Source organism: Sander vitreus, chromosome 10, assembly GCF_031162955.1.
Source record: "Sander vitreus isolate 19-12246 chromosome 10, sanVit1, whole genome shotgun sequence".
Lineage (NCBI taxonomy): Eukaryota > Metazoa > Chordata > Actinopteri > Perciformes > Percidae > Sander > Sander vitreus.
This window is the reverse complement of record NC_135864.1, coordinates 10,674,375-10,746,463: the sequence shown is the minus strand read 5'-3', so window position 1 is coordinate 10,746,463 and position 72,089 is coordinate 10,674,375. Positions and strand designations below refer to the sequence as shown.

Here is a 72,089-nt window from a genome sequence, read left to right as displayed (position 1 = left end):
CGAAAAACAAACCGTATTAAAATGTCTGTTTACGTAACGTAATTGGATCTACGTCTGATTTCAACTCACAGAAGTCATTTTTCTAAATAATATGACTATAAAATGGAGCATCAGAAAGATGATTAACAGGTGCACATGTTAAAAGCCTGCCAGTCTGGTACCTAAAGACACATTAAAAACACTTCTGACAGCTACACCTGGGTACAATAATATGTGCAAACACTTTAATGTGCTTTAAAGTGTTTGCACATATTATTGTACCCAGGTGTAGCTGTCAGAAGTGTTTTTAATAAGAGACTTAGCCAACTAGTTTGCTGAGTTGATTCATTGCGTGTGTAATCAAAGTGAATTTATAGATCTGTCTGTGGATAACAGTAATTTATCGATATTTTATAGTATATAGTTTTGAGCCAAGTTGACATTTTTCTTTGTAGTTAATCTCCTTGTTGATGTACACACACTCGGTGTTTCACGCTCACGCAGCCTCGTACCTCCAGAGTTTGACTCAAGTGTTACCTTCTCACTTTGTGTGTGTGTGTGTGTGTGTGTGTGTGTGTGTGTGTTTTCCATGCTGTGCCCACAGTACAATAGACATCATGAATAGGCATCAATAAATAATAGACAGCTGAATGCCAACTCCAGATAATGCTCACCTTACTGAAGAGGACCATCACCCCTCAGCCGTTTGGCACAGCTCATCATTAACGTTGTCTCGCCTTCACACAGCACTAAAGCAAATAAGCCTTTTCATCAGCCAGATTCTCGGTTATCAACATCCCAGTACAGGACGAATGTAGGACCAGTATCACGCTGTCGTAATCTGCATTGTGATTAAATTGGACCCAGGCTGTTTGCTCAGATGATCTCATGTCACCGACGCTGCGGATTAGTGCAGCGATGCCACGTTTAACCTTTAAATGGTATTCCTTTGTGATTTAAACTCACACTGCTCAGAGTACATCGTGTACAAGGAAACATGAGTGATCTATCCTCTACAGGATTGACAAACGTTGCTGTGTACATTTTACAGATGTTTTATTTAATTTAGTTTTTAAGTATTTTAGGGTGCCTTTTTCAGTTTTGAGACAGAAAATAAGGGAGAAAGAGAGAGCGCTGGATTTATTTTGCAACAAAGGCCCAAAGCTGGACTTAAAACACAAATGTTGCAATTACAAGGTTAGCGTCCTCAACCTCTAGGCCACCAGGACACCCAGTTTACATTTCTTACAATTTGTACAAACTTGAAAACTACTTAACAAACCGCGTTTAACCCCAAAAGATTGTTTTCTGTTAGAATAATCCAAAAGAAGAATTAGTCAACGTATCCTCATTTAACGGTTCGTATGGTATCTTAAGAAAAGTTATGCACAATTTGTCTTGAGTTGATTTCTTTTTAATCACTAAAGTGATCGTCTCAGCTCTAGTTTAAGATTGTTACTTCTTAATAACCTCTTTCACCATATCAGGCATGTCTCCTCTGATCTCCATCCTGTTTGGGTAATCTTGTACTAAAGCCCAGTGCTTTGTGTTTCCACCTGGCTGCAGGTTAGCAGGTCCCCAGGTAAGCATTTAACAAGCCCGCCATTGGCTTGTCTGGTCCACTTAACACCTGACATGCCCCCTCCATGCCGACCTTTGACCCCTGACCCCAGACTGACAACCCGGGAGACGTCTCTCGGATACTTTCCTTTCTCCGCTGCACAGCTCTTTTCTTCTCAGCCCCTCGCTGAGTGCCGCAGAGTGAGACAAGGTGAAAGGTATCTAGGCGTTTTCATGAGAGGGGGGGGCCACACAGGTGTTCATGCCTCCACACCTCTCAAGTTCAAAAGCCATTGAGTCCTTAGCAACCAGGTAACAGTCAAACAATGTGTCACCCACCCCCACCCTGAGGCGACATTGTCTTCTGTTTTACTGTCAGAGCGCTGGGCTTAAAAGGGCACTAATCCGACCGCCTCATATTAACGTCATCCTCACCCACTGACAATGAAAATATACATATTAGCCCAACTGCCAACACCCATGCATGTCTGACATCATCTGCTATTATTCAGTCACACCAAAGTGACAAAAACAGCCAGACACAAACATTCGTGAAGCTAGAAAATAAAAACACAGGACAGACAGGCTGGTGCTTATCTAACAAAACACCCTCTGTATCATGTCTGAATCTGTCACCTTTTTCTTCTCGCCAACATGTCCAATATTTCCCGTCTCCTGCAGGTTTATGGGTTCAAAAGTGGGAGCTGGTCCAAGCATTACTAGTAACATTAGTGTCAGTAATTTAATGCGCAGGTGTGAATGGATTCTCAAACAAGCAGGACCTCCAGGGCCAGCGGCAGGTTTAAATAAATATGCTGCTGAGCAGACGTGTCGGCAGCTGGGGCCAGATATGGCCGCCGCTGTTTGTGTTGTGGCTTTGCAAGGGCGCTGAGGAGAAAGCAGTGGGACTGTAGCATGTTTCCTGGGAGAAGAAGAGGGGAGAAGAAAACCTCATGAGGAAAATAAGTGGCACCTGAAGATGTGCTGTGAGCTGCTGCATATGTGGGGAGCTCATGAATACTAATGGTTTCTATGTATGCAGCAGTCATAAACTCACTGTGTGGGCTGTAATTGTTTTCCTTTTTGATTGTTGAAAAGTACTATTATGACAGTGGCCTTATTGAAAGGTGCGTAAGGTCAGAAAAACTTCCCTTTGGCCTCAGACCTTTTCTCAGGTAAAATTTATATGATGGTATGTCAGCTACATCATAGGATGACAAGTAATATTTGCAGTTCTCAGACACTCACCTAGTTCATTCTATTCAGTTTGTTGTTCATTTTATTGTTCGTAGAGGGTGGCACAGTGGTAGAGTGGTTAGCACTGTCGCCTTACAGGATGGTTCTGTGTTCGATCCCGCTGGCAAGAATGTTCTCCCCGTGTTCTCTCCGAGTTGTCCGAGTCCTTCCCACAGTCCACAGGCATGCAGGTTAGGTTAATTGTTTACTCTAAATTAAATACATATCTAACTAAATGTCAATGAAACAGAAATGACAAAATGAAGAGAAAGAGACAAAAAAAAAAAAAAAAAACTAAATATTGACGGTAGAGTGAAATCACAGACACAGAGAGGAAAAGGAGTCTGTTCGCAGCCCGTCCTGTGGGTCTATGAGGAGGCCACCAGATGCCAGATGGGCCTGTTCAGGGATGGTTTATGGATTAAGAGCTGAGCAGAAAACGGCAAAAAGAAGAGGATCAGTTTCAATGTTTCTTTCTGACCTGCCAAACTTCCCTCATGGATGTCCTGACAGTCATTAAAAAAAAGCTGGAATGGTTGATTCCTTCAGGCACGCTGCCAGAGGTGGTATGAAGAGAGTGCACCTCTAAGTCCGGCAGTAAATCCCAAGCATTCACGCTGAGCCGCAGACAGACACCTGCAGGATATATGATACTGTATATTTCATCTCAGTCTTTGAGCTCAGGTACATCACCATCACTACGCATTAGCACAGCTTTAACTCAGAGGAAGACTTTATCATCACTCTCTTCTGTAATGTTACTCCTTCACAAATTGCTACATGTCTTTGTAAAATAAACCATCAAAACATTAAAAAAACAAACTATATACAACGTTTCATGTTTACTTCACATTTATATAATACAATAATAGGAAAAAAGCTGAATCATTTTTAGATTTAGATTTTTAGAAATGTTTCAGCCGGCATTTGTTCTGTGCTGTGACATCCTGCTGTTCTTTTGCCATATTGAATTATGAATCTACTGTAGTAGGCTGTGAGGTCTCTAAACAATTCCTGTATTTACAATTAAATTTAGGATGAAATCTAGAAAAATCAAACGTATCATCCAGACACAGCAAAGGCAAAGATTCACGTTGTTGCATTTTACATGTGTTAACAATTAAGTACAGATCATCTGAAACCGTTTTTCTAAACTTGCTTAATTTCTTTCCATTTCAGTCCTACTTTTCCCAAATTGTCTTTCATCAACTTTTAAAGAAGCGCGCAAAGTCTATATTGAGCTGTGAGTTGTACAAGCAGCGTTCGGAGAGTGATGGTGATATTGTTAGCACCGTGTTGGAGGTCCCCAAGGTGGGTGGTGTTGAGATAACACCATGAAGGTGGTGGAAGAAATCTGGAATTAACTGAGTTCTAATTGAAGACAAGACAACGACAAACAAATGAAAAGCTGCCGTACCAAATAAAATGTTGTTTTATTAAGCGTAGGTGTGCTATTTCAGGCAGCAAGTTACACCCACCTTAAAGTGCATAATCTGTTCAAACTAAAAAAAATCAGGGGAACAATTAAAATTTATGAAAAGTATAGTTCTATGTAGGCAGTCGGGGTGGAGGTGTGATCATCTCTTTTTGGGTAAATACCTTTCAGTGGTCTTCGTATCAATGAACTTGCACAAATAAGTATCACCCTTTTTTTATGTTGATGTGATATCATTTCAACTGTTTGTCCAATTATCCTAAATGAGAATATTGCCTTTAAACAACTGTGGCCAGAGTTGCAACATACTGTTTATTACTGATGACGAGTGGTAGAGGAAGTACTCCGATCCATTACTTAAAGCTATAGTGCGAAGTTTCTGTCCCCCCCCAATTAGGAATTCTATGTAATGACAACAAGACTATCAGCACAATCACATGATACAAGCCTTCCGTGATCGTGCACTGTCCCCACTCCTCCCCCACGCAGTTGCTAGTAGCCAAGGAGGACACATGGAGGATTAAAAAAACATGATGGACTCTTCAGAAGAGGTAATTATCTTCGCTCGATTTTCTGTGCGCAAAAGTCGCCGGACAACACCAGTTTCTAAACATAGCCATACTGAGAAATACAGAGAGAGTTGTGTGGAACTGATTGTTTTAATTAGCTTTGTAGCAACTCATTTGGCAATGGCCTTTAACGGATGTTCATTAATATAAAAAAGTTACGCACTAAAGCTTTAAAAGTATTATCAGCTAAAATGTACTTAAGGTTTCAAAAGTAAGAATACTCATTATGCATTGTTTTTTGAAAGTGTTATATAATATTGTCGAATATTATACTATTCTGTTTTTATCTCTAACAAATACATGTAAGAACATTTTATTGTTGCCGACTTTGTCAATGTGGAGCCAATTTTAGATACTTTGTATACTACTCGATAGATTAGTAGTATACTACTGCATATCCTGTGGTTTTATGTAGAAATTAACTAGTAACTATAAGTGTCAAATAAATGTAGTGCTGTAAAAAAGAAAAAAATATTTCCCTCTGAATTGAAGTGGAGTAGTATGGAGGGAATATTTATTCATAATTCTAATTGAAAGTCCAAAGAGAAAACGAAGCAAGATAAAATTAAAAATAGTATTATTTTACTACACTACTAGGAAAAATCATGCCATAATTAAATGTGAAATGTAAAAGCTTAAATGGAAATACTTAAATTAAAATCTCAAATAGAAAAAAAGAAATAATTTAATTTTAGCCTTTCCCCTTTATAATTTTCAATTTGACATTTTATCTTTTGAAATTTATGTTTTACATTTGACATTGACATTTTAAGATTCACCTTTTAGATTTCGATTTAACATTAAGCTTTTCATTTAGAAGTGACAGGTGTCAATTTAAATGAGGAGGCGTGGCCCAACGGCTGGTGGGGGGGTCTGAAACCACTTCCAGCTGACAGGGGGAGCTGTGAGTATTACTGGCCGCTGGTAAGCAAGCGATCCCAGCCACCGCCTGCTGGCTGTCACCTAAGACTGAAGCTTCCAAGTCCGACAACATATCGGAGCAAATGTGCAATTGGCCATACATTTGTGTAAAACTGCCCATATTCAAACTGTACACATAGTCATTCCCTCTATAGTCCTCGGGTCAAATTTGACCCGTTTTCAAAGTTTTTTATATCAGAAATATGGGTTTCTTAACAACCCAAATTGCTCCAAAATAACATGGATGCATGCATGTACATTGTATGGAACCTATACAACATATACATCCATGCATCCATTTTCTTCGCAGGTAAGATTAATGATTACTTTCATTGAATTTTGGTTGTTTTATTTAATTTCATGGCATTTGAGGAAAAAAATTTTTTTTAAATGGTTTCAAAACAGCATCCTGACCAAACTTTGACATCCCAAACCAGTCTGTGATTCACTCAACATCCTCTGATCTTAACTATTCTATTAGTCAAAATAATTCACAATATCAGCTTTTTTTCAAACTCAAAAATGAGGTATAATGTCATTTTATTAGGTTTATTGACCATGAATTAAAAAAACATAAAAAAGCATTGAAAAGAGGGACAAAAATGTTTAAAAAAACGTTAAAAAAAGTCAGAAAAAGACACATTTTTCAAAGTTCATGGACGACGGTGAAGACAACACAAGGGTTGTAAATGTAAATTGCATTGCTTTATATGGAGTGTAATATCTGCAGAAAACTTAGCCGAGCCCTCGCCTCCATTTAAACTGTCCATCACTCTGCAATCTTGTTATGGAGGAGCTCACATGATAGTGATGAGAAGGGCACAGCGACCTTTGTTACTCTGACTTCATTGTGTTTCTCTCTTCGGTGAAACTCTCAGAGTGGGAGTGCAGAACCCTATCCTCCGCTCTATGAATAGCAGGGCAGGACGGAGGGGGAGGGAACAATAGCAGAGGTTTGGGTGTTCCCAGCATCACACACTCTGAGAGACCAACCTTTGGTTCATCGCGAGTCGCTCATCAAATATTAAACCTGCTGTCAGCCATCAGCAGCAGCACAGCTGGACCTGGATGGGTAACACTTTTCACAGCCTGTGGGTTGCTGTTGTTGGATCGGCCATAAATTCTCTGGTGTTTGGTGGTGTCACAAGATGCTGCTGCAACTGTAAATACACCATGTGAGAAAATGTTTTGTTTAACAAAGCATAATGTTTTCCAGATATTGTGCTACCCAGAAGAAGAAAAAGGTTTCAGGTTAAGATTTCACGTCAGCAAAAATGTTAGCAATATATCCCACTGAAAAATATCCAGTCTCATTTTGTAGTTGTATAAATGTAGTCTGTATCCACTACATTCCATTTCCGGGATTGCTCCGGTGCTGACGGAAATTCCGCCGGATCATGCTCTTTTCGTCCGGATGTCCGTTACCTTCCGCTTTCTTTGTGTTGGAATTTTAAACTCTGGTGGATTAATGAGGACTATGGTTAACTGCTCCTCAGATCTCTGCAGGCTAAATCCAGACAGCTAGCTAGACTGTTTAATCGGAGTTTTCTGTTGCACGACTAAAACAACTTTTGAACATACACATGTTCCACCAAAACAAGTTCCTTTCGAGGCTATTTTGCAGCGGCTCTGCCAGGCACTTATGGCGCTTTTCCATTACATGGTACCTGCTCGACTCGCTTTAGTACCACCTCAGTCGAGGTTCCAAGCGAGCTGAGCCGATACCAAAAGGTGATGTGAAAGCGACAGAGGGGGGTGTCCTGAACAAACCCGCTATTTTTAAATAGTTTAGCCAGCTGTGTTTTTTTTTTTTTTTTTTGCTGCCTCCAGCTTCATTTGAAACTAAATGTGTCTTCTGGCTGTGGCAATAACAACACACCTTCCACATTCTGTGTGTGTGTCGCGTTAGATCACGGCAGTTTCCTGCGGCGCCGCTTGTTTTACAGTTCTGCGGAGGCTCCATGCAGAGCTTTCGCCGTAGCCTACGTACACACATACACACACACATGGCCGGCTCGACGCACGCACTAGCGCACAAGTATAAACATCAGGCCACTTACATAGGCTACGGTGAAAGCTCTGCGTGGAGCCCCCACAGAACTGTAAAACAAGCTCAAATGGCCTGATGTTTATACTTGTGCACTGGTGTTTGTGTCGAGCCGGCATATAAGACGACGAGCCACGCTGAGGCGGTACTAAAATCTGCGATGGAAAACGGACACACAGTGTGTCGAGGCGAGTAGGGTTGAGGCGAGTTGAGCAGGTACCATGTAATGGAAAAACGCCATTAGTGTATTGTGATTGGTTTAAAGAAATGCCAATAAACCAGAGCTTGTTTTTCTCCCATCCCAGACTGCTGTGTGGACTAGCCAGACCCTCCTCCACAACGCTGTAGAGGAAGGTCTGGCAAAGCGAGACTAGTATAAATGTAACAGGAAATAACTATTTTAGTAGTATAGAGTATAGATGTAGAACTTTAGTGTGATTTCATTGCTCATGTACTTCCTTTTCTCTTTGAGGATTTGTCACTTAGAACAATTAGTGCACTTTGCTGATTACTTTAAATCACTGAAACACATGAATATATATAAGTAATGCATCTGTCATTCCTTCATTTCTGATCTCTAATAGAAGCATTAAATGCTCAAAAAAAAAGGTACAATATTTACACTATATATGTGTATGTTTTAGCTCCCACTATTTTGATATTTTACTTTGCACCGTTGCACTCATATGTTTCTTATTTTGTGTATTAGTTCCATCCTTGCTGCTCATTGCTGGTTGATATTAATTTGTACCATTATTTGTTCATGCTCTACATTTTCCTTTCACAAGAAGCCAATATATGGTGCACTTTTGTTCCAGTTGTTTTTTTTCATCTCCTTTTTTTCATTTTGCTGCTTTATCTTTTACTTCCTCAGACTAATTTTACTGGTCAGCTGTGATGTCATGAATGACTATTGTTTTTGACGCCTCTTCAGTGATTATCTCGCTGTTTTCTAAATTTTGCTTTTGATTTTATGTTTTTTACAATTATGAAACAAGTTGTATAGATTAGGATTGTTTTTATCACTTGCACTTAGTGATAGATGTCAAGGAGCAGTAGTAGAGGTTGCAGTAGAGATGTCTTACATCAGGGGTGTTGAACTCAATTTCACTAAGGGCCAGACTGGAAAATGAGAATCAAGTCAAGGGCTAGACATGCATAGTCAGAAAAAAAGGTCTTAAGCCATTATAGGAAAAAGCAAAAAAAAAACGTTGAAAAAAGTGCCAAAAGCATCGGAAAAAGCGACAAAAACGTCAGGAAAAAGTGACAAAAAATAGGTGGGCCAAAATGTATTGTGAACCTAAATTGAAATGTGGGCTGGATTTGGCCCGCGGGCCTTGAGTTTGACACATGTCTTACATCATCATGGCAGTACTGGGAAACAACATCCCCATCATGGTGGAAATGACCAATACAGAGTTTAAAGTGACAGTAAATCAGTGCTCATCTGACAGAGCAAACAAGAGTTTTTACATTTCTAAACCTATGAAAATGAAATTTTTGTTGCAGACCACAGTGAACTTGTTCTACTGGATTTCTTTCACATTCCTCCCAGTGGGAATAAACTCTTTTCAGATGGCTCTCTTGTGAATTTGTTTTTGTAAAGGAGGGCAGACGATGAGATGGATACGGAAACCTCCTACAACTTCCCTTCACCCCGCTTCTTTGTGCCTTTTGGGATTCAGTCACAGTCACAGGATACCAAAGATATTAATGACTCCTGTTAAAAATAAATATTACATGTCATCAAATCCCCTGTTGCATGATTTAATTTCCACACCCCTGAACATAATGGTGGAAAATATAACTCCTGGACCTGTCATAAAGCCTGTAAGTGGTGTTACGTCCTGTCAAATGAACAAAAAGGAAGACCATATTTTCCACAGCGTCCATCACGGTGATACTGTTTCAGCTGACATTTTCCCTCGATACACCTGAGACAGGTGACTTTCACGGCGAGAGGATTATCTGTTATGGAGTTTGAAGAGGTTCCTATTGTATCAGTCCAGGAATATGAATAACCAAAGAGCTGGCCTCGCTGAAGGGGGAAGACTTTGGCAGTGAGCTGACACGAAGACAAGATTAGCCCATCGAAATATATGAATTAGTAACACAGTGAGGACACTTTGGATGGTACTCTGCAGCTTCTTCATCAGAGCCACCTTTGACTTTGAAACACAGCTATTGGTGCGGTTATGAATAAGTGATTGGGTTTCTAAATTTGACTCAATAATTCAGAAGATAATTGGCCCAGCTTAATTGACAGTGGAGCATAAAAGATTCAAGGTGTCTCCTAAGTGCAGCACATCAGGAGCCACTTATAATGATGACAGATGGCTGTTTGTTGGGTTTGGTGTCAGATGGGAAGGCTTTGTTATATTCACACTTCCCCCTTGTTAGGAGAGAGATCAGGTTTTTCCTCCCAGAGCGTTACATAGTTTCTTTTTCATATGCCAACTGTGACTGCGGTGAATTATTGAGACACAGCAAGCTGATGAAGTGCCACCCAGCGGTCCTCTGTCAGCGTGCACGTCAAATGTTTTGTTTCTGTTTCTTTGAACTAAATCAGCTTAATGAAGTACTTCGTGGAAAATGTCTCATGTTACAGGCTGAACTAAGTGGAAGATTTTTATTGCAAAATGTTAAGGTTTCATAAGCTTTCATTCCAGGTGTGTGGGAGAAAAGCTTGAATCTTGAAAGCAAATGAAGGCAGTGAGTAGAAACCAAAAGTGTTTAATATTTAATAAATAAGTAGGACAGCAGCAGTTTGTTGCAGGTTATTTCTGTTTAAGTCTGTTTTTTTCCCCACCTGTCCATCAAGACAAACAGGGCAGAGCCAGTTACAGTATGTGATTGGTTGTCCACTTATTAAATTAAAGAAAGAGCCAATCACATAACTGCCTCTGCTTTGTTTGTCTTGATAAACAGGTAAAATAAAAGCAGCCTTGGTTAAAGGACAATTCCGGCCAATTTTTACGTTAATCTTGATCGCTATGCTTCTCCGGGAACCATCACCTTATCATGGTGGAGAGGTTTGTGTGTCCCTATGAACCTGAGGGCTGTGTTGTCTGGAGCTTTGTGCTCCTGGTAGGGTCTCCCAAGGCAAAGTGGTCTCAGGTGAGGGGCCAGACAAAGAATGGTTCAAAAATCCTATGAAAAATCGAGGAAGGGATGAAGTGACCCTGCCCGGAGGAAGCCCGGGGCCCCCGTCTGGAGCCAGGCCCAGATGGAGGGCTCGTCAGCGAGCGTCTGGTGGCCGAGTTTGCCACGGAGCCCGGCCGGGCACAGCCCGAAAAAGCTACGTGGCGGACATACTCGGAGTAGAGCCGCTGCTCCTTTGCGTCGAAAGGAGCCAGTTGAGGTGGTTCGGGCATCTGGTAAGGATGCCCCCTGGGCGCCTCCCTAGGGAGGTGTTCCAGGCACGTCCAGCTGGGAGGAGGCCTCGGGGGAGACCCAGGACTAGGTGGAGGGATTATATCTCTAACCTGGCCTGGGAACGACTCGGGATCCCCCAGTCGGAGCTGGTTAATGTGGCCCGGGAAAGGGAAGTTTGGGGTCCCCTGCTGGAGCTGCTACCCCCGCGACCCGACCCCGGATAAGCGGATGAAGATGGATGGATGGATGGATTGATCGCTATAGCTACGCGAGTACTTTCGATAGACCCGAATCAGTGCAGGCAACACGGAGTAGCTGCAGCTACGTACTACAAGCATCCCCTGAGCTAAAGCTGCAGTTGTCTGGGCAAGTTTTAGAGTGCCTTTGTGCCTCTTAACAGACACAAAATGCAATTAATATGTCTGTGCCACATGAACAGGGCCCTTACGTGTCACCAAGATGCGTTTTCAACTCAGGCATTGTTTAAATACACCTACCCTGGTCCCTGTCTCGATCCTGCCGGTAGCTAGCTTGCCCTGTTAGCCGTTAGCCGTTAGCTGCCATCCGGTGAGTGTATTCAGACAGGCTTCTGTGATAATCATCCCAATAACAATCCACGGAGCGGCGGTGGTGTGGCTATGTCCTCCAGAGGACAGGTCATATCGCGTCTTGAAGTTTATTCCCCCCTAAAAAAGACAGTAGTGCAGTAGTAGCTGCTAGCTGCCCTCCGATGAGTGTATTCAGCCAGGCTTCTGGAAAATCATCCCAATAACAATCCACGGAGCGGCGGTGGTGTTGCTATGTCCTCGAGTTACTGAAGGCTAGCTTTAGCATGCGCTTTGAGCAGCAAGTTCATCTGCCTGTTTCCCCTCTGTCTGTCTCGTTCTTTCCAACTCTTGTGAGGCTAGTTCTTCGTCTGTATACTCGGGTTCGAATAAATAAGGACGACCATCAAACTCAAAAGGCTCTTCCGTGTGTTGTATATCTGCTATATTCTCCATAGTTACGTTACTCCAAGCTTCCCTTGTAAAAACTGCGCTCTTCACTCTTCACACACTACGCTCCGATGTGCACACTACTGTTTACCTTTTCCTGCTACAACTGAATTCCCAGGAGACAGCGCGATGCTACAGCTAAGCTTCAGAAACGCTATTACTGTGCAAGCCACAGACATTGTTTATCCCGTTTTCATGTAGTTACGTAGTCACTGATATGGTCATAACCACTACAGTGCTCAATTACCTATTTTTGAGGGGGAAATAATCTAAACCTTTTGCTGCGAAGGCATGATCTGTCCTATGCAGGACATCCACCAGACCACCAGGCGCTCAGGGGATTTTTGTCGGCTGCGGGAGGGGGACGAAGGCTGTTTGCCTGGCTAAGGGAACTAGCTACCACACAGATCGACACTGACAAGCCTCCTACTCACCAACACCAGACATTTATCACGGACAGCAGATAGCAGCTAGCAACTAGCAGCTAACAGGCCAAGCTACCCACCGGCAGGATCAAGACAGGGTAGGTGAATTTAAACAATGTCTGAGTTGAAAACACATCTTGTTGACACATAAGGGCCCTGTTCATGTGGCACAGACATATTAATTGCATTTTGTGTCTGTTAAGAGGCACAAAGGCACTCTAAAACTTTTTTCTATAGAAAGTACTCGCGTAGCTATAGCGATCGAGATTAACGTAAAAATTGGCCAGAATTCTCCTTTAATACAAAACGAGTGGACAACCAATCACATAACTGGCTCTGCCCTGTCTGTTTCAAAATAGTGATATTATAAAGTTGTGAAATAAAAACAGGCTTTAAAAACATGGAACGTGTCGTATAAATGACCTGCAATAAACTTTATCTAGCTAGAGTCTTTGTGAGGCTGTACTTTTGAGCTGAATGCTAATGTTAGCATGCTATTATGCTCACATTGTAATGCGGATGAAGTATAATGTAGCATATTAACATGCTTGTATTTGTTAATTAGCAGCTGAGTCAAAGTCAAAGCTGGTCAAAGTCATTAGGATTCATTCTAAAGGGACCATGAATATTTGTACAAACTTTCACACCAATATATCTAATAGTTGTTGAGATATTTCAGTCTGGAGCAAAGTGGGGACTGAACGACTGACTTACCTTCCCATGCTAGCCGGGCTAAAAAGATATTGGCTTATTTCAAAATGTCACACTTTTGTGTGATTATTTATATATAATTTACAGTTTAAGTCTCTATAAAGACCAACTCAAATTAGGTAACTCTCAAACTGGTTTCTAATACAGAACCTCATATCTAATATTACTAATTACACATAATAAGTTATGTTTGGGACAGCAGCTATACACAACACTATCTATAACAAGTTTTAAAACATGGCAACAATAATTCTCTGTGGCTCCAAACTTCATTGACAAATAGCAGTATTATTCCTAAAGTATTACCCAATAATGGTTTTCCTAAACTTTTGCCCCACAAATTACCAAACACCTCACAGAGAGCACCCACCAGTTTATTTTTATTCATTAGCTCTACGTTAATAAAGAGGTTCATTAACATGAATGAGGCTTCGGTCGATTTTGAGCAGAACAAACATCATTTTCAACTTTGCCATTTTTCATAAGTGTATAATCACTAATGATACATATAGTATTGAAAACACTCAAAAAGAAGCTTGCTGATTTTCTCCTGAATCACACATGAAAACTCCACATTGTATGAGTTAGCCGTACATGTACACACACCTAATGTCTTCCTGTGTTCAGCGTTTTCTACATTTCCCGTCCCTAATTGCCTAATAGTTTAAACACACTTAAGTTGGCTCATTAGCTGTGTATGAAGACTTAAAGGGGGGAAACACCTGTTCATTTACTTAATGAACTCCAAAAAACACTGCACTGTGTTCAGGGGCAAGAAAATAAACCGACACATAACATAGTGGTCTCAAGACATACAGACCTTTAATGGAACTCCAATAGTAAAAAGTAAATATCAGCATTTATGCTTTTGTTAATCTACCTGTAGAGACAGACTGGAGCTGCTTTCTGGGACTGTAAATCAAGTGTTTCCTCCATTTGGCCTTCCACTGGAAAAATAATGAAGGGATTCATGAGGCCTGGGGCAAAAATAAGGAATAAAGTAAATACCCAAAAGAAACCATTTGGATTGTTTTAATGATATTTGCGTGTGTGTGCACGGCGAGCGAGTTAGTGAGACGCAGAACTGGTGAGGTAAATGACAATTTGTTCAAGTGGAGCTAAAACTTAAAAATTGAAAGGAGTGCTGCCGTGGGGCCTTAGTGCATGAGAAGTCTCTGCAAATATACATTTACAAACACATGAGTTCCTATCAACTGTGATCCCATTAAGTAGAGCTTTCTTTTTAATTACTGACTGTAGTCGTCACAGACTTACTTGTTCCTCTAGTTCTTTGTCCTTACATTGTATACAGTAATGCTTTATCTTTTAATCTATTCTTGAAAGATTGGATTCATGCTGCTATAATCAATATTTTTTTATACTGGCAATGGTTCACAGGACTACTGCTCTACAGGGCTTTATAGTGAGTTTCAGCTTATTAATTTGGTTTTACAGGCAAAAAATGTTCTGTTTCGGGTCACTGTCACTGCTCTCATAGTGTGTTGCGTTTGGCTGCAGCAGGCAGCTGTTTTCAGTAAAAAAGCTCTGTATGATACCTGCTAAGCAGCAAACGGGAGACAGACACAGTTAGCGACTGGCTGGTGAGCATAGTGGAACATTTAGCAGCTAAAGAGAGTTATTTCCCAGATGCAAATAAGCAACAAGTTTGCTAACAAGTCCTATTAACGTAACCCCCCCCAAAAAAAAGAAGAAAAAAAAAGAAAATGAGTTATAGCATTTTAACAGCATTGTAATTTCAACATTGTTAATATGATTATATTCTTTTTTTGGTCCTGCAAAAAATAAAGATCCTTAAAATGATGTGGACATATGATTTACATTTGAAAACAGGCAGGGTAAACTCAACCGTGTGTTCCACAACTTTAACACAGACCATGTGGTCACCAGTCCACAGTCCTTTACTGTCCCTTTGCATTGTCGCCTGACCTCCAGACCTCAGAATCACATCTCAGATTTTTCGGAAATGACTACAAACAAGTGCGCCATTACCAGCTTTGTAGGCCGTATTAAAATTGGGAACATCATCTTCTTGTGCTCTAGCCAGAAAAATTGCCACGAAAATGACAACAATTAGAAACTGACACGGTTATACAAGTTGTTTTAAGTTGACTTAAGGAAATAAAAACTCTTAGTTAATTGCTCAAAGCAACTGCAAGCTTCTGTGTTGATTGAAAATGACATTGACGCGACAGATATGTCAGTCGCTACAGATTGGGATTAAAATACTATTCTCACACAGAAATGGCAATTCAGTCTGATTATTAGGCTACATACAGTGTCCTATCTATGTATCTATCTAGTATCTAGGTGTGCACATGGTGTTACAGTATGACTGAGAATGTTTTTCACACAGGACCTGCAGTTCTTCTCATCGATGATCAATGTGCCGCCTTTAGGATGGACTTGGCCCATGCAGCGTTGCCCTTTGCAATCCTCACCAGCACCTTTGGCACAAACCTCTGTGCTGGAAACACAAAACCACAGGCCACAAAGGGCTCTGTAAAGCATCTCACCCTTCCCTCTCAGTATAGTAATTAACCTGCCTCTCACCTCCCTGTCCAGCAGCGTCCTCAGAACAGCCTGGCAATCACCAGACACTTCACACAACAGCCTGCACACGGGAACTTGACCCTCATGGGTCCCTTTCTTTTTTCACGACACTTTTCTCTGTGGTACTGTTCTTTCCAAATAATGGCGACCTGCCATGCCTCGCACACACGCAATGTCATCACATTTTGTAATGACTCCATGTCTCGATTAAAACGGTTTGACAGACCACTGTGAATTAGTAGCTACTTGTAAGTGATTTCATATGTTATAATATGGGACAGAAAGAAATGTTCTTGATGTGCAGCTCAAGCGGTTGAAGTCAGTAAATCACAGGCTCCACTCTGTCCATAGGCAATTTTCAAAGTAAGAAAACATTAAAGACTTATTAACTTTTAGTGGACTTTCAATGCGGGTCAAGAAATGGAAACAGACTAAACAGCCAATAAAAGCATGAGCCCATCTTTGGCGTAAGTCATGACAAAAGCAGCCCTTAAATCAGATGTGAACAACTCTGCCTTGTTCATAGAAATCCTACATCTAACATGCAGGGAGAAGCTTTGGGGCAGTCCAGCACCTTTATTTCCATCAATAATTTCCTCTCCATGGCTGATGACCTTCGAGCCCCCAGAACAGGCTGGTTTTGATTAACAGTGCTGTGTACTATATTAGTGAGACCTGCAGGGTTTGTGACGCTGTGATGGATACTCTGAAAAAAATCACACCATCCAGGTTTTCCACACTGCCCACATTGTGTTGGACAGAGAAAGGAATTCTAACGTCACCTCGCATTATATCAATGCTTCCGTGCTTCTCAATACTTTTTCCAGAATACAATTTTTGTTACTGGCAATCCAGTGAGAGAACATTGTCTGTTACCACCAAGAAATGACCCAGACCCTGTCTCAGCACATTTCTTTCAAACATTTCAAGAAAATCCCTTGATTTAAACATTTCGGTGCTGCTCTGTATCGTGCCAGTCCCACATTTGACTATATATTGTTGTTGGCTGGACCAGCAGGGTGGTGTTGTGATTGGTGTCACGGTCCTTCAGCCAGAGGGTCTGGGCTCAATTCCCCTTGACAGCCCAAATCCACCCTGCTGAGGTGCCCTTCGGCATGATATGGAATTCCTACTAGCTGCAGGGATGCGGCTCTGAGGAGATGCAGTTCAGACCGACATTAGCCCTGCGTGGAAAAGAGGTAGTCGGTGCCAATGCATAAGATTTCGGCATCCCAGCTATCGAGGTGCTACATTGGCCAATCTAATACATACAACACACAATCTTGGTTGTTGTCTTTGTAACTTGAACACTATTACTGCTGTGACAAAAGATAAAATGATTGCTGCCGTGCTAACTTTCCAGAGTTGTACAATCCTTTCTTCGAGTATTATAAACCGCTGTGATAAGCCTTGCAACTCGTATGTTGAGATCAGACTACGAGATATCAGCAAGACATTGTCCTTGCCCAACAGACACAGGGACAAAAATGAGCGCAGCATTCCACAATTGCTCGTTTTATCTCGTTTAGTGTATCGCAACTGACGCAGAATCTGCCATGCCTCACAGCAAAAACCCTTACATGTCACTTTTTTTTTTACCCACTCTTACCTATTTTGACAACTTCTCCGACATGTTCTGTGAAACTGACCCAGAGGAGCACATAGCAGTATACCAAATTGATCAGACCTGTGGGTGAAATGACGACATATGGTTCCAGGTTATCTTTCATTCATGCTGTTAAGATGATCCCTGGCACCTTATCAATCACATACAGTATGTAGGTCCACAAGCTGAACGATCGTGTCCAGCTTGTAGTCTGCCAAGTGTCTTGGCCAAGTTATACTCCGCCAAATGTCACTGTTTTTTTGTTTCTTAAATATTTGCTTCATCCATCAAATTTGAGCCAAAATCTCATCACCTTCAACTTTTGCTGATTTTCATGTTCACTTCAGATAAATGTTTCATTTATTGTTCTTTTTTGTGCTGAGTGAGAATATGGTCTGTTGAAACCATTTCTAATCCCTTTAGGATAACATGAGCAATGAATTGCAGTCAAGCTAAAAATAAAAAATAGTTTTTCTTGATTCCTGAAAAGTTGACATTGTGGAGGTTCACTGATGATTTGTACCCTCTGTACACATCCTGAAGCACGTCATCTCCAAAGACACCTGGTGGAACGGTTAATATTGCTGAGCCTTTTGTTCTTGGGAAAGAGACAGGATAGAGAGACCACATATTTTTAACACATTTCACCAGAATCTTTCTTTTTGAGCGGCCGTCTCTAGAGAGAAATGAACACCTGAAGCAGTCACTCATGGATGTCAATAAACATAGACTTGTACTGTTTAACATGCCATCTTCACACACTATTGTTTCTCCACCGAGGCCTGACTTATTTTTGAGGCTCCACACTGAATGAATTTTCCAGTCAAATATGAAGTGAAAGTTCCACTCTGTCGCACGTTAAATGGGACATCATTTGAGGTACAGATCAACATGGAATTAGCATACTTCCACAATTCCAGATGGGATATGCCGTCTGTAATTAGCAATAATGCTCAATTCATTTTGGCTATGACCATTCTTTCTCCACAGAGGCACTTACTTACAGTAATCCCAGAGCCATACTTTCCCACCTCAAGAAACATCTGTGGAACATCTACATCTATATTCACACTTTTCGGTGTCTCAAAGCACTGCAGCATCTCCTAAGTAGTCTTTTGAAAAGTCTCAAAGTGTCATCTTTAGATAAATGCTATTTTCAGTGGGCTGTAATGAATAGCACTTAAAAATCTGAATAGCTTTCGTATCAGGTTTTGTATCCAAAGTATTTTGGGGAACAATGAGGGAGGAATCACAAAGCAAAAGAGACAGAGAGGAGCAAAGTTGAGTAATGACCTTGTAATCTGCCTCCCTGCTTATATTTCCACCGTGTTATTAACTCTTTTATGTATATTTATCTTCCAACAGATGCGGTGACGTAGTGACACCCAACTCTGGTCCCACCCAGTAACCAGCTCTTTGTTGAAGGATGGCACAGGCAGAATTCAGGTGCTGAGAAGAGGGTAAGTGTTGGATCATTACTGTCATTTTTACATGATATCATTATGACTTCTTCTACAGCATTTCATTGTTATTTTAACAACCTACGCTTATGCACAGCGTGCACACACTATGCTTGTTAAACACACACAGGGACGCGCAGCAGCCCACAAACATGCAAAAGATTACAAATAAAATGATTACGGTGCAAATCCGCCATCATAATAGCAATGCAGAGAGATGCAATGCAAGAGAATGGGAGATCACACTGATTGGTTTATTGCATGTTACGCCCAAAATACACCTATGAATTAATGAAGACACTAAGTACAACCCTTTTGAACCATGCGCCCGGCGCACGGACCCTTTTTTCCGCCATCAAACTAGCAAAAGTGGATTCGGACGCGCACTCAACGCACCTGCGCCATGCGCTTCACACCGTGTGCTTAAATCGTTAAAATAGAGCCCAAGGTCTCAATTATCAGCTCTGAAAAGGCTGAGTTTATTCATCATCTGCTTCTTAGGAGTGAGACAGTCTTTGACTTTTTTCGTTACCATATGGACACAACATTGCATGTGCCAGTGGTATCTCAGTAAGACTGACCTTAGATTGTAAACGTTTTAAAATCAGGTTTTATCTCTCACATAAGGAGACATTTCACAGAAAAAGCCACATAATTAGAAAATAATGGTGTATTACAGATTAAAAAAAACATTAAGATCATCTTTCACAGTTAGTTTCTCTGTTTAAAACACAAAATGCTATGATTAACTCATTAGCAGTTGCATGATATTGTAGGTTAAGGTAGATAAAACACTGCAGGCAAAGAGGCAAGGTCATAACAACTGTGATACAGAATCCCTCACAAAAAAATCTGTCATTTGAGTATCAAATACTCAGCACCTGTAGGCTTGAAATTCTGAAAGAGGTTGAAAAACGATTATTTTCATTATTAATCAATGTGACCACTATTTCCTTTATTAATTGTTTTGTTGATAAAATATCAGAAAAAAGAGACATTTTTAAAGTTGGCATCTTCAAATTCTTTGTTTTATCCGACCATCAGTTCAAAACACAGACGTTTACTATCACATATGACAAAGAAAAGCAGAAAATCCTCCAGGAAATTATCCATTTGATAAGCTGGAACCACAGAATGTTTGTCATTTTTGATTGATCGACTTATAATTTCAGCTCTATTCCAAACTAAGTGGCTGAATACACCTTCGCGTTTCACAAATTCCTCCGTATTTATTGATCGTCGGGCAACGACAGTTTGGAACATAGCTACTGAATATATGTTTCTATGGACGTTTTTCTGTTTAAGGTTTTGACACTTTTTTTTGCCTTGACTTTTGATCGATTGTAACTGTTGTGAATTTAGCGAGCAAAAACCTTTTCAGAGCCACCTTCCAAGCATAAAAGCAGTGAGTATTTGATCATCTAGTAAAGATCAATTTTTAGTGGACTATTCCTTTAACTGGGGATCAAGGGTAATCAATCTGGAATTTTTTAATGGAAGATTATCATTTTTTATCTCAACACCAACTGATTTTTCTGTTTCTTGTTACATTGAAAGAATATCACATGCCCTGTTAAGAGGCTCTTGCTTTGTTATTGCTCTCTCATTGCTTCCCTCTCCTCTGCATCTAAAATCTGATACAAGAGCCATTCAGTTTTAAGTGCTATTCATTACAGCCCACTGAAAATAGCATTCATCCGTGCCCTCTGAAGAGAGAAAGACTTTTCAGTTTTCTGTCCCCGTGCCTCTTTTTCAGAATCTGTGCTTTTGCTGGCAGGTCTTCTCACCAGACCAGTGGACTATAAATATGACCCCTCTGAATGCCCACATCCTTGCCCTTAAAATAAATCATGTTTCTTTCTGCTGGAGCAGACCCACGGCACCTACTAGGACAGTCCCGTCTGTCTACACAAGCTGCTCTCAGATCACAATCTACCAACACACACACACACACACACACACACACACACACACACACACACACACACACACACACACTTAGGGACACCCACAGACAACATAGGATTGCAATCCTCTGAAGTACCCTGGGAACGATGCACTGCTGGCTCACCTCAGGGTTCTAAATAACTGGATGCCAGCTCTGGCCCAGCGCAGCCTTGCCTTGCCTGTCATTCCTCCTCTTGCTGCTGGCTGGCCCAGTGCGCTGTAACAGAGAATAGGAGCCAGTGTGGGGACCAGGGGGACTGGAGCTCATCAGCGATTGACTCAGTCCTGCCTACTCCCTCAATGCTGTGGGTCTGGCACTCTGCACAGGTGGAAAACGGAAGAGGGTGAGTGGGTAATCACGAGGGTGTTGGCCCCGTTCTGCCCACACAAAAAAAAAGCACAACCCACCACTATGGGCCCTCTTACCAGCCTGTCGTGTGTGGTTTTTTGAGATTGTCATCACAGACGTTCAGCAATGAGAAACACAGACGTGGAGGAAGAGGAAAGAGAAATACAAAAAAGCAGGATGTGTGCCCACTGAATTCAAGTAAATACAGGCTGAAAGCGCAGAGAAAGGCAAAGACCCTTCAGAGGGAAGAAGCGTTCAGGTTTCATGGTGGACCAAAACGTATTCTCAGACTACAAAGTAGTGAGCAAATTTAACGTGTCATTGAGGTTAACTAAATATGAACAAATACGTTGTACAGTTTGTCTGTTTACGTCTGCATCTTAGCTGGTATGTGTACCCAAATGGAGAGTGAGCAAACACCAAAACCAACTAACACACAAACTGACTCACATGGAGGAAACAGGTAGACAAATTCATTTTGACGCAAATCACCCTTGACTTTTGCCAATCTGTCAAAAGGCTCACCCCTCCCAGGCGTTATCCGCGCCGTGATATTCTTTCCTTCCGTCTTTCCTTTAGAGAAACGTCAATGTGATGAGCATCTAAGCTGGAAACGGGCTGCAGTTGTTTTCTTTGCAAAAACACCTGTCTAAACAGCAGCAAAGCCAAGGGCAAGTCTCGCCTGTCAGCGTCAGTGACAGCTCTTGACAAAAATTCAGCAGAGACAATTCCTAAGACGTCCACTCAAGCGGAACAATGCACGTGTGCTGGAATGACCCCAGCTGGGCTGTCTCACTCTTTTTTAAAGTTTTAGTTTTGTTTGTAGGAGCTCTGCAACAGACAGACATTTGACAACACCTGGAAGAAGGTCAAATGCAAGATATTCCCGTAAAGATACAGTCTTTGTTTTGTGTGTCTCTGTGGTTTCAAATGCACTTAATCCTTCTAAATACACCGGCAGTTTCAGTGACATGGACTCAGCAAAACTCTTACAGTGACAGCAACAAAAGGCTGGACTATTTAAGTGATTAATTAATACAGCTTACAACCATTTATAAAGCTGTTTGTATCATATGTCCAGAGTGGATTTAGGGGCTGTTTCAGTGAAGATTTACTGAACAAAGACCAGGTGGCTCATTAGCTACCACAGACTTAGGTTGGTCTCTATAGGGGGGATCTCTGAGGTGGTCAAGTTTCAGTCCTTATACTTAAATTTCAACACGTGGATCCTTAATCTGTAATGCCCTCATCAGTAGTTCCCATCACCTGCCTCTCATATGAGCACCAACGGGATCTGTTCCTATTGTATTGTTCCTATTTGTGTCAGCAACATGGAGTGAAAAATTGCAATGAAACCAAGGCTTGAATGTGGTAACAAGCTGACAATGGCTGAGTAATGAGAAGGCCTGTACACATTTATAGAGGTTTCTATTTTTGGTAAAACTATACTACTCAAATTTACTTAGAGTAATTTGCTAATTCAGGGTTTCTGCAGGTTTCACATAGAGTGCAATTTAATACGTGTTTTACAGCAGGTATGAAAGTGTGATGAAAAACCAAAAGGGACAATATGGCCTAGAATGATTTATATATAATTATTAGTGCTGTCAGTTAAACGCGTTATTAACGGCGTTAACGGAAACCCATTTTAACGGCGACAATTTTTTTATCGCAAGATTAATGTTCTTTTTCGCCTAGCAAACTTTGTAGTTTTTTTCACATGCTGTTGCAACAACTAGTAACGTTAGAAAAACTACAACACCACACCGGATCTAGCTTGACCGGGAACAAAACAACAGCACGCCACACACACACTTGTTTGGGCTTGCGAGCCGGCCAAAGAGTAGTAGGCTAACGTTACGTTTTGAGTGGGTGGCGAGCACGAGACGCAGAAATGGATGGCAATAAGATTTTGAATGGAAAGTTTACTTTTAAAAAGTTGTCGAGGGGGACAGTAGTTTCACGCATACACAGCCTGTATGACACGGAGAAAGCAGCCCAACTGGAACTGCTGCAAACGCTGTCTCATTGACCGGTGATCACTGGACGTCAGTGAGTAATCAAAATTATTTAGAAGTTACTGCGCACTATATTAACTATGTATATCAGCATACGGTTTTAGGACTGTGTTGTTTGTATCGTTTTTTTTGACTGTTTTTGTCATTTGGGACATTGTCCACCCCCTTTTCTGTACAGGAGAATTGTTACATTCCTTATTAGAAAAACGTAAAGGTTACAAATGTCCTGCTGTGGCATCCGTTTTTTTGGACCATTTTGTTTGTATTGTATAGGCAAAGTGTAAGTCTTACATCTCAGTTAGGTTAGGTACTTGTAGGAATTGTGCAATAATGACAGATTCACACGTTTCTTTTGTTTACAGTAAATAAATAATAAACAATTACAAATCTTAAAGTCAAGTTCATAAAGTAACTTTCTTTGCATTCATTTGATTCCCAATTAAGATACACTGGTAAGAATTGCTTTCCATTGTTAATATGTACTTAAAAACAGTTCTGAAATCTAAAATAATAGAATTTTATTCATGTGATAAAACATGCGATTAATCGTGATTAACTATAGAAATTTGGCGATTAATCACGATTAAAAAAAAATAAGCGTTTGACAGCCCTAAACATTATATATTTTTAGTACTTCCTAGCATTATAGAACATCAATTCCAATTATATAATTAATGAAATGAATGTGACCTGGACCCATTTAAGTGTCAATAAAGAAATATTAATTTATTTAGATTTTTTCCTCCAGTTTTTGCTAAAATCAAAACCCCTCGATTATGAGGCAATGAGATTCCTAGTTTCTATAGCTAGCAGTAGTGACAGTGTTTGCAACAGGTCTGATGGTGCTGATTGAAACTCTGAACAATCCTCTTATCGTTTATGTATAACGTATGCAGCCGACAGCCCGCGATCGGATACAAAAACATTTTACAAATAACATAACTGCCAACAGCAGGCAAAACATATATGTAAGACTTTTTTGAAAAAATAATGCTTTTTAAGACATTTCAATACTTGCAGATAATCTGTAATTTATAGAAATGAATAACTCCAAAAAGAATATCACAAACAAATCACGTATTCACAGATGCACTGCACAAATCATTTCTTATTTTCAATGTAGCATTTTTATTTAGAAACACAAAACTGTGTCACTGTTTAACGTCGACTAAACATTCACTTTAAACTGTACATTCTTAACTTTTTTAAAAGCATACATTTTGTTTACATATTCAGAATTTACAGGATGTGTTATGATCATTTCTAATCGATGAAAGCAGCTTTGAAATGGAGCTTTTATTGTACAAATACATACTTTACACATATGGCGGATATTTCGGTAGGTGGACAACACAATAAATCATGCCAACAAGTACTAGCATGTAGAAACTACTTTGACAAAACTGGTTAAACGTGCAATATCTCAGTTGTCTCTAACAATACACATACTGTCAAACAGGCTATTAAAATGTGGTCAAAATGAAGATCCTATGAAGCATTTCATGCATCATAGCCATTCTTCAATGCAAACTTCTGTTCTATAACGGACAGTTGAATAAGGCTATGTAGAGACCTCTAATAACATGTTCTGCATTTCAGCTCAGCTTGAGACTCAGGTACTTCCTGGGTCATATTCACCTACCTTCATCAACACTTTAACAACACAGCATCTGAATTATTATTATTATTATATATTATCCCGTAACAGGACGAACCCTGGAATGTCACATATTGTGAAAATGTAAAGCTAAATTATCAAAACGCAATGTAGACTCTACAAGAAACCTCTGGAAAACAGAGATACTATTCAATTATTTGGATATCATCTAAAGAATAATGAATATAAAATGTAAATATTGAGTTAGCATTGTAAAATTGAAATATTTCTATGTAAAATAACAGTACACAGTTCACGTCACAGCCCCTAATTGGCAAATTGAAAAACAGAGATTCATTTCAGTCCACTACAGCATTTTCTTAAAGGAGAACTCCGGGCATTTTTTCTAAGTACTGTCGATAGCAAAAAAAAAAAAAACGAGCCGAATCGGTGCTAGCAACATGGAGCTGCTGCAGCTAATGCCGAGAGCTCCCACTTAGCTAAAACGACAGTTTTGGGGGCATATCATAAAGAGTGCTTTTGTGCCTCTTAACAGACACACAATGCAATTAATATGTCTGTGCAACATGAACAGGGCCCTTACATGACAACAAGATGCGTTTTCAACTCAGACATTGTTTAAATTCAACTACCCTGTTAGCTGCTAGCTGCGTCTGGGATGAGTGAGTGTGTTCAGTTGAAAACGCATCTTGTTGTCATGTAAGGGCCCTGTTCATGTTGCACAGACATTTTAATTGCATTGTGTGTCTGTTAAGAGGCACAAAAGCACTCTTTATGATATGCCCCCAAAACTGTCGTTTTAGCTAAGTGGGAGCTCTCGGCATTAGCTGCAGCAGCTCCATGTTGCTAGCACTGATTCGGCTCGGGTTTTTTTTGCTATCGACTCGCATACTTATAGCGATCAAGATTAACGTAAAAATTGCCCGGAGTTCTCCTTTAACGCCTATTTCCTTTCTGTTCAACTGAGGAGCACCACAGACATGAAAGAGCATTTGGTTTCACCTCCCTGTTTAACTGTTACAACAAATCCTTTCCCCTTTAAACAACCAGCTTCATACTGTACTAACACATAAATCAAGTAATAGCTTAAAGAGTTTTGTTTTTATATGTATTTAAGGTGAATCACAGACATAAAATGATAGCTGCGTGTAAACTTGAAAAAACGAAGGTCCCGTTTTTTTTTTTGGTAAACCACCCAAGAAATCGTTCCTGCTAAATATCCGAACTACAGGCCAAGGCCTCAAAACCACACAGTCTGTTCTTCATCTCACCCGTACAACTGACACACAGGAATAGAGAGAACACACACTGAACACATTTCATCCAGTCACCCCACGAATCCTGAAGAGAGAGGAATACTGACTGAAGGCAATTTTACATTGTGTGTGTGTTTGTGTTTGTGTTTGTGTGTGTGTTTGTGTGTGTGTGTGTGTGTGTGTGTGTGTGTGTGTCACTGCACCACACACATAGAGCTGCGAGGGGGGTTGACTGTCCTGGCCACTGTGTCCTGACTGTAGTTCACGATGTCTGCCTTTACCACACGCTGAAAAGATGCAAAGACAGATAAACACACGTAGAATTAACACAAACAAAAGTCAAATCATCACGTTAAATCTTAAAGAAGTTAATTGCTTAATTTAGAAGAAGTGCTCTAGTAACCTCTCCCCAGGCGACAGATAAAATGAAGTCCACCACGTTCTACAGCTTTACAAAGCGTTCTAGAGAGTGAAAAAAATATTCTATAAATCAGATTCACTGTTCATTACAGTGAAATAATCTGAAGAAAATGTATTATTAAAGCAATAGTTTGGGAGTAGACAAAGACATCTTGGGAAATTCAGTTCTTCGCTTTTTGGCTGAGAGTTAGACGAGAAGATCGATACCACTCATGTCTAAGCTACAGCCAGCAGCCATTTGGCTTAGCACAAATACTGGAAACGCCTCGCTGTCAAAAAGTACCACAATCCTCCTAACATCACCCCAAAAGATCACTGATTAACTTGTTAAATCCGTACAAAAACTTGGTTAAACAACAAGTTGCAGTTTCACAGGGGGTTATGTGCCGGCGGATCAGCGAATACTCCAGGAAGTCTTTATGCTAAGCGACTAGGCTGCTGGCTGTAGCTTCATACCAGTGTGCACAGACATGAAAGTGACATCTATCTTTTGCTCTCCGACTTAGGGCAATAAAGCAAATAAACATACCTCCCAAAACGTTTCACATTTCTTTTTACAGGGCTCATAATCCATGCAGTGATTTAAGACACTGGTCAGAATATTTGTGTCCTGCCCCTAGGAGGCATCTCTGTTATCATTGTGAAGGTTTTTCTCACTACATTACTCTCAGACAACTCAGAGAAACACACATCATTTAGATTCCTAAGATAGTTTAGCAAACACACAAGGTTATGATAACACAACATGACAAAGGAGGTGTGATTAGGTTCTATTAGTCTGATGGGTTTCTCTACTTTTTCTAGCGCTCTAATCTGAACCACAGGCACGTAATGTAGCCACCATGACTGCAATATTTACTACAACTAGGATCTATGACAAATCTACTGAAATATATGTGTGGAGACATACTTTGAACTTTGAACTATTGAACAGAGCATATTTTGCTTTGGTGGTTGTTCTCTTGTCTAATTGGACCTTCATCCTGTGGGTAGTCCACCAGCTCAGCCTTCACAATCCTCTGAGCAGGTTCAACACGTCAGAGCAGTGGAGAGATGGAGGAAAACAAAAGGACAAAGACATGGGAGAGGATGATAAGAGTAAGAAGAATGGAGACCAAAGCCAAGCAGGGTGAGGACAATAAATAGAGGATGAGGAGAGGGTCAAAGGGAGAGAAATTTACAAAAGAAAATGTATGAAAAAGTGATGACAGCATGACATCAATGTGTATCGAAACAGAAACCATGTATGTTGTAAAAAATCCATCTTTAGCCCAGAATAACTGACTTGTAAAAAATTTAACTATTACGCAAAAATATAATGAACTTGAGGGGAAAAAAAGGAATAAAGTTCAAACGGGGCTGGAACTAATTATTTTAATTTTTATCAGTTTATTTTTTTTAATTAATCATTTTGTCGATAAATTGAAGAAAAATCCTATAGCCCAATGTGGTGGTTTTGCGATGGCCGACCAACAGTCCAAAACCAAAGATAATCAATTTATCATATCAAGAGAAATCGGCAAAACTCCCTTTTGACAAATGTTTGGTATTTTTGCTTGATATATATTTTAAAAGATTATAAGATAGTCAAAATTGTTGGCATTTGCGTTGTCTCTAACCATTTTATGGAAATCTTTACACTGAGTAGAGCATTTTGAAGCTACAGTTTACGTGGCAGCTGAATTTTAGGAATACATAAGCTTGGGCCTTCAAGTTCAAATTAACCTACATTTAATTTTATTGGTGCAACCGGCTGCTGGACTCTTTGCTGCAAAACCAGTGAAGAACAGACCAAATGGCTGAACAGCAGGCCCTGGTTGGCTGTCTGAATAACGAGCTGCCGAAGTATGGTGTCGGAGTCACTGAGTGATCCGTGGCCTCGCTATCTGATCCAACAGACAGAGGACTATGACGGAGAGGGCTGCCAGGCAGATATAATACTGTCAGGGGTTGTGACCCTCATGTTCAACTCTCTGAAGCTGACAGCTGATAATGAGGCTTCGCCGGCCCCATGGCTAGACCCAGAGCCTTGACCTGCTCAAAGCCTCATCTCTATATCCACGCCACTAACTCACTCATTTCTTCACATCTCCAACATTATATATTATCGGTTTAAGAATTTGTATACAGTGTGGGGGGTTTCTAGATGGAAAAAGACCAAACTGGAACTGAAACAATTAGTCTTAGTCAATAAACAGAAATGTAGCACTATTTTCTGACGTTGTAAAAATAGAATTCAGCATATCCTCAGAGTTTGCAAAACAAAATATTCTAACTGATTTAAGCCTTTCTGGATTGCCCTGCCCTTATGCTTTCGAGATTTCTGGAAATATCTTGTTTTTGTTGTAGAACTACTGTTGACAAAAATATATTATAAGAAAGCAATTAAGTCTCTCACACAATCATGAAAAAGGAAATACTGCCGGCCATGACTCCATTAGACACTTTGACTGAAGCACAAAACTGTAATTATATGATGAATAGAGCTATGGCCATGCATCAGACGTTTATTTTTTATATATATATATATATATATAAAATATATACACACACACACGTTTGACTCTAAGAAACACTACTTAAAAAAACAGCAAAAAAATGTTTTACTTTACGGAACAAACAGATGCAATATCACGTGTCTATCAACTAGCTTTTTTCATGATGAGCAAATTGGGTCCAGCCACTCACCCTGCTTGATTAACCTGGATTAAAGCACTTTGCTTTATTGACAGAGCTATCAAGGGACTGGAGGAGGAAGAACGTAGATGGACAGTTCCATTAGTCAATGGTCATTTTCAGTTAGTCAGCAGCCGTGTTGGTGATGGGAGAGAGCCTTGAGAATTTGTGCAGTTCTTCCCTTACATGCTCTCCCTTCTCTGGGGGTCCTGACCTCTCTGTAGCCCACAGGCTCATCACCTACTACCCAGCCAGTGTGGCTCCAACTGGTCATATCAGACCTAGGATTAATGCTTCTGGGGGAGGTGACCTTGTAAATCCTACAACTGCCATCATTGGGCACCTTGGTCTGGCTGGCAAGCTGAGACACTGTTTTAGCCCAAAACAGTGGGAGATAAACCAAATAAATCAGACAGCCAATCCTAACCTCCTCACCCCTACAATGGCCTACCTTTAACCTTTAACCTTGACTTCACGCATTAATGTGGTCAATGTGGGTCTATTTACAGATGGCCAGTGTCAGTGGCAGGTAGACCATCACAGGAGGCAGACGTAACAAACTTGTGTTTACACAACAAAAGGTCCTTTACAGTGTGTGGTAACCTCCATTGACCTAACACACTCCCTGTGACCTCCCTTAAGTTCAGGCATAACATTACACGTAATGTTAGGAGAGAGGAACCCAAACAAAAATCACTAGCTACTTTCACTCTTTTGCCAATCAATTATACATTTAACAACAAATTGATCTCTAAACAGTGACTGGTTAAGTGCAAAGCAGAGAAAAAAAAGTGTACACTTTCTATCCATTAAGCCATTTAAAATGTGGCTTAAGAGGCAGCTGCATAGAACTTTTGGTGAGATTTGAGAGAAAAACCTTGATGGCTCACCTGGGACTGCTCGATTTCTGCTTTGTTTAGCTTTACACCAAGAATCTCAGCTGCCACTCTCTGGAAACAAAGGTACACCTGGAGAAAGAGATAACATGACAAATAGGACAAGTTAAATGTTATAAAAGTCACCCTGTACTCCACATTTTTATTGTGACTTATTGAATCAGCTGGTGCTAACCGAGTCCCCCGTCTTGGCCGATACAAACTGACTGATGAGGCTGTTCTCTTGGCAGAAACGCTGGTGTTTGTCCGCCTTCACTGTCCTCATGTGCTCCATGTCGACTGTGGATGAAACACAGCGTAATGTGTGAGAAAACTTACAAAAGATAGAAAGATTTATATAGTGGTTATACAGCACTCTCGCAGGGTTAACTGTCACAAATCTGAAAATAAACAGTAAAGATAACTGTTTACACTTGAGTTAAGATGGGAGAGGATCTGCCTAGCGTAAAAGAACAGGCACGTGAAAACAAAGCATAATTCAATTGTTATGTTGCTTTCAAGCCCAGCTGCTAGTTTTATTTTTTAATTTATGGAGGGAGTCATTTCAGGGGGTTTGAGAGTGGAAATGGTCAATTCAGTAGCCCCTAGCGTCCAATCCCAGCTGGTACTGAAGCTTGATGTGACACATTCCTTAGTGTAAGCCTAGTACAGTTGGACCCCGAAGCCATGAACCTCTGTTTGACCCGAAACAGACAAACCAGCCCAGCTGTGGAGAAATGCTTAAGAAACAATACGTGGATGACCCAAGTCTTCAGGCTACACTCACAGTGAGAGCGTAGCTGGAGAAAACAGTTTGACTTATGAGTGTGCCGGCCTTTCAGGTGGGCACACAGGCTCAAGAACTGGGACTGTCACCTTCATGCTGATTTACTGTGAGCACACAATGACAGTGCCTTCTTTTTTAGCTATTGTGATGTGCATTTGACTCCTGTGCAGTGATACCATGCGCTTTGCTTCTCTCCTTCTTCACTTTGGGTTTATGCTGGGGTCGATGAGGAAGGTCACCTGGGGGTCTTGCTGCTGAAAGCAATAGCTTCGCTCTTTATTTCTGGCTTTGTGCGGAAAGGCAGCCACGCCCGGTATCTGGTGCATACATGTCTATGGTAGCTGGAGGAGGTCAGGCTACTGTACGGTGTTGCATTTCTCTCGTCCCCCCGAGTTTTACTCTTTGTGTAAGGTTTCATTGAAGTTGTCAAGGATTTACTCTGTTCTCATGCCCCTTAGTGTGTGTGTGGGTGTGGGTGGGTGGGTGTGGATGTGGGTGTGGGAGGGAGGGAGGGGGGATAAAGCTAGAAGCAGAGAAAGAGAGAGACAGATACATAGCGAGGAAGAAATGTAAACAGTGCACTAATCCTGTATTAATAATATCTCAGTAAGTCATATGACCCAAAAAACGTAAAGGCCAATCCACATCGACATACAAAATACATGTAATAGAATCATTTTAGACTAAAAACAAATATTACCATCATCATAAGTGACATATAAACACAAACCTTTCTGGACAAGGGCAGACACTTTTACAACTACTCAGTGTCCAGGGCAGACTGTCATGTCTCGGCCTGTACATAAACATAGCTGTCTCATAGGCGTCAGCAGGTTATTAATTCCAGTCATTAACAGCAGAGGTACCCAGCATGCTACTAGAAGTAAACACTACTAATCCTTTGGATCCTGCACACTTGGGAAACGTTATCAATCATGTGTCACAATCAGATTAGCCAACGTTAACATAGTGGCTCAGGAGCCAAGGAAGGCACGTTACTGTAAGTCAAAAAGGTGTACAAGTGAGTGAGGTTTTCTGCCTGTGGGATATGTGCATCATGGGGAGGGGAAATGTAGAACTAGGCCACAGGGAGGTTTAGGAAAAGCTTAATTTTGCTTATGCTGCAAATTGCAGGTGCAATCTCTGTAAACAAATTAATAGCGGTAATGTCAACTGTTTGCATGTGAGATGTTGTATGGCAGTTGCAGTTAGGTTGAAACACTTAAAGCAGTAGAAGAGTCAGTTGAAGAACTGAAAGAGTCTAAGGCGTACGTTGAAGTGGAATCACTAAAAGGCATTTGAAGTTTTAGTTTCAAGTTTAAGCACTGAAAGCATGAAATTGAAATTGTCAATTGAAGTGTAAACGACTACAGCCTTTCAGTTTCAGTTAATTCAGTCAATTTCAGTTAAAGTTGCACCAGAGGTAGATTAAGTGTGAGCTGTTTAAATAATTGTCAGTTGTTATGTAAGCAGTGACGGCCGTTGAAAAATCACTTGAAGTATTTGAACTGTCAGTTGAAGAGTAAAAATGAAATGAAGTGTCAGTTGATGTGTAGCGGCTGCAGATTTAGTCCCTGGACGGGTAGACAATAGCACATTAAGTTTTAGCCAGTTGTCATAGAATTGTATTCATTTTCTTCCAAAAAAAAAAAAAGAATCTTTATTCCCATGACAACTGGGAAAACCTTTAGATCATACAATGTGACAGTTCATGATTTGTGAACAACTACATTCTATTTTCAGTCACAAACTAATACTGTTGGGCCCATATTCTCACACAACAGCATTTGGCAACTGTCTGTGTAAAATGAATACAAGACTAATCCCACAGTTTTAGTGTTTTGCTCCATTTTTCTCCCTAATGTTCCCATTTCTACTTATCAGGTCAAAACAATCTTTCTCCGATGATCTGGTTTCCCTCTGTTTCTGTCAAACTGTACATCAGCTTAACAACCCCTAGGAAGTGACTCCAAACACGAAATAAACTGTTTAGGCCTCAGAGCGCACAGAGATAGTGGATGGGATCATCACTCGTCAAGAGCGATGGCCCTCCCTCGCTCTGGTCACCATCAGTGTTTATTTAAAAGATCTGCCTGTCATTGCGGTGAATCACAGGACAACAGTTAGAGATTAATATCTGATGGATAAATTAGGCTTTTACCGTTAATAACCGGGTTGTTATTGTGGTGACCTCTTACATATATGGGAACACAACCAAATGAAAAGAAAATATGGATGTTCCTCTCCACAAGCTAGTGTCTGCAGGGATGTCAGCTTAGCTCCTTCATGGAAAGAATCTGCTTACTGGCAGACCTGATTATCCTGAAACCAGACAGACTTGGAGTCACTAAAAACTTGAAATGAGTAAGGAGGTTGGATATTGGTTAGATGGATCTGCCCAGAGCATGCTTTTAAACCAATATGTTTGCTATATCACCTTCCCTAAAAAAGATGATGCACCAACTGCCAATGACTGATATTAAATAACTGTAAAACCACAAACAATAAATTCACATTATCATCATTGGTGATACTGAGTGACTAAAGTGAGTCTATGAGTGTATTTACATCCTGGTTCCAGAAACCTGGATAAGGCCGTAACAAGGTTTATCCAGGTTTCTGAACATTCTCTGTTGGTAAAGAAATGAGTGGCTGAGATGTTGAGGAATCAAGACACACCTGCATACACGATCAGAACCCCGGGTACTGTTGTTGCTCATGTTCCATGTAAACATCATATCCAAAATAAGATCAAAACTGGGATACTAATGTGCATGTGAACATACTCAATTGAAAGAAGAGATAACACATTCTTTCTCTTAAAGGTCCCATGACATGGTGCTCTTTGGATGCTTTTATATAGGCCTTAGTGGGCCCCTAATACTGTACCTTTAGTCTCTTTCCCAAAATTCGCCTTGGTGCAGAATTACAGCCACTAGAGCCAGTCCCACAATGAGCATTCCTTGGGATGTGCCATTTCTGTGTCTGTAGCTATTGAGGAGGAGAGAGGGGGGGGGCAAGGTGGAGAGTGGGGGTGTGGCCTTGACCAACTGCCACTTTGCTCGTTTGAAAGCCATGATGTCTCTTTCTCATGGGTGGGCCAAATTCTCTGGGCGTGCAAAGCAGAGAAAGGGGAGGTAACCTTGCTCCTTATGACCTCATAAGGAGCAAGATTCCAGATCGGCCCATCTGAGCTTTCATTTTCTCAAAGGCAGAGCAAGATACCCAGGGCTCGGTTTACACCTATCACCATCTCTAGCCACTGGGGGACCATAGGCAGGCTGGGGGAACGCATATTAATGTTAAAAAACCTCATAAAGTGAAATTTTCATGCCATGGGACCTTTTAAACCTTGCTCAGTGATGGTCGGTGCTACAGCGGGTCTGGTATAACCAGACAAACGCTAGCAAACGTTAGCTAGATATTGCTTTGATTCCGTTTTCTGACTTTATGACTCTTTTATCCCGTAATTGTCACTTAAGTCGCCTACACATGATAGGCGGCAAAACCGCTTTGCGCCAGCCGTTCCATTGATTTCCTATGGGGAAAGTGGTGCCGCCCAACTATGCACTGCGCTACCCCTGGCGTTGCGCACCGCTCGGATTTGCGCTTTGCTCTGCACCCTACCTAGCGGTGCGCAGAGAGCAAATCGCGTAGCATGTGTAAGCGTCTTTAGGCAGGTGAGATAAAGTAACAGAGCTGTTTCATAACCTTTGCTAAACAACTGCCACAGTGGCCATAAGAAATAATAGGGACTTTAAGCAGCGATGGTTGAAGGGATGGCTACGGTGTACCAGAAACATTCTAACGGGTTGCCGTAGTAGTGGGTCTGGCAAACCAGTTATTCTCCAATAGTAGACAGTTGGGCTATAATGCCAAGAACCCATTGGATTGTTTATCAAACACCGTAGCCGTCCATTCAACCGTCGCTGCTTAAAGTCCCAAATTACCGAATAATGCTGCTGACACACGCTCTTGCTTTAAAGGGGGAAATTTACACCAGAACAAAAAGGTTACTGGCAACGTACTTTGCATTTGCCGACACTCACACGTATTGTTATTCTTATTGATACAGTAACAGGCCAAATGTGGACCATGTCAGAATTCAAGGATGGATTTTTCCTTTAAACTTCACCAACACATGATGCCAAGGCAAAACAATAAGCTAATAGCTCTGCGTTGGCTAACCAGCTCAAAATCCTACACTGCACTGTGTGATCCTCAGTGGGCTTTTTAAAACCATGCTGTGATAACAGAGACACCTACTTACTGTTCTACCGAGTCAGCTGCTGGGGACCAATTGGAGCAGTTTACCCAACGAGCAACAGCCATAGAATAAGCTTGACATAACAGTTAATTGCCGGCAGCCTTGTTTTAAACTAAACAGCAGCTGGTGCAGTGGGGAGTATGTGGGCTGACAGTGGTGTGTGTGTGTGTGTGTGTGTGTGTGTGTGTGTGTGTGTGTGTGTGTGTGTGTGTGTGTGTGTGTGTGTGAGCAATGGTGGGGCATGTGTGGTGTGTGTTGTCAGAGACTTGGGGCTCTGAGGGGTCATACCACATTAAGTGAAAGTTACAGGGTTGAGCCTAATCAACCCCAGGGGAGAACCTATCACTTCCAACATTACCTCACACTATGCCTTTAAGACCCTATTAAGAGGGTTTGCCTCAGTTTTCCTTCAATGACGACCATGAAACAATTCAGACTGTATAGTGAGGGCAGAGATTATTAAACCAAGTCCAACTCCTAATGAAATGACTTAAAACTGTCTAAGCAAACTGTTCACTTGACACCACTAAGTTTAAAAACATCCCAGAACTTTTCAGCAGCTCTGACATTCAATAGGGCTGTGTGAGTCTCTACAGCTGAACCTTCAAAGTCAAATGATATAAGAACAGTGTCTAACAGTGCTTATACGTCTTTAAGAGTCCTGGTTACTAGCAGACCTTTACATTAATGCATCAGCAATGTCCTCAGCATGTCGCATCTCTGAAAACATAATTGAGAGTTCATCTTGCAATCATTATCTCAGATAACAAGCCATAATCTGCTGTCAATCCCTACGTATGTACTGACCATTGTGTTTTCTGCCCCAATAAATACAGTAGTCTGTAAAAGAAATTTTAATTGAGGAATTTGATCTCTCTGGCTGGTCTCAAGACTATTGCATATCCTGCAGCACAGTAAATTACTCCTTTATTACTTGTGTCTATTCTTATCTTATTTTAGTCTTCGTATTGTTAATCTGTTGCCTGATTTTGTACTGTCTTGGCCAAGTCTGCCTTGCAAAAGAACCTCAGTGGGAAGTTACATTGATGTGACTTGGCAGCTGGGGTATAAATAAAACTGTTTTGCATTGACAGTGTATTTTAAAAGGAAAATGTTAGTATAATGCTGCTTTAATACCCCCCAAAATAAAATGTCTTCTATTTAAAAAGTATACTGTAGAACTTTCATTGTAAACAAGCATGGTTTTGCGGTGTTTCTCATCTACACTGTGTGCCCTTTAGTCCTTTCAAACATTGTGAATGCCTTTCCTTCCTTAAAACATTTGCAAATCCTTTTTGAATCTTTAAAAACCTGCATTTTTCATGTGTGTGCTCCTTTCTTCTTTTATTATCCGTCATCATGTGTGTGCTGGTAAAGCACAAGATTAAAAACAATACAATGACCTGTACATAAAAACAATGCTCAACAGCGCTACTAGTGGTCACAAACTCCACAGGGTAACTTTAAGGTCCAAGTTACAGTGAAGCATTCAGTCCAAAATGCTGTGTAATATATTTCTTAGCGTGGTTAGTAAGTTGTCTTACAAAACATTGACTAACTAAACTAATTTTTTTTATTTTTTTTTTTTACAAAAAAGACCAGTAAGTCAGCGGACACTTAAACTGCAGGAGTCTGGAAAAGCAGGATTATAATTATACCTTAAAGTCTGATAGCCAACTGGTAAGGTTAATTGCATGTGGCATTTGATTTACCTTTAACTCTTCTAGTACAAGATACAGGGAAACCTTTACCATCTTAAAAAAATCAGTAAAAGTATAATGAATCATTCTGGGTGATGTATAATTGAATTAGACATTGATTTAACTTTCACAACACCAGTGGCTAATAAAAAAAATGAGTAGTGGAATTTATGTGAAGCATTTAAATGATTGGGTCCAACTGGTTTACATGACTTGGTGAGAGCTCATAAAAACTGAGTGTTTTGAAATATTAAGGCTGTGATAAGTCTGTACTTGTATTATAAATATTTCCACCATAATGTAAATTTGCCTTCAAAAAAAGTACTGGCTAGTTCCCAGTTTCTTTCCCTTTTCTTTTTTAAATACAGTATCATAAAGAAGTATCACAGAAAAGTGTTATCTTTACTCTTAAATGCAGTCATTCAGAAGTCAAGCCACTATGCAAACGGTACTTTTGCACATTTCAGCAGACCTTAACAGTGTAGGTATTGTTTACAGTATGTGTTTATTTTCTGAGGACTGGAACATCTAAATTTAAGTACCAGAAACTGAAAATGTGCCTTTAACAGATTCTTACAATTGAAGAAAATCATAATTCATTAACCATAATTTCTGCATCAGTACAGTTTCAGTAATATTTCAGCAATCTGTAGCCAATTCTATACTGCTAATAATGATTTTAGACAATGTATAACTGGATCTATGAGAAATCAACTCGTGATGGAATAATTAGAGATAATTATCAGTATATCAGAGATTGAAGGAAAGCTAATAATATTATCATGACATTTCTGAGTGAGGACAGACAGATGAAGTGCTGTTAGTTGCCTGGTGTTGTGGAGGTGAGCGGGGCCCGTGCAGGAGTCCTCTGGGGACTCCTGACAGAGACAGAGCGCTCTTTGTGCTGCGGCGCCCCTGCCCCGGTGGCCTGAAACGGGCCGGGACCGTCAGGGGACTCGCTTTCCACTAGGTCAGAAGTGTTCTGTCGACAGCTCATTGATCACAGCTCATCTTGTCATTTGATCGTTCTTCATGAAACGATGTGCACTGCAGACACACACACACACTCATATACACACACATGCATTCACACTTTAAAACATAATCAGATACTCCACAGCGGCTAGTAAAACAATGTGGTCTTCCTCTCTGGTCAGGGAATGTAAAACCCAGAGTGTCCAGTAGTAGCTCTACAGGCAGGGAGAGAGCTGGAGTGCTGGGCTGTCACTGCTACAGTAAAACATGGGGCCAAGGGCCTCGCAGTTTGGGTTAACAGGCTTCAAGGACTCGTGAAAAGTGAACAAAAGGCCCAGCTCTGAGCCGACCGCACAAGACGCTGCCCTGGGTTTCACTGGCCATGTCCTCCGAGCTCTCCTGTCGCTGTTAAACTAAGTGGACTTTTATGGGCGAGCAGTAATATATGCCTCTGTGAGCCGGCAGCGTAACTATGAGCTATAATAATTATAAGGAGCACATGGGAGCCTTCGTAATTGTACGCATCGCATCACTATAAGTCTATTCATAATTATAAAGTCTTCCTATAAGCAATGATGCGTTGGACGGGCCTACATAGTACACTGCCTACATACAGTGAACGGTAACATGGAAAGTGAGTTCTGCTCACGACTGCCTGAGAAAACATCGAAGGAGTTAAAAACCTGAAGCAGGAGAAGGGTGCAAAGACAGTGATGTAATATTTTCAGACCACAAAAAAAACTAGATTTAGCAAAAAAGGAGGGAAAAACTGTTGATATTTCACATATATTTATAATATATGCCTGTGGATCCAGATCAATCGGTTATTTACCCAACCCTGTGTCAGCAAGGCCCCTTCCAGGAATTCCTCCATATCAATGTTGTGAAGCAGAGAAATAAAGTAAAGCCTGAGCGTGATGAGGGTTCCAGGCTGCACTCAGGTCAGGTGGCTAAGCTGTGCTGTGCAACTCAAATGGCCCATGACTTACCACACAAGAAGGTATGCGAAGACTGATCATCTACTGCATGTGCAACAATATTTGCTTTATGGATGGCTAAAATGAATGAGGACTTTCCATGTTTCGACAGGCATGAGAGTCAAGAGAGATGAGTGTAGGGACCAGAGCTGGGTCAAACTGTTGTTACAATTAAATCTCAGCATTTAGTTCATTTAGCAAGGAGCACCAGATTGGCACTCGTTGCATTGCTCTGTGTGGGAAAGACCACCTATCAGCCACCTGAGTAGGCTTAAACAAACCCTAGAAAGTATTTCTTGATCACTGCTGGACACGCGTCTCAGCATCTGCAGCTGTGATTTTACACTGACTTATCAGCCGCAACGTAATACAGCTGTAAATCTTCATTCATCCCCTCGTATCCTTGTAACCTGAATCTCTATTTCCCATCTTTTCCAGACTTACAGAGAGACAGCAGGCTATAGTCAGTGCGGTTACTGAGACAATTTGATACACATGTCTATTCTGACCCTTTACCTTTAATAAAATGTGAAGAGAAACAGGAAACATTGGATTTGGTGTAAACTGTAAACATTCCAGATCTTTACCGAACCATACACTGTGCCTTACTAGGTCTATATATTGTATATATAATGTTTTACAGTGTTGAACCTGTGGTTGCGCTACCCACAGTGCAAAACAGACACTGCTGACGTGTTCATCCCTTCTATCTGGGGAGGGGTGAGGGTGCTGGGGTAAGAGCACTGGGCTTTTGTCCCACCACATGTCTATTGTGGCTAAACCTTTCCCTTGGGGGCAATTAGGACCTTTTAGTTTGTTGTAAGAGGACCTAAGTACGAGTGGGTTGAGCCAGGAAAAACATTTTTGAGCTAAACCAAAAACAGAAGCGCATTGAGCTCCTCTGCGCTCCTGGACTTCTGAGCATCTCTCTATTAAGAAATGTGCTGGCCTGCATTGAACAGACAGAAATTGTGGCAGCTTTACAGGGGCAGGGAGGTGACGGGAGTGAGAGAGCTGAGGAGGGGGAAGGCTTCAACTCCACCTGAGGCCTTGCCAAGATGACAAACAACTCAAGACCAACAATGTTGGTGGCAAGGACATGCTTCACGAGAATCAAGAGTCAGGGGAGATATATGTTTCGCTTTAACTTTCACATGGCTGGATGGAAAACTGGGGAGAGTGAAGTGCGACGGGTAACGGTATGCAGTGAGATCTGCAGTAGCACGCAGAAAGCAAACATGCATGTTTAACACAACAGCCAATGAAAAGACATTACTTTAAGTGATGGCAGCTACAGCAGAAGTGTTTGTCTATACATGTGAGAGATAAGAGTTATGAGTTGGTCTAAGTGAGTGATTGAAGGCGTTAATGTTTGCTTGTGTGTTTGAGAGATGGCACAAGATAGGGATATAGAGAAGGGAAGGGGGAAACGGCAGAAGAGAAAAGCAGGTAAGACATAATTGAGTGTACAAATTCTCTTCATGCAAGGACCTTATCTCCCTGCAGAAGGAAATGTTTCCCATGGCAGGCCTGAGTGGATCGGCAGTGAACAGTGTTAGAACCTCTGAGCAAAAAGCCATGAGTGATGAGGAGGGGTTAAGAGAACTGAACCCATTTAAGTCACCCAAATAAGGGCTGTACAAGCCCATGATGGATGCTCTGGAGTTCCTGAGGGAGAGCGTGCTAGCAATGCGAGGGTGGGGAGCGAAAAGGGGTCCTGCGATCCCCACTTAATAAAAACAAATTGGTTTGATAAACGACACAGGCTTAATGTCTAAAAAGAAATATGCACACTAATTTCGAACCGTAACATAAGTCATTTTAAAATGCTGATGGTCCCATGCATTGATAATGTGTGTAACAAAACAATGGATTAAAATATGGATTAGGAATGCTAACAGTGTGCCATATTTTGTATAACCGTGACTTCAGCCAATCTCTGATCTAAAAGGCAAACTGGCACAGGCCACATGCAGCTGTAGTTAAGCAAAGAGCAATAGAATTTATCGTTTAGAACCCTTTCAAAACACACAGCACTTATTAGTCTACTAAAAAATGAAACACTTGAGTGGTGGAGTAGATGACTGCACAACAAGCCAACATTTCTCTTGAGAGGTTCCTGTGTACCATACGTTGTTACACTGGACTGCGCTGTAATAAACAGTTATAGTATGTTTAGACAGACCAAGAGCTTAGCATTCTTCCATTACCCATGTGTTCCCAGAAACTCCACAAGTGTGTCTCTTTACCTAAGTGCATGTTTCTCTGTGTGTGTCCGTGTGTGGGTGTGCATGCACTTGCATAAATAATTGTGTGCGTGTATGTGTGCCCTCAATAAAACATTTCATGGGCTTCCTCTCTGAATTGTTACAAGTGGTGCCATTATTTAACACAAGGCTCTGGGCAGCATGAAGAGGGCATGGGGGTGCAGCATACTGCCGCTTAACAAGCACACTTAACCCCAGCCGGCCATGCTAAGCCAAAGAAAGGAAAGGTTGTTCAACAGCAGTGACATGGCACAGGAGGGCAGTCAGGCCAGGGTAAGGAGAGGAGGGGACAGCATCATTAATGAACCAGCCTGGTCCATAGGCTCAATTTCCGTACACTGAGTAAAGAAGACAGTGTCCAAATTAAACTAGAAGGTAGGCACAGGGTAATTCAGGAAATTTAAAGTCAATGTATATGGTATATGGTATATGTACTGTTAATAAGCCAAACAGAGTCACATTTGATTGTAGCCTCCATGTTGACTTATATTAAAAAGAACACTTTTATAACATTTTTATAATACTGTAACAGGTATTTTAGTACATGGAAGAAAAAAAAAACATTTCAGCTGCATATGTATAACTCTTTCTGCTCTAACCAGCAAATAAGGTCAGAACTACTACGCACATGACATCTACAGCCAGTGTTCACCTTAAGTTTATCTAAGTGGAAAATCTCCCCAAAGACAAGCCCTCACAGAGGCATAAATCTGTAGTGTTTTTATAAGCTCCTTGTTATGTCTGTACTTCTATTTCGGTTGTAACAAACATGTTGCCTCACTCAGTCCAACATCATGGGAACCATTTAAAAGAAATACAAACTCTGCTCGCAAAAGAATGTTGTGTATTCATATGTTCAGCTTATTGTTATTGTGTGCCAAGTATTCATTTTGGAGAAAAAAATAAAATGCTACAAAATTAGAGTTAGAAGCTCTTCAGCAAAAAAGAAAAACTCAGATAGGGTGGGTAAAAGTAAAACCAAAAAGTAGGTGTGGACATTTCCAGCTAGATAACTAGACTAACTCTCTTCAAGCTCCCTGAAAAAAAGGAGTCCATGGGAGGGTTCAGGGATTCATAAAGTCTCGCAAGGTAATTGATTGCTCCTAGAGGGGCAATCTGTGTGGGATTTTGTTTTTCTTTTTTGCAGCCTGCAGGAACAGAAAAAACACACACGGGCCATTCTCAGCAATAGAGCTATTAGGGGAGAGAATGACTGTGTGAGTGTGGGGGTGAGGAGCCTGACAGCGGGATGAACACTACTTAAATATTACAGTACACACACTCACCCATACACCCCAAACGTAGCCTAAATACAGAGGCGCCCACTGTTAAAGCCGGGGCATTAGGAGATGCAACGGATGCAAAGACAAGAGAATCTGCTCTAGACAGGCGAATTAAACCGTGACCTATGGTCCCCGTTGAGTAACATTAGCGAGAGCTTCCTGTGTGCAGGCACCACTCTGTTGACCGTTCATCATCGCCCAGGAAGGTGGACAGTCACCATTACACACACACACACTGACGCCTCACTTTACAATAACATGGCGGCAGCCATGACTCCACATCTGTCAAGGGGATGTTTAAAAAGAGTCATCATTATTACTCTTTATTTTGAGGTGGGTGGATGGGTGCAGGCTGATAGCAGGAGACCCGTCTGGTTAACGTTGAGTTCCTCTCCTTAACCAACAACTGGGGACAGGAGCACAGGCTCGGGCTGGGGGGGCTAGATGGGTACTGACTAGGAAGGGGGGGGGGACACAGATAAGCGGTGCCCTAGGTCCGTTGGTCCAGGATCTTAAATCATGGTCAGTCACTCCCCAGAGTTCACAAACATCAGCATTCCCATCGCTCCAAAACTTCACTCTTATCAACTGGCTTATCACAGCGATCAGTTATCTGGTGCTCTAACAAACACGTCTTCTACCATCAAACACTCACTCCTCCACACACAAACACAGACAAGCACAATGAATAATGTGTCAGGGGGAAATGAATACAGACAAACTCAGTCCAATAAATATGTGATAAACTAATGTCATTTGCATCTCCCGTACCTAGTAGAAATGAAAGTAAAGTAATTTCCAAATTTGATAGACTGTACAACTAAGTTTTTCAAAGTACTGTAATGCCCCTTTCCTGCTGAAAAACAAGGAATGTATGCGTTTGTGTGTTTATGTATGTGTAATTCTCACTTTTGTTCCCAATCAGGGAGACAACCGGCTGGATATCAGATTCCTCGTTGGCCTTCTTCAACATGCTGAACCAATCCTCCAGATTCTCAAAGCTCTGGTAGTTGGTGATATCGTAAACCATAAGAACCCCCTGCATTTGAAAAACAAAAAGGAACAACACAGTCCTCAGACATTGATTTGAGCTGCTCACCTTCACATTCCCTGGATGTGAGTACACAGCTTAATTCTGATGTTCATTCATATTAACGTGAGTAATATTGAGGTAGAAAGGAAACAGTAGGTGGCACTGCTCCTCTTCTTAGTGTAGGGGACAGACTCACATAGAAGGGGGACACACTTACCGACACATAATTTAAGGTTCAGTGCAATTATTATCTAAGTAAGACTGTGTAAATTCACGTGGATCTGTTTTAAAATGAAAATTGCGGTTTGTCCATTTACAGTTCTCAGTTTTGTAAGCACAGTCCAGAATTTGGGGCAGAACAGAGGTGAGGTTTGGTTATCTACTATCTGAGTTTATGTATGAAGGCTGTCTGCCTCGAGAAATTCTCCTCCTCCCTATGTAATCCTCAACACGGTAGGCACTGCAGAAACATGCATGCAACAACACCAGAGCCATGTTTGAGCAAACACTGAGGCCAGAAGGGGGTGTTTGCATGGACACATAAATTAATCAAAGAGTAAACACAGATACAAGCGCTGTTGGCATAAATAAAGACAAATAATCAGATAGTTTAACTATCTGCTATCACTGCTTAAACTTTAGAAATAGCTAAAGGGCTGGAAATTAAACATGAGCCAAGGTAAATGTCTCTACTTTTACTGCATGATGCAACACGACTGAAGGGGTGTCTGTTGCATTTTGTTCGGCAGACATGCACTGTCACAACACGCAACGTTGGTGACGACAGCTCAGGCCTCTGACAATTACTGCGAGTCTCTCCGAAACAGCCATGATTGATTACAGGACGCACAGTGCCGAACAATAGGTGTGGAAGTTTCACCCAGTGCCGACTAGAAACTCCCTAAGCAAAGTGTCGTAATGTGGCAGTGATGTACGACGTTTTGCTTGTGAAGGAGTGAGACAGTAAAGGAAGTGCTGCAGACATGGTTAATATACAGTACACACTATAAGGGCACAATTTAGAGCAAAATAACATGTCACTTTGACTATGTCAAAGCCAAGTAGTTTCATGGAATAGGAAAAAAAAAAATCCTCCTTTGTCTAGCTTCTATAGACAAACATGACAGAAGTGTGCTTGCATATAGTATATGGTGACAAGTTTCCTGCCTGTGCCCAAATTTTAGATCTTGTGCTTCAGTACGGGTCTCAGATTAGACAAACCACAGTCTTTAAGTAGGCCTCTTCAAACGAGACATCCTGGAGGTGACAGCTAGCACTTGTCTATAGCAACACGCCTACCTGTGGACGCTGATGTTGCTGACACATGTACAAACTAGTACGCACTGACACAAATTACAGTGATCACAAAGATCTTGGCTGTCATTGTAATCAACACATTGTTCAGTTTTCCATAGGACAAGCATTAAATGAGAGTAAATGGATCAATTAGCAGCCTATTTTTGCCCCACAATTCTTCGTGTATGAGCTAGTACTATCAAATACTGACCACGACGTTTAATAATTTCAGCTTTAACGTTCAATTAAACTAGGATGTATTTACAATTTGGGAGCAATAAAAGCATACATGTTTAGAAATGTATTTTAGTATTGACCTACAGTGTGCGGTATTATCAACATTTGTTCAGTCTGATACAAAACATCAAACTGTAACAACTCTGTAAAAAGCATAGATGCACTGATTTGTAAAGCTCTATTGACCTACTACCCTCACTATGAATCCAAATGACCGTTTATTGTGATTTGGCTGCAAAGAGAGGGAGTGGCAGGCTCTTAATGAAGCCGCAGAGACTCAATAATAATAAGCCTGAATAGAAGTCACCGATAGCGGACTATTAGATTCAAAAGATTCAAAATCTTTTATTAATCCCACAACGGGGAAATTCTAGGGCTGCAACTAACTATTATTTTCATAGTCGATTAATCTGTTGATTATCGATTATTCGATTAGTTGTTTGGTCTATAAAATGTCAGAAAATGGTGAAAAATGTGGATCAGTGTTTCCCAAACGCCCAGATGACGTCCTCAAATGTCTTGTTGTGTCCACAACTCAAAGATATTCAGTTTACTGTCCCAGAGGAGAGAAGAAACTAGAAATTATTCACATTTAAGAAACTGGAATCAAAGAATTTTTACTTTTGTCTTAAAAAATTACTCAAACCGACTAATCGATTATCAAAATAGTTGGCGATTAATTTAAGAGTTGACAACTAATCGATTAATCTTTGCAGCTCTAGGAAATTCACAAGGGAATTAGGATTGGACACTAATTCTTCCTGTGCTTCATATTACTATGTCATAAGCATTCAAAACAGTACAGCAATTCTCACAAAAGTGAGTACACCCCTCACATTTTAGTAAATATTTAGGCCAGTTATTTCATGGATCCAGGATACTATGCATCCTGATAAAGTTCCCTTGGCCTTTGGAATTAAAATAGCCCCACATCAGAGAGATCCTAGAGATTGGCATGGGGTACTTTCCATAAAATCATCTCTCAATGCAAATCAAACCAGCTATTAGGCTAACCGACATAAACCCATGCCAATCTCTAGGTATGGTGAAGGGTATGTGATGATGTGGGGCTATTTTAATTCCAAAGGCCAAGGGAACTTTATCAGGATGCATAGTATCCTGAATCCATGAAATAACTGGCCTTTAAAAATAAAAATCTGCCTGCCTCTTTGGGAATTTAACATAGGGATGTACTCACTTTTGTTGCCAGCGGTTTAGATATTAATGGCTGTGTGTTGAGTTATTTTCAGGGGACAGCACATTTACACTGTTATACTAGCTGTACACTTAATACTTTACATTGTAGCAAAGTGTAATTTCTTCAGTGTTGTCCCATTAAAAGAGATAATGAAATATTTACTAAAATGTAAGGGGTGTACTCCCTTTTGTGAGATACTGTACATTTCTTATCCTTCCTGAGGCTACTGGAGTCAAAGACAGTTTGTCTGTTTGCTTCATGTTGGAGGAATAAAAGACTGAAGTTCAGAAAACAAGAGAAAGCTGCAGCACAAACCAGAGATGCATATTTTAGGCAGAAAAAAAAGAAGCAACAGAGGATTTTGTGTTTATTTGTGTGCCCGTGTGTCACCTTACATGAGCTCCGTATACATATTTATCCAGCATTTTCCCTCCTAACGTTTGGCCTCCAATGTCCCACACCTGCAGGGTCACGTTCAAGTTGCCTACAGAGAAGAAAAGACACAGAAACACCTCCAATATCAAAAAGAACTGACATTTAAATGACAGAAATATTTTGAAATCAGCTCTATAAAGAGGGCATCGATGTGTCAAAAGCCCCACTTTCTTTCTTTAAAACTTCTTTCTGCTATTCGATTATTTAACATTCAAAAACAAAAAGTGATTATGCTGCAATTTGTGGGTTTCCATTCTGGATGTGTTTGTCCTTTTTATCATTAACTTGTTTGTTTTAACAAAGCTCATAATCCTGAGGAAGTAACGATCCAGCTGTAACTGGAGCCTGTATTTTGTGTGAGCGATTTCTATAATAAAAGTCCACGTTCTTGATATACATAATGGAAACAATAAATCAGCGATTAATCTTTCAAGCTAAGCGCTTTTGCCTGGCAGGTCACCCACACCTCACATCCAAGAATATCCAGCCCAGAGATCGAGGGGGATGAATAGGTACGCTTACCCTCTAATTTAAACATTCTCTATACCCTGGCAGAAAAAAATATGACTTCTTATTAGCCTGGGAAGAGCTGTTTGCATTGTGCCATATCCTGCCAAGTTAGGAAAGTGAGGAGAATTATGTGCTGTTAAGGAAAATAGCAATAATTAAACACAAAATGAGAGGAAAAGAAGACTCTTGTCCCGATGCATGTGGAAAGAGAAAGAAGGAGTGAATGAGAGGGAGAGAGAGAAAGACGGGCACAAAAACCAAATCCAAATAAATATTTTCTTCCTCTGGAAAATGAAAGGGGTGGTTGAAAAAAAAGGAGGAGGAGGGAGGACCAGACAGCAAGGAGTTTATGTTGGTGTGATGAGGGCCCGGCGCTGGGCTGGAGCGGCGATGGGGAGCAGAGCGTACACTGTGGACACGGCTGGACGACTCAACCCCTTCATAAGTCCCCTTTTTAAAGCAAGGGAAGGAAACGCTGAGGTTTACAGTCACTACATCTAGACTATACAGTGTCAATGTAAGGCTACATTGAGGAGTGCAATGAATAACGGTTCCTTGGTGTTATAAAGAGCCATCCCCACCCATCCACCATGCCTGGACACTAGCTTTATTTATGTTTCAGAGATTCACACTGATTCAACAGAGCTGACATTTTCTGCTAATACTTTGCAAGAAGAAGAAACTGTGACTGTGACCCCAAATAGATTAACCTTAAAAACTGATAACAAGGTCAGGAAAAAGGGCATGTTGATAAGATAATTGTCCTCTTAGTATGACGTGAAGTGGAAGCAGACAAAGCAGCGTCAGAAAGTTAGAGAATTTATCAAGCAAACTTCACTTCTAGTCAATCCCCTTCACTGCATTGGTTTGGTAGAGACATCTGGAAGAGGTATTGTTATAAAAAGCACACACAGAGGAGGCTGTTGTGTGCCAGTCGGCCTCGCCTCACCTCACCTCTCCATGCGTTGGAAAATGTACATTAAGTTTGACAAGCTGGGCCTTCATGGTGAGTGGGGCCAACACTGGCTATAGGCTACTCTCCCCCCTGCTGCAAAAGACCCTTACAGCCCCATAGAGACCCGGAGAGCGACACAACCTCTCCAATACAAGGCAGGGTGGGGGTCCTAACGAAGTTTGGGACCACCCAGCTCGCAGAGCCACCCTCCTCTTCATCAGCTCATCAACACCCAATTCCCCAGAAAATGGGCCATTTAACAACTCCGCTGTTGAACGCAGTGTTGTTGCTGCCCCAGTGACACAGACGTATGTCCAATATATTTAAACAAAGGTTACAGTTTAACACTGGAGAGTTCAGTGAATAGTTCAGGGAAAGAAACTTACTGGAAAGAGAAGTCAAACGATTAACAGCATTTGTTCGAGTTCGCATTAAGACGTTTTGAGCCCAGTCTGTGCTTATGGTTGGCTTTTTCATTCTGACTCCACCACAACATTTTTGGGGGTTTAGTTCTCCTAAGTCTCATAAGCTGAAACTGACACAAAATCAAAATAGAAGCTTTCAGCCAACTCACAAATCAGCATAACTTTTACTTTTAGCACTTAATTTGCCCATGCTTAATGTTGTTTTATTAGTAATGAAAGAATGGAGGCACTTTGCAGATTTCTGGAGCTTAGGCTTTGGCAGAGTTTTAGAAATGCCATTTAAAATGCTGAAAATCCCCATTTCACATGGTAGGAAGTAAAAATGGAGTGCCTTCGTCTAAATATAGCATTAGTCAATAAACATGTATTTTACAGATCTAAGGGGGATACAGAGTGTGGCTTTATTTCTGTGGGTTCAACATAAACAAATAAGAACATGAATGTTTTATGTGGTGCAGGACAAAGATCGGTTGAACTTGGGGATCAGCGATATGGATATAAAATGTTAATGTATTTACTCTGTACGGTGCCCACAGAATTATGAGCAAGGCTCGCCCATTTGGACATAAGCTGTCCATTGGCCTTGTGGAGTCAAAAAAAAAAAGTGTGCTGTTTGCTCTGGAGAGAAGAGCTTTCAGAGTGAATAAGCCTGAGAAGTGGCAGACGCTCTACAATGAGGAGCTACCAGAAAAGACACATTCAGCTCCTGAGTTAACCTGAAGAACAAACTCTGCCTGGAAATGGTTGGACAAGAAAATATGAGCAGTGGCAGAACATATTCGAAATAAAAATATGACAGAAAGTGTTGATGGAACAACAGGCCTCAACTGTGATTAGACTTTTAATTAATATTCTGGATCTTTTGAACACTGATAATGTAAAATACACACACATATCAATACCTTAAGGTCGATATTACAGTATTAAAAACCACCACTTACAGTAAAGTCAGTCTGTCTAAGTACAATCTTGCCAAATGCATATCCTCGTAATTTTATTGAAGTCTGCCACTACATGCTTGTGCAACACGCGTGTCCTTGCTGAGTCTCTAAACAAACGAGCACTCCCAAAAGATTATGAAGGTGTCTCACCTGGAAGGCTTATTCTCTTCAGAAAGAAATCCAGGCCAATGGTTTGTTTGTACTGCTTCCCAAAGGCCTCCTGTGCAAACCTGGTGGCGAGTGATGTCTGAAACAGGGAGACAAAGCGAGAGACATGGTGAACGAGTGCCAGAACACCTCTGCAGCCATCAACAGGGCGAAAAATATGTAATTTAAAGCAGTTAAGTGTTTTTAAAAGAAAATGCTTTCAGAATGAAGGAGAAACCTTGATTCAGTGCATAGTATTTGCCTAATAAACAATATTCACACATATATGCAAGCGAAATCACAGCATGGCCCAGGGCAAAATGCAAGATGCTGCAAAACTCCTTCCAGAGAAAATATACAGTATATTAAAGAACTTCCTGAAAAAGTGATATTTCGGTGGTGAGCAGGAGTAGAATTTTAATTTCATAAACACTAACCAAGCGCCAAAGTAAGCTTTTTACAATATTACATTTTTCTAAAAATACAATAGTTTAATATATCATATCGCATCACTTCTATGTGATTCTTTTCCACAATAACATGCAGCCACAATTCTTTGGCGATGCAACGACATATGACCTGTAGGACCTCAATTTCATTATTATAAATCTATTTGAAGCACCTTCCAAAACTTTGTGATTGACTGAAAGGTACGCTGATGTAATTGTCTGCCTCTTCCCTGCCGTCTCACTACTCGGCAACGGTTGTGACAGTGAAAATCAACGTGAATTACAAAAACAGGTGTCGGAGGATGTCATGTCTACAGACTGCAGACCTAATAATTGCCACAAATTATAAAACCTCCATCACTGTCACTGTTGTGTTTGAGGAGGGGGAAAAAAAATAGCATGTTAGGGGCTCGCCTGAAATCCATGGGAATTCATAGCACAGACTTGACATGCCAAGTTTAATTCATTTTGATGGATGAGGATAGGGAAAAAAATGAAGTACTGAATGTCTATTAGCTATCTTTAGAGCAGTGTGCTTACATAAACACAACAGAGAAGTGAAGCAATGGGATTCCCTGAGTGTTCATGTGGCAGCAAATGCATTTTAATGTGGTACTTGTCACTCACTGAGGTTTACAGGATTTAAAACAAAATTCTTTCTTTCAATCTGCTAAGCTTTCACTTGAGCCTATGTCCTTATCTACCTCCATTCATGTTAAGAAAGTTTAGGTTCAGCCAAATAATGTTTCAAATAAGACTCGACTTCTTTCAAATGACTCCAGGGAAGATGCAATCTAATTAGTCAGAAACCCCTTATCATGGATTACCCAAATCTTCTTCAAGTAAACAACAGTTTATTTGGGTTTCCTATTGATTTGTCACTGTGGCTTCCACCTTTGATATCAAACCTTTAGGTTTATCCCAACTTGGATTTTTAAACGTATTCCTATAATTAAACCTATTGAATGTGTGATCATGGCCTTTACTAGTGGCTTTCTTGATTAACATTTTCTGCAGAATAAAGTTTTATCCAACTTATTCTTTTAAAAGTTCACTAACCTACAGCCCTTTTTAATCTCAGCCTGCGGAGCATGTCAAAGACTCAAGAGTGAGTGAAAAATTACTAGAGGTGACTGACGCAACAAGGAGAAAATCGGCCATTTAAGTAGCCCAAACAATCACTGACAACACAGGAATAACAAGCTTGGACAGCAAAAATGTATTCCACATGCTCGTGTTGGCCTAGTCGGCCATTTGTCTTGGCATTCCAGTAGCTTGGCTCTCTTCCCTCAACATAGTCCTTTTTTTCCAACGTACAATTGGAACTAACCAGCGAATGTAAAAACTGGCGTAATCCTGACACTCCAACAGAACAGCACAGGGTCACCAATGATACCAGTGCCGGGAAATGGGGGAAGTTCTACTGAAACAAGAAACTGAGAGAGGAAAAAAAAAATATGGCAAGCTGACTATGTCTATGTGATGCAACTCAGATGAGAGATGCAGTGCATTTTTGCATTATTGCGTCATAACTGGCTCTTTATTCTCCTTAAACACTTAAGACAGATATAAATGCTGGTATTCTGATGAAGAGTTTGACTGTAAATAGCATTGCTGGGAAACAGCATCCATTGATGTACAGGACCTGCATCAAAGGCGCTTTTTAAGAGAGCAAATATTCAGAAAAACTCAGTGGCTTCTAACTCAGCTTGAAAAATAGACCTGTGTAAGTTAGGCCCAGCACCTTACGAGCCTGGCTCAATGTGAGACTCCATATTTTTAAAACATCTTGCTCAGGTGGACAAGCCTTCCCACATCTCCCTATATTTCTGAATGGACAACCAACCACAAGCAAAAATACCACCGAGACTGCTGTCCAAGAAAAACTGATCCGATTGCAATTTGCTCAGCAAATTGACATTAATAAGGGGGAAACGGCATTCAAGATGTCAGTCAGTGGTGCCTACTCAAAATGGGGGGCAGGGCTCCTGTTCTCTGCCCAAAACAGACAAGCAGGTAAGTCATTCAGACAGTGACGAGCTGACACCTGGCAGCAGTGTGAGGAGGGTTATTAATGTAGCGTATCTACTGGGAACTGAGTTGTGTGTGTTCTCTGCACCCCCTCCCCTAAAAGAAAATGCAGACTCTTCAGAATGAGAACATTCATTTTTTCTCATTGGGTCTCACCATTACTGCTACATTCATTTTCTTTCTCCCAGAGGAAGGAGAGATTAGTTACGAAAGGGGATGTGTAGCTGAAAAGCACTTGACGTCCCTGGCTCACATTCACACTCATTCATTCGAGGATTCAAGATGCAGTGAAGAAGAACCATAGCTGAATTGTCATGACAACCTCCTTGCTTTGCTGCAAGTGATTGTTTGGTGTGACTAGGAAAATATTACACTGTTGTGGATGTAAGTTCGGCCTTTTTAATCTACATCTTTATACCGTATCAACTTACTGAATGATTCAGTCCAGTAGTTCTGAAAGGAAACAGGAGTCCTAAAGCATGCATAGATTTAGCAAAGAGAGAGACAAATGCACTGACAAAAATGTTTGTTCACACAAAAAAAAAAAAAAAAAGAGTCTTTACACATGACCCTTTGTTGTTTTATTCTATCAAATGAGAAAACAGAAACATTTCTCATATGGGCTATCCAGACATAATTTTCTTAAATGGGGCCCTACTCTGGAGCCATACTGGGGTCCATGACAATGGCAGATAAAAGCATAACAACTGTGACTTCTTTACAGTGTAAGCCTATGTTCTATGAGAACCACCGGCACATAGCCTACAACTAGTTCAATTGCACATGCAACGTGGATTAAAGGCTGGGTAGACTTAATAGTTTTAGAACAACGGATTTGTGCCATATTTAAATCTATAATGCTATCTTTGAAGCAGAATAAAACTACACCTGGCTGTCCATCAACTTTGTAAAACAGGAGTGAGAAAAATGTTTTCTACAGAAGTACTTTAGAAAAAATGGTGTACATTTTCATTTTGACTAAGAGCAGTTATTGCGCAACATGATTTGAATGTCTACTATTCCTAACATGTATCTTTACCATGAAGTCATTACAATGTGTGATTAACACTGAGTTACTTAACATGCTATTTTCAGTCTACAATGTTATTTTAGAAACGCTATTCCTCCATGTCCATTATGTAGCATTTAGGTTTAGATTTTTTCTGTACTCTCATACAGTACTCCCCAACCAGTAATTCAGCCATCTCAAGCTCTGACTGGAATGAACACCCTTGTCCTCAACCCGAGATCAGTGTGGATGGGCAACCTCAAACTTATTAGAGTTTTTGGGGTTAACTGAGTTTTTGTATGATGCTGTTAGAAGTAACACTGGTTGCCAAATATATGTTCATTCTAATGTTGTTACATCCCTTAATCTTATAAAGAAATGACTACTTAACTACAGTAAAGGTAAAGTTATACAATAAAAAATATAATAACAGGTTTGCTGACCCCTTTTAGCATCTTTACCCTTTCATGTCTCTCTGTTATATTATTCGACTACATAAGGTCTCCCATGCTTATGAGTAACTTTTTAAACAGGAGTACATTGCTGAGGCAGATATTCAGTTAAAATAAAAATTAAATAGTTAAATGTTTTAGACTTGTATCCCAAATTATATATGTTGAAGCGTTGATCGTGGGAAATTATGTTATATTGTACTATGGCCAGTGCTTTTTGACAAAAGAGTCAGTATTAACAAGCATTGAGCAATTGTCTCCCAAAACTGGATACCTGAGCCACACTGGCACTGAATTACTGACTGACTCATAAAGTCAAAGAGCATTTGAGTTGATATTTGGTTTTTACAACGTACATGAGTTATATTTTTATGTGGATGTTTCCTTTAAACGTCTAACGTCACAACACAAGACAAGCTAAAACGTTTCACTGTGGCGTAGAGGGTGAGAAAGAACTCAAGTGCTAGCTAGCTAATTATATCACGTTATGTTGTCTTTGCTGTGATTGTTAGCAATGGATGTCGTTAGCTAATAGCTATACCAAAGCTCTACCGTCTCTGGCTATAGCTACTCCAGGGCTGACCATAGACTGTACAGGGACTGACACAGGCTGTGGATAGGTCTGGCAATGACTAACGTTAGCTAATAGCTAACTTAGCTAGCTACATTAGCGTCGGTCGCCATGGTGACTGGGAAGTGCAGCGTCAGGATGAGCAACATAAACAGCAGGACAGTAACCCGTCGTGCAACAGACAATAACATACTGTCTGTATTGCATTTATAATGTAAAGTATATTTTCAGTAACGTTGTGTATGTGTAAGTTGTGTCTGTGACGGTCTCACCTTTCCACACGCACCGTCTCCAATCACTACAATTTTAAGCTGCCTGTCGTGGCTGTCCTCCTCCGAGTCAGACATGACGCTGAAATGTGCTCCGACTGTATCAGCGTGGAAAACGGAAAACACTAGAAAAAATAGTCACAGGTTGTGTGAAATTAGCTAGTTATCAGGCTAATCACAGATAGATTAAACGATTGTTGAGTGGGCAAGCAGACGCCATTTTGACTCTACTAACATAACACTGCTGCTCTGCTCGGAATGATCCACTCACATACACTGCTACCTCGACGTACACTGGTTTTCGGTTAAAACGGGAGGGAAAAGTTATCGAAAAACAAGCCGGAATCCACATTCAGTTTGTAAATATTTTCAGTATATCTACGAAGCCCTTTGCCTCCATAGGAAAAGATCAGAACCGGAAACCCAATTACTGGCGGCGTGGTTGCGTCCTGTGTGTGACGCGTTGCTGTTGCCGTGGAAACAAAGGTCAAAGTGTCAGTATAAAAACATTAGAAGCACAACAAAAATCTGCCTAGATTGGTTTAAAGTACTTTTAAGTACAGTTATGAGGTACTCTACTTGATTATTTACATGTTCTTCTAATTTATATTTCCACAGCTGTAGTTTGAATATTCAGAGTTTACACACAACACATATGATCAGCAGCTTATTAAATATGATGCATTGCTATACAATAAACTGACAAACAGTATATCAAGCAATTAAAAGCTCCACCTCGACCACATAACATGTAATGCTTACACGTCCATGCTTCAAGATCTAATAATATAGGCTAGCCTATATGTAGGCTATCAATATGTATGCTTCTTTTAATCACACCACTGTCACTTTACTACGCCTATATCAGTTTGTCTACAAATGCTTTTGTGTAGTCTCTATTTTTATTCTATTCTTATATTAGTTTATGTAGGCTTATTTATTTCTGTCCTTGTAGGCCTACTGCTGCAAAGACCAAATTTCCCCGCTGGGGATCAATAAAGGTTTATCTTATCTTAAATAAGTATGAGAATGTAATGTATTTTTATATGTTTATAATGGTATTGATACTTTTACTTGAAAAACATATCTGAATACTTCCACTATATAGTGACAGCATATGTCTTATTTAAAATAGCATTATGCCTAAAGAATCTCTCTCTCTCTCTCTCTCTCTCTCTCTCTCACACACACACACACACACACACACACACACACGTGCACTATAGGTCATGTCAAACTAAATCAAAAGTCTTCTGATTATGATGACTATGATTTAAATTCACCTGAATGGAAACAGATCTAAAGTCTGATGAGAGCCAACAATGATTTTTTTTTCTTAAATCATTGTAGATTCTGCAGTGTTAATCAACCTTTCAAAGGTGAACATTATCCTAATCATACATAGACAGATATATTTCATTTTCCCACTGCTAAATTCACAGTTGAACAGTCCTCCAGTTCGCCACAGTTTCGAAAAATATCTTACCAGCTGTGTACTGCGTAATGTGATAGATGGCACACTGATGTATTTACCAAATGAAGTATGACTATTATTGGCAAATTTAACTCCAGTCAAAAATTGCCAAAACAGAACACTGTAAAACAATTATTTTGTGACAGTTCTGTATTTGTAAATTATTTCCAATTAGTTTAAGGCTCATTAATTATAAACATGAACAAAATGTAGTTAAAGAATCATGATTCAAGGTTGAATATGTTTCTGCATGACCTGATGCCAAACAGATTTTCATTCTTAATTTTTTTTACATGGTTTTGATTTTATTTTATTAGGATCCCCATTAGCTGATGCAGAACATCAGCTACTCTTCCTGGGCTCCACACAAAACATAAAACATTACCACAGATAAGACATTTTCAGACAAAACAGCCAAAACAGCCATATGATATATAAAAAAAAATAAAAATAAGACATTTTCAGACAAAACAGCCATACCTAGGTAGGCTATTTTTCAGTTTGGAGTCCAGACGATTAAACATAGCCTACTTTGCACTAAAAAGGTACCCTTTAAAAATAGACACAATAACTATTCAGTAAAGTAGGAATTAAAGATAAACCATTGTGTCAATGGCGTTGAATTCTAAACATGAATCTGTCAAAGAAGAGGATTAGGACAAAATATATAGGCTCATATCTATAACCTGTGGAAATGGACATAAAGGTATTTCCAAGAATATCTCAATGTATAAAACTTGTGTGAGCTGTAGGTGAAGTGATGTCACCCAAAAGTTATTTACTGAATGCTCACACAAAATGAATTAAGTGTCCTTGTTTTTTAACCGTTTTCCTTTCATATTCCACTCTGTCATGCAATTATGTTAGGTAGTGTGTTTAGTGCTTTGTTTCTAATTCACGTTTTCATGTTATATGCATGCAGGCCATTGTAATATTTTTGTAAAATGTGAGCTGCAGTGTTGTACAACCCAAAGGTTACCACGGTCCTCGTCTTTCACACTTGCTTTTCACTGCAGAGAAAAGGATGTCGCTGCAACATGAGGGATGGAGAGGAATTTGCACCTGGGCCACTTTGAAGCAGGTGGCAGTGACTGTCAGGTCAGTGTACTCCAACATGCTCATGAGGGTGAGATTGACAGCAACCCCAACCGGACAGAAAGCTTTGGAGGGAAATTAAGCCTAATTGTTTTTAAAAGAGGTTGTAGGCTGAAACGATCAAGGCCAAAGGCGAAGAGAGAAACATCGGTTTGAAAAGGTCTTTAAATGACTTCTTTTCATTTCTCTGGTTTTGTGTGACCTTATCGCCTAGATGGAGATAGTAGGCCGAAGCTATTTTGGTCTCTTCAGGAGCAAAGAATTAGAAAGCCAAATGAAACACGAATCAATACACAGGAGGGAAAGAAGTGATATTACAGTATATAGGCTATTAGGCTCGATTGTTCCACGAAAACGCACAGAAACAGACAATACAAAATTCATCAGTATTTATAGAAAATAACATGAAAAAGTCCAATGTCGTTGAACTGAGATTTCCATTAGGTTACGGGTTTTTCACTTGCCTTGAAATATTGATGAATACCATTTATGCAAATCAAGACCATTTAAGTCTAAGGTAGCGCACTATTCAACATGTGCAAAGATATTTGTACATTGTGGCGCAAAATAAACAATAATGTTCAAACACATGGAAACTGACCCGAGGGTACGAATTTAAACACATTTTACATATCGGTCTGTTTCTGTTATAACTTTAAATGTTTGGTTTGATGGTTATACACACAATCAGGTTGATAAAAACGTTAATGTTAGGCATTCAGAGGTTACGCTCTGAAGCTGCAGGGGGAGAAATAGGCTATTATGTTTTGCTACTAAAATAAATGATCTTAAAGTAAATTAACCTGTTATTAATTTGTTAAATAAGAACAGACCTCGTGGTGTGATCGTGTCACTTGTTTCGTGAATGTTCACCCTCGGGGGTTCATGTAGTGTGAATCTTGAAATTAGGCTAACAAAAACAGCAAATTCAGGAATATTTAGAATAGCTTTGTAGCCTCTCAAAACCAACTTTACATAGCCTTTTTGATGAAATAGGATTTAACGTGTTGTGTAATTTGGTGGTAACCCATTTAAAGGAGACATCAGGGCATTTTACAATTCTGTTAACTTTCCCAACCTTCTGTCGCTTCGCCACAAAAAGTCGCAAATACATGCCAGTATGTGAAAAGAAGGACCCCGACAGGCTGTGGCTGTTAACTCGGCTCTGTATAACGTGTCAAGTGTCTAATTTCAATTTCCTCTGATCGATATTAACTGTGGAGACTGCAAATGAAAATAATTACTGCTCAGTAAAGAGCACGCGGCTGAAGTTCTTACGGGAGCATAAATCAGTTTAGGCCAGAAAAGAAAGCTCGTGACTGTAATTTCAACAGAAATTAAATAACAAAGAAATCATATGTAGATGTGTCGTGGCGATGAACGAAATGTATGTTGGGGAAATCACAATTTTAACTGTAATTCCAGAGTTTCTTTTTCGAAAATCACTATGTACTAATAGTAGAAACGACTAAAATATTTAAAAAATAATCGAGAAATAAGCTGCTTATTGTTGAATACTATGGACAAAATAGGTTGTTCGTAAACTTTCTAAACGTGCGTGTTGATTTAGATGTAGGCTAACAGGGTGCAAATTAAACCTACAGGCCTGTTCTGTAGTTTCCCCTTAAAATAGATTTTTATTTTTCTGGAAAGAAAATCCAGTCAACATATGGTTTACAGTTTACATACAGCCTAATTAATAAATGCATTAGTCTATGCTATATTTCCCATATAGGCTACACGTAAAATGGGGGGGGGGGGGGGGGGGGATAACGGGGAGATGCTGTGATGGGGTAAATGCACACCGATGGGGGTGTTTGCATCGCAGGTTGAAAGGAAACAGCCACTATACGTCCCTCTATATTATATCAGATCTCTCCACATGCAGGTATAGAAAGGAAGTTATGTGGGACGGCCCACTCCTCAGTAGCCGTCTCTGTCCTTCAAGCCTCAGAGCAGCCAATGAGCAGCATCATTGCTGCTGGAGATGGCATTATAGGCGAACATCAAGGAGATCAGATTTTATACAGGCGCCGTTCGTGATGACTGTTGAAGATGAGGCACTTCACAGCCAAAAACCCTGCATATGCCCAGGTGTTGGTTGGTGCGTAGTGTCATTGCGCAGTGCTTTTAGGGCTAAAATACAAATGTCCCCGGTTGTGTCCACCATTGTGTCCGGAGACGCAGCGGCTCGGTGCTCTTTCTGCTGGTCACTGGAAGTTACCAAACGTAATTTTGCAATGACAATAACCTGTCTTATGGTGCTTTCATTGTCCATGTTTCATCTTATAGAAGTGACAACTTGGCTTTGCTGTAAAAAGTGTGATTTCTTGGACATCTGTTTTCTTTATTTAGCCTACCCTCACCTTAATACCTTTAGATTACTGATGGCTATATACAGCATCCCACAGATGTGTTAATGTGTGTTATGTGTCTGTAGGGGATGTGGCCAAAGATGGATGGCTGATTTACGGCAGCTCCCTGCTGACCCCGACTTAACATCCAGGCTGTTAGTGGAGACAGAATAACAGGGTACTCCCGTAATAATTCAATTCCAGTATTTAAAGCATAGGCTATTTTAATGTTTGGATAAAATATGCTTTTTGCGATCTGCTAACTCTTCCTTCTTTGACTTAAATTTGGGCGCAGTGACATGGGCCTCCTTAACCCCGGAATACTCCTCTCCTTGTGTTGACACAGCCCTAAAGGTATAGCTGTCAGTTTGCCCTGTCCGGGAATCACACAGCTATTCATCATTGTTTGACAGGTGTGTTTGGGAAGAAACACATAGTGGCCTAGATGACATCAATAAGGTCTGAATGTATAGCACGAACATCATGAGGAAGTTTAGGTATTTAGGGGGAAAACAGCTACAGTTTCGATAATAATAACCCCATTTTACCTGCGAAAATGCGTAAAATAAAGCTGGTGCCTATAAAATAAATGGATGAATAAACGCGTTTCTATTTATTGCATATTTGGCCAATGTGCTTCCAAAACACAAACCGCTGTCCTAAACCAACCTGTTAATGAAAATATGACAATTAATGAAGTATAAGTCGTTTCAGTTTTATATGTAGGCCAATTATTAATTTATTTAAACCTTGAGATGAGAGCGTAACACATTGTATCCGTTTGTACAAGAAAGCGAGGCTTGTAAAAACACAGGTTGTAGTAGTTATAGTTTTAAGCACTATAGGCTAATAGTTAATGTGTGTTTTTGTTTTTTTCCCCTTAGTCACCGAGTTGTCAAATTAAAGATTATTTGTAAACCAGTGCATCTGTAAATAATACATTTCTATTCGTATAAGCCTATTGGTAAAATATTACAGAAAAACGTCTCCGTTCCAATATTAGGCTACACTTGGTAGGCTAAAACCTTAAAATAAAATTGCATCCAAATGAAAGTGATGCCTGATATGTTTTAATGTTTTTTCGATCTAAACAATCATTTAACACACATAACACATGTACATTTCAATAAGAAGCTGGTCTGTTTTAAAGCCTGCTTCCTGCCACGAGATCCCTTTCAGGCCAATAACACAAGTGACCGCCTCCTCTCAGTCTGACACTGTACATGCTCACACTGTAATGCATTTTACATTAAAGTAATGTAACGTATATAGCTAAAAAAAAAAAGTGCTGAAATCTTACCTTTACAAACACAGCAAGAAACAAAAACACAACCTGTAATAAAGACAGTTGTATGAAAAGTCAATGGAATATGCCTATTTCCAATCACTGCAGAGGTAGGAAGGCGCATGTAAAATATAAACCAACATAAGGTGACATTTTCAGTCTATTTAGGCCGCCTGTTCCCCAAAGTGGAGTCCGGGGGGCGTCAGAGGTCCTTGAGGGGCTCCGAGTTATTATTATGTTATTACTGTGTAACTCCTTTAGAGGTTAACATACTGACATTTAATAAGGAGGTCCAGTCTCCCCGCTCACCTACAGTTCAGACAGTTATGATTTAATAGCCTATAAACCATTAGAAATGTCTTCTTTAACGGGGTTCCTCGGGACAGACTCTTAATAAATGAAAGAAAGAGTCGTTTTTAAGTATTTGAGGATGTGAAAAAAAAAGGGGGTTTGGGAACCCCTGGTCTGGCCTGGGCAACACGATGAGCAGATTAACAGTCCCCTCAGGTCTCATCCTCTTGTCAGAAAACAAGTATAGTTAGTTTGATTTCCTGGGAGCAAAATAATCAAACAAAAATGAATAAATACAGTCACCGAGTTCTCACTGATTCCCCGCACATGCAGAGAGTGTCCATGCAGGGAGGCAGTAGGCGTAGGGGTAATAGTAGGACGGCTGCAGGGAGAGCAGCGGGGGCCTCAGGATCTCTCCCGGGCTGTACTGTCTCTGGTCGTCCCGCACCAAAACTTTCACCGCCACCTTCTTGGCTGCCGGGGTCGACGCCATCAGGTCGGCAGCCATTTGGCGGCGTTTCGTCTTGTACCGGCGGTTCTGGAACCAGATCTTGACCTGAGTCTCTGTGAGCTTCAGGGAGGCCGCCAGGTCCGCCCGCTCCGGCCCGGACAGGTACCGCTGGTGGTTGAAGCGACGCTCCAGCTCGAAGACCTGCGCATGAGAGAAGGCGGCCCTGGAGCGCTTTTTCCGCTGTTTGGGCTGGGCCAGGCTCTTCTCGTCCAGGGTGCTGGAGTCTGGAAGAGGGAGACACGCAGATGCAACATGCAAGTTTATTTATGCATGTGTTTGTTATTTTTAATGCAGCTGGAATCACTCATGCTGATGTCAAGTGAGATTGGTGCGTGTTTTTGGATGTGACTGATTAAAACAAAAATTCATCAAATTGAATCATAGTGTGCACACACAGCAGGGCTTTCAGTTTTCTAGCAAGTTGTTCGAAATGAACTTCCATGAATTCATCTAATGTCACTGGATGCCTAAAGTAGAAAATGTCTGATCAGAGTTTTCATCCAGGCATAACATCCCAACTAGTGCATGTGCAGATGTGTATTTAGTACGAGTTGGAGTTTGTTTCCTAAAAATAGGATTCAACCGCATGAGTCTGGTAGTTTTTAACTTTTATACAAACTTAAATCGAGCCATTAAAGAATAAATTACCTGACAGCTCTGATGACTCCAAAGAATACATAACAATTAGTGCCATAGTGACAGTTCGACTATATAAGCCAGGGTATCCATTAATAGTCATTCGTAAAACTATAGACAATTCGTGCGTAAAAGTTGCGGCATGCGGAGCGATTTTGCAAATAGACCTGATATCCTACAATAACACAACCAGAGCTCGTTATTATTCTGCGAAACTGTAGCAGGATCTAACTACACTGTGAAGAGTACTCGACTCTATGCACTGTAAACGCATCTGTTTTAAAGTCCGAAGTTTCATTGAGTCGTTAAGTTGTAGCCTATTCAAACCAGAGAGCCACACTTTATTTTTGTTTTGTTTACAATTGCATGTTAGTCTTTCAGCCCTACTCACCTGCATTATTAGGCTCACTGTCACTCTTTGCGTTTTCCGCAGCTGCAGACTCGTGGTCCGTCTCCTCCTGCAAACTTTCCTCCGGTACATCCGATGCAGGGTCTCCGTCTTTCTCTGACTTGCACACGCCTGGAGTCTTGCTGTCGTTGTCATCGCTGAGTCCCGAGTCTGAGTCGTAGCTTTTCTGGTCCGTCGGCTCACACGCTTCCCCATCTTCTCTCCGAGACCCGCCGTTCATCTCCCCAAATATTTTCCAGCACGCCGTTTTGGAGAAACACATGTCCAAATCTGGCAAGTGTCGGCTGTCGTCCTTTTTGTTCAGGATGGCTTGGATTGAGAAAGGCATCAGCGAGTTACCACGAACGGCCATTTTCAAAAAAGCGAAATTTGCTCGGTTCTTTAAGTTGATTAACCGGCCAGGGTAGAGGAGTAAATGTCAGTTCATCCGCATTTTAGGCTACTCCCTCCGTGGAGCACTGCTATCGCTTAACTTACTTCCTCCAGTGTTGGTTCCTGGTCGCATCCCTGCTGGAGAAGCCGTGGAAAGTTTCTGCTACATCCGCAGGCACGATGCTGCTCCTCCGCATAGCTCTGCCATCAGCCCGGGCTCGCTTCAGTCTCCGGCCCTTTTCACCCAATTTTTTTTTACCATCCACCCTTACCTGTGACTGACAGGCACTCCTCGTCGCCTCCTATTGGCCCGGAGACGAGGGAAGACGTTTCACGATTGGGCACTGTTAACTACGTCATGCTGCTTTCAACCGGGTGGGAAAAAGTTAAAGAAATGTTATCGACTTTTTTTTTTTTATACAGGAGGCTGAGCTGACATGCAGGTTGCAACCACACAAACTATTTCAACTGAAAGTTCTTCCAAAACAGGAGAGCAGACTGTTTCTCTGCATGGCTTGTTGTAACTTAATTGTTGATTTATGATTAATTTGGTTAAAGGGCAGAATGGTCTGTGTTGTTAATGTTCAAAGTTGATGCCGTCAGAAAAAGAAAGTCCCGTGCGTAAAAGTCTGAGATGCAAGAAAACCGATTTTAGCAGCAACACAAGCCGAAAATAAAATAGGAAAGTCGTGTCTCCCATTTTCCGTGCATCACTTGAATGCAGCATCAGGACAATAAATTCGTAGGATATGACATATTTTCAACTTAACCCTTCATCATCCAAACAGGTCTGCTGGGAGTCCGGCGCGTAACGCGTAATGTGACGGCTTTTCTTTGGTAACATTTTGGACTGAACAACGTGTGTCAGATTGTTACCGATTTACTATATCTACATTTCATTTAATCTTTTAAGTCATCGAAGTGCCCACTTTTGTCACTTCCTTGGCAGCCTGCATCATGGATCGCCATGACCAGGTAGGCCTCAGCGTGTTTATATTGCCTTAAACATGAGTTTAAAAACAAGTAACTTGACTGACTGTTGATTTATAATCTGAAACGGTTTCATTACACGAGGAAAAATAGCTGATATGCCTAATAGGTTATATATTCGTTTTTAGTACCAGTCAGCCTGTGCAACATCCCATTAACACTGATTTCTATTAGTGGAAAAATCTAAAACATAGTCTGAAACAGCTGAAATGACCTATTTCTACTATTAGAATATTTGACTGCATAAAAGAAGTCGATTTCTATATAATAAATCACTTTTAGATTTCATTGTTTGCAGCATAAAAGGAAAGCGTGTTTTTTTCTTTTACATATTGACCCTCTGTTTATATACCTCTAAACGTCATAATGGCGAACATGAGGATTATTAAGCATTTGCTTTTATTAAATATAAAGTGCGGAACTCGGCTCTGTCTCGGGGGTTTAAGTGGACAAACATCTGTCGCTGCAGATCCGGATCGTGACCTCTGTCGTTTTTCACGTCGCCAGTCTACAGAGCAGATCTCACAGCTTTTCTGTTTTTTGTTTGTTTTGTTTTCCATTCAACCATTTACAATTCCAATGTTTCTTAAGATTATATTTTGGGAAATAACATAAGATAAAAGATGGTTTTACTCGGCTTACCGCGTAGGGGAGATATTTTATTAAGCTGATATAAGGCCGCTATTATTTAATAACAGTTGATTTCTTAGACTATTAGAAAAGGGTGTGAATGCTTTGAGGCATTTATACCTTCATGTTGTATCCGGCAGGCTAATAACTGTTTTCTTATAATTAAGTGTTTCTGTGGTATTGTTCCATTCCATCTGCTTTATCAGTCTTCATGAATTTAACCAGCTTTAATAAATAACCCTGAACTCTTAACACTGGTAATTATTTAATGTATGAAATATATGAAGTGAAATGAATCAGGCTGTTGGTCTATAATAAATAATATGAATTAAAGTGGCCTGATTACTTCAGTGATGCATCGATACGAGTGTTTAATAAAATAAGGCATTCAATAATAAATGAACATCATTTAAATATAATAATTATGACATAGGCCTAATGATAATAATAACAATACTAATAATAATCGTATTACTGCTAAACTGTTCGCTACTTGGTTTAAAAAAAATCTAAAACTAAAAGATCAGCTGCTGAACAGAGTGGACCTGATTTTTATGGTGCTGTTTTCATTTGCATCCGTCTTTTGAGTCTATATTCTGCACCTTAACCGGCTGCGACTAAGCGCGTAACAGCTGATTTTGAGAGACTAACGACTCACTGACTTTAAACTTAAAATGTATTTATTTTTCTAATCTCTGAAGCTTTGCCATTACTCCTAATTCCCTGAGGCCTAATTCATGGGGCGTTTACTGATACAAGTCTATGAAAATGCGGATTAAATCATCGTGTTTAAAATATTGACCCGTAAAATAAATGAATATTTTCTCTCCTCGCACTTGTTTTGTGATATTTAGCCTACGCACTACTCGTGGTGTATAAACCATTAAGCTCATTGAGATCTTTGTTGTCCTCAGAATTATGACAATAATAAAGAAAGAAAAAAATAATTATTGGGCTACAGGTCTTGTCATAATATTAATCTTCAGTGCTGCTGTCACCTTGGGCAAACCCGTTGCATGCATATATTATACCATCTAGTGGTCACTGAAAATACCTCTTCATCTTGACTTTTTGACATCTTGTACCTTTAGGGTCAAAACACACTGAATGTCAGTCTCTGCATTAGAGCCTGCACTATTATTATTATTATTATTATTATTATTATATATTAAGACATTGTTGAAATGATTTACTGCTGCAAAGACAGATGCTTCTTTTTTAAACTTCTGTAAACCACCTAAACACCCTAACTCCGTTGAACTGTATCGTCTTGCTCTGTGGAAATGAATTGAATGAAATGATGTGGCATTGTCTCGGGGCTGGATGTGACCTCGGGGATGAAAGTCTGGATCACCACAAGCAATGAAAACACAACTGGGAAAAGCACAAACCACTGACACCGTCTGGATATTTTCACACACCCTGCCCTTTAGAAACTATACTCATTTCACCCAAGGCCAATACACAAGAGGTACATTACATATTTTTGAAATTCTCTTGTACTGTAAGAAGTTTTTCCTCTTCATGCGTTTTTTTTCATACCATACTGTTGTATTTTGCCCTAAAACCAGCCTCACTGACCCGTATACACAATCGGCTTTACCCAGAGAGAAAAAAAATTGAAAATAAATAAGACTGTCTGCCAATTCTCCAACAAAGTGAGTCAGTGTGCGCCTATCAATGTGATGTCAAACAGAGCTCCACGGGTTACTCTGTGTTTTGGTAACCACACTGCGAGGAAGAGTAATAAGCAGTAAGTAGCTGTAAGTGGCAGGAAATGTAAACAGCAGCTTGGTTTTCATTCAGACAACTGCAGGGGCATTTAAAACAGATACTGGGTTGATGGGATTCTTATTTAGAGTACAGTGAAGGTGATCATCTGAGCAACTGAAAATGTATGTAATTATTTATTTGAAAACTACAAAAGAAGAAACTATAACCATATAACAACTCTAAATTAAGTAAATTATAAGAAGCTTGTACTCAATATTTCTCATATTTCCTAAGATTTCATTCTGTAACTAAGGGAAGCATAATTGAATGGATATTACATTCAAATGTAACATTTAGTGGCCTATTTCAGGTCAATACGTTGTCTGTGGGATGGCAGTAACAAAAGCCAATTCATGTATGATGATAATCAACTTAAGTAAAAGTAGCCACACAATAAAAAAAATACTATCACATGTAAAAGTCCTGCAATCAAAAGTACAGAAGTATGAGCAACAAAATGTACTTAAAGTATCAAACGTACTCAGAATGCAGAATGGCCCCCCTTAGTGTACTATTATTACAGAGCTATTACAGTAATATATAAGCGCTACTTTAATGTTGTAGTTGGTCGAGGTGGAGTCGACCAACTGTATATTATGACTACTTAATAATATACAGTTTAATCTATAATGCTGCCTCATATTTTATATACTGATCACATGTAACTCTAGCTCTCAAATAAATATTGTGGAGTTGTATGTCAAAACCCAAGTAAAGAACAAGTACCTCAAATTTGTACTTAAGTACAGTACTTGACTCATTCCACCACAGCTGCAGACTTACAGCGATATACCATGAGCTGTAATGTATATGTCAAATCACATTTGAAAGAAATTAAATAACATACACCATATATATAAATAGAAAGATACATAAGGTGTAGAACTGCAACTCATGCTTATTTTCATTATTGATTCATTTGTTGATTATTTTTGTCATTCATTCTCATTTAGTCTTTACACATGTTGACAAATAGATGAAAGAATGCCCATAACATGACCCTACAGCCTCAGGATGGTGTCTTTAAATGTCTTATTTTGTCAAAAAAATATTCAATCTACAACTATACAGTATAAAACAGCAGCAAATCCTCATATTTGAGTAGCTGGAACCTATGAATGTATGGTATTTTTGCTTGATAAATGAGATAAAGGATTAATAATGTATGGGAATTATTGAGGACTAATCAATCAATTGTATGGCACTGATATTGGGTGAACATATAATGAAAAATCAACATAAAAAAAAGAGACACCTTTTGTGTTTGCAGTCAACATAAAGCTGAACTGGTTTGCTGTTCCTGGACAGGATGTCTCCCTCTGCTGGTGACAACCTGCTGTTATGGAAAGATGAGATGATCACTACATAATAGCCATGCCGGGAAAAGGTATATTTTCTCCTTTTTTCTACCTACAATGACACAATTCCTTAATATCCCCAGACTCTTTGTCTGCTATCCTCCAGTTTAACACCGCGGTGAAATTCCCAAGACCTTTCCAGTAAAGAAATAAACTTTAATGGCATATTAGACTATTATGTTTGCCTCCACCCACCACCAGCTCCTCTTTTTTTCCTGCCTCTTCTTGTAACTTTAATCTGGTGTTTAAAACAGAAATCACGCCTGATGCAGCAACATGCCAGTTGCCGTGGTAACGTCTCCGTTTCCCCTCTCTCCTGGGTGTGTTTATGACAGTTCATGGATTTTTTTTCCCCCTTGCGTGCTGGTATGAAGAAGGAGGCTCACAGCACGCCATACTGTACTACCCCCCCCCGCTTCTTATGTGAGAATAGCTGCCAAATTGTATTCAGATGGAGCAATACATGAGAGGGCACTGCCAAGAGTCATTTGCAGTAAATGCTCCCAAAATGATTTCTCTAGATTTCTCACCAAATATTAGATCCACCATGATAGCACCCTTAATCAACCTCAACATTGGAAAGTGGAAGGAAAGGGAAGGGGGGTTACTGCCAGCTTTAAGTATGCTTTTAGTTGCCTAAGTTACAATTGAACCCTCTTTCCCAAAGAAAAATTATCCTTGCATGCGATGGAGCACTAAATGGACTAGCCCTTGGGACAGAACACTTAATACAGTAAATGGAAGCAAGAGACAAGCAGAGAGAAGATCCTGCGTCTCTTGGAAGCTATTCAAAACATCTCAGCAATGGTTGCGTTACTGCAGACACAGGAGCAGAAATGGGGGGATAGCCCGCTGTTACAGTCCAATTAATGTGTGTAGATAGTGCAGACGTGATTTATAGTTTATTTTTCGGCTCTGCTGTGCTGACAAACGAGCTTCCAGTCGCCTCTGGCACGCAACAGACAATGCATGCAGCTCAAGCACATCATGAAAGGCTTCTCAGGTCCTGAAGAGTCTCTGGCTGCCTGCTCAGGTCTCTGCGACCGGCTTCCTTTCTCCTCCGCTCACGCCTAAATAAAGACGTCCTTCAAAGCAGCGGACCCCTTTTAGTGGTTTCATGTCACATGTGAAATACCACTTTTGAACATGGGAGTTGATGTAGTTATGAAAACTTCAAGGATCATTTAGACATTCTTGAGATATTATGGGCCTTTTCTTTTGTTGAAGTGGGTGTCAAAGACTGTAAAGCAGCAGACGAGCATTTGCAGAACAGATTTACCTCTCTGACAGGTGGTTACAGTTTAGAGTACAGAAATGGGGCTGTTGTCTATTAATCTATGGGTTCTTTTTTTGTAGAAGTCGATAATCCAGAACATTCTAAAAACTGAACATCATGGTTTTCAACATGACATATTTGAATATCTTTTGTCCGACCAACAGTCCAAAACACTTGATAAATGATGTAAATGATTAATCAATTATCAGAATTGTTGGTGATTTGCTTTGTCTGTTGACTAATCGATTAATGTATGTAAAATGTATAGCACTGAAGAGATTCATGTTTTTACTATCATTCCCTACACTGTCTGTGGCACTCAGCCTGCTGAAAACATACATCTTTAAAAAGTAGAAGCAAATAAAAAGTTTAATTTTTTAAAGCTAAGTGATTTCCTGAAACAGCTGGGCACTGTGATTTTTAATCAAACGTTACTCAAACAGAAGTAAATGGTGCATTAATTGGGGACTATTTTCAGCTGCGGATTGCTATACATTTTGACACCGTGAATACTTACAGCAGCGGAAGAGTTCAAAAAAGGTGATGTCACATACAGTATATTGTCTGCACTAGTTTAGCATTTTTAGCGAAATCTGGTGACAGTTGTGGTGTTTGTCAACCAAATCTGATCAACTAACGTGCTGCAACTAACGATTAGTACTGTCATTTTTGATAATCGTTATTTTTCTGTATAGCCTAATGTCAGAAAATACTTAGAAATGTAAGTTATAACTGACCAATTCATTTTCTGTCCATTGACTATTAGTTGCAGCTCTACACAATCAAATGAGTTATTTTTTTTCTCAACTTTAACTTTGATTGTTGCTTTAAATTATAAATACTGAACATTGTAGTGGGGCACTTAAGATTTTTAGGGGCTTTATATTACTCAGTTTGTATCATCTACCCAGAAGAGAATAACTACAACTTCTTTTTGGGTGTGTTGCATTTTCTTCTGAAGCAAACTACCACAATACAATAGGTTATTGTAATTTTAAAAAGTAAATGGAAGTTAGCTCACATTTTAAACATTACAGCAGAAAGCTAGATATGAAATGCAACATCCTACAAATGATGTATTTTGCATCGTAAAGCTAAAAAAGGTTTTTCTTTAAAACTGTATTGTGACAGACCAAACATAAGATGCTTTTTAAACTTCAAACAATGCTGACATACTGCAACCACATTTGACCCCAAAATAGTGGTCAGTAAACAGGCATTTATAAATAATCCTGCATTCTTGTGTGTATTTGTTGCAGGCTCAGACGCCAGCAGTCAATCCAAATCTCGCCTCAACTGCAGAACTATTTAAATACTGCAAAAGAAAAAGAAAAAACACTTTTAAGACTCTAAGCCACCCCTCCCTGCTGCCTGCCGCTGGCTATTTCTATGACTCTCGTATGAAACACTTCTGACGTTAAACACCTGTTAACTTTTATGTCTTGTGAGAGGAGTGGCTGAATGGGGGAGCATTATGTTCAGTGCTGGCCAAATCCCCAGTAGAGGAAAGACCACTCCCAGTGCAGAGAGGCAGCAGCAGTGAGTGAGCCCCCTTATCCCTGCAGCCTGCGAGGATCCCCTCAGCAGTTACCTCTATTCCAGTTGACAGCTGTGTGAAACCACCATCTTTCCACAGCTCTCTGCTGGATAAACTGCAGCGCGCCTCCCCAGCAGACCTGCTTAAGAGGCAAAGTGAGGAGGTTTGAGGCAGCTTATGTTGTTGGTGTCTTGTATCAGTCAGATGTTTTCCCTTCACATTTAGATGCTGAAGTGATGCCGGTGCAGTGTGTCCTGCCAGAATCCACATAACCTGCACCACCCATTATGAAGAGTCCCAAACTGGACTGTAATTTTGAGGTACTTGTACTTTACTTGATTAATTCCATTTTATGCTACTTTATACTTCTACTCCACTACATCTTGGAAGCAAATATTGTACTTTTTACTCCACTACATTTATCTGACAGCTTTAGTTACTTTGCCGATTCAGATTAATAAGAAATATAATCAACTAATAAATGATGATACATTATTATAGATTAAGATACACAGCAGTATTTAAAATAATTCTAATTAGCTCCACCTTTACCATCTGCAACATTAAAGTGATGTACACATTAATGCATCAAATATAATCCAGTAATAAAATAGCCTATATATGATTCTGAAAAGGGCAATTCTGCATAATAAGTACTTTCACTTTTGGCACTTTGAGTATATTTTGATACTAATACTTGTTTACGTACGTAAATATCGGAGTACTTCTTCCACCAGTCCGTTTATAGATCTCCATCAATACTAAGTTTACAACATGTGTCTTTTCAAAATAGCTTTTACTAAATACAATATTCACTCTATAAGTCCCTATAATACAGTGCAAATACAGTTTTTCACCTGCACCATGAATCAGTGGGTAAAATGTTGAATCTCCACTTTTCAACCTTTTTTCATATTTTTTTAAAACACAGCATATCTTAATGTGTATGGATAATCCTAATGTCAATCTGCAGCTTTGATGGACTGACATAACATTGTTCCTGCTAAAGAATGCTGTGAAAAGCTGGTTGTCATATGTAGGGCTGCAACTAATTATTATTTTCATTATCAATTATGTTCTCAATGTGTCTATGAAATGTAAAAAGGGGGGAAAAAAAGGCAATCCCAGGAGCAAATTCTCAAGCAATTACAGTACAAACAGCTAATATTTGGCATTGTTGGTTAAAAAAAAAAATGTTTGCTTATTCATTTTCTGTATATCTCTTGATGACTAAATGGTTTTAGCTCAAGTAGTATGGTATGATTTGTATTTATGGTCATTTATATTTCTTCTGTACATTGTTTTTATCCGTTTTGAATAAATATTGTATTTTGTAAAAACTATTTTACAATATGTTTTGTACAGTTGATCTCTAAGTAACATGACTGATCCATGGACCGTACGAACCCTGTCAAGGGCAAGATAACCGAAAACATGCAAAAATACGTTCAGGTACAGTAGATTAAAATCACCTAAAAGCAGGTTAGCATTTGTCCAGATTTGTGCAGCAGCAGTTAAACATACATATATTTAGAATATTATGTGTTGCTGCTTTCTCTACCTTTCTAAGTTCTTGCTGTGAGGTCCCTGCTGAGCTGAAAGCAGTCCTCCACCTCATACATAAAACATGCTGCCTATAAATCAGTCTAATGTGCCTTAAACTGCTAATACTAAGCAGTAGAAACCTGCTTGGCAAATTCAAAAATCATTTTGGACTACAATGCAAACGACATAATAAAAATGACGTCTCAAGTCTCTCCAAATGGCATCAGTGAGTGAAAGGAGCGCTGTTTGTCTGCCAGACCTGGTGGCTAAATGAAAGTTGAACCAAACTT

At 40.2% G+C, this 72,089-nt stretch overlaps 2 protein-coding genes and 1 long non-coding RNA gene across 9 annotated transcripts; 1 reads left to right on the top strand and 2 right to left on the bottom strand.

Annotated features, from left to right (window-relative positions):
- Window positions 1-25,644: 25,644 nt before the first annotated feature.
- rab28 (RAB28, member RAS oncogene family) lies at window positions 25,645-54,710 on the bottom strand. Of its 5 annotated transcripts, none has more exons than XM_078260202.1 (9): window positions 54,499-54,710; window positions 54,267-54,388; window positions 49,486-49,582; window positions 46,465-46,553; window positions 43,215-43,344; window positions 30,246-30,349; window positions 30,065-30,142; window positions 27,409-27,517; window positions 26,279-26,365 (listed from the first exon to the last, which is right to left on the bottom strand). In XM_078260202.1, exons 2-8 carry the CDS (start codon window positions 54,339-54,341, stop codon window positions 27,422-27,424), a joined length of 669 nt encoding a protein of 222 aa, XP_078116328.1. In that variant the 5' UTR covers window positions 54,342-54,388; window positions 54,499-54,710; the 3' UTR covers window positions 26,279-26,365; window positions 27,409-27,421. The 5 variants fall into 5 exon arrangements, with proteins under 5 accessions (XP_078116330.1, XP_078116328.1, XP_078116326.1 ...); XM_078260200.1 differs by having other exon boundaries at window positions 54,535-54,710; XM_078260203.1 differs by having other exon boundaries at window positions 54,557-54,710.
- Window positions 54,711-60,234: 5,524 nt separating this feature from the next.
- nkx3-2 (NK3 homeobox 2) lies at window positions 60,235-63,056 on the bottom strand. Its single transcript, XM_078260198.1, has 2 exons — window positions 62,301-63,056; window positions 60,235-61,497 (listed from the first exon to the last, which is right to left on the bottom strand). The coding sequence occupies exons 1-2, from the start codon at window positions 62,668-62,670 to the stop codon at window positions 61,073-61,075; spliced, it is 795 nt and encodes a 264-aa protein (XP_078116324.1). The 5' UTR covers window positions 62,671-63,056; the 3' UTR covers window positions 60,235-61,072.
- On the top strand, window positions 63,015-71,597 carry LOC144524150 (uncharacterized). 3 transcript variants are annotated; one of them, XR_013502580.1, is made up of 3 exons: window positions 63,015-63,665; window positions 67,354-67,470; window positions 70,480-71,597. It is a non-coding gene; the product is annotated as an uncharacterized LOC144524150 (long non-coding RNA). The 3 variants fall into 3 exon arrangements; XR_013502581.1 differs by having other exon boundaries at window positions 69,977-71,597; XR_013502579.1 differs by having other exon boundaries at window positions 67,354-71,597.
- The last annotated feature ends 492 nt before the right edge of the window (window positions 71,598-72,089 follow it).

Coding starts and splice junctions, on each gene's coding strand:
- nkx3-2 (XM_078260198.1), bottom strand. CDS start 62,670: ATGGCCGTTCGTGGTAACTCGCTGATGCCTTTCTCAATCCAAGCCATC. Junction 61,498..62,300: donor CAGTGAGCCTAATAATGCAG/GTGAGTAGGGCT, acceptor TCCCTCTTCCAG/ACTCCAGCACCCTGGACGAG.
- rab28 (XM_078260199.1), bottom strand. CDS start 54,341: ATGTCTGACTCGGAGGAGGACAGCCACGACAGGCAGCTTAAAATTGTA. Junction 30,143..30,245: donor CGGCCAAGACGGGGGACTCG/GTTAGCACCAGC, acceptor CTCTTTCTCCAG/GTGTACCTTTGTTTCCAGAG. Junction 27,518..30,064: donor CAGAAATCGAGCAGTCCCAG/GTGAGCCATCAA, acceptor GAACCTGCTCAG/AGGATTGTGAAGGCTGAGCT.